This window comes from Arachis stenosperma, chromosome 9 (genome assembly GCF_014773155.1).
Source record: "Arachis stenosperma cultivar V10309 chromosome 9, arast.V10309.gnm1.PFL2, whole genome shotgun sequence".
Taxonomy (NCBI): Eukaryota; Viridiplantae; Streptophyta; class Magnoliopsida; order Fabales; family Fabaceae; genus Arachis; species Arachis stenosperma.
Window position 1 is genome coordinate 4926461 of NC_080385.1, and position 72089 is coordinate 4998549.

Consider the following 72089-nt stretch of genomic DNA (forward strand, 5'->3'; position numbering starts at 1 on the left):
ATAGGATCTTGTGCATGCATCTGGCTGGGCTAATACCCTTAAGATCACTGATGGACCACCCAAGAGCTGTCTTGTGTGTTCTTAGTACTTGAATTAGTGCTTCATCTTCCTGTGGCTCTAAGGTAGAGCTTATGATTACAGGAAAGGTATCACCTTCTCCTAGAAATGCATATTTCAGGGATGGTGGTAATGGTTTGAGCTCGGGTTTGGGAGGTTTCTCCTCTTCCTGAGGGATTTTTAGAGGTTCTATTATTCTCTCTGATTCCTCCAAATCAGGCTGAACATCTTTAAAGATGTTCTCTAGCTCTGATTCGAGACTCTCAGCCATATTGACCTCTCTTACCAGAGAGTCAATGATATCAACACTCATGCAGTCATTTGGGGTGTCTGGATGTTGCATAGCTTTGACAACATTCAACTTGAACTCCTCCTCATTGACTCTCAGGGTTACTTCCCCTTTTTGGACGTCAATGAGGGTTCGGCCAGTTGCTAGGAAAGGTCTTCCTAGAATGAGAGTTGCACTCTTATGCTCCTCCATTTCCAGCACCACAAAGTCAGTAGGAAAGGCAAATGGCCCAACCTTGACAATCATATCTTCAATCACGCCTGATGGGTATTTAATGGAGCCATCAGCAAGTTGAAGACATATCCGGGTTGGTTTGACTTCTTCAGTCAAACCAAGCTTTGTGATAATAGATGCAGGTATTAGGTTAATACTTGCCCTAAGATCACATAGAGCTTGCTTGGTACAATTACCCTCTAATGTGCATGGTATCATAAAGCTTCCGGGATCCTTAAGCTTCTCAGGTAATGGTGCACGAAATTGCAATAACACTTTTGCAATCCCGCACAACTAACCAGCAAGTGCACTGGGTCGTCCAAGTAATACCTTGCGTGAGCAAGGGTCGATCCCACGGAGATTGTCGGCTTGAAGCAAGCTATGGTTATCTTGTAAATCTTAGTCAGGATATCAGAAATTATCAGGATTGATTGTAAGAAGCAAAAGAACATGTAATGGTTACTTGTACTGCAGTGATGGAGAATGGGTTGAGGTTTGGAGATGCTCCATCTTCCGAATCTCTGATTTCCTACTGTCTTCTTCATCAAACACGCATGTCTTCTTCCATGGCAAGCTCGTGTAGGGTCTCACTGTTGTCAGCAGCTACCTCCCATCCGCGCAGTGAAAGCTAATGCACATACTCTGTCACAGTGCTGCCAATCACCGGTTTGGTTCCCTCCCCTACCGGAATAGAATCACTCTTTTGCGTCTGTCACCAACGCCCAGTAGGTTACAGGTTTGAAGCACGTCACAGTCATTCAATCATTGAATCCTACTCAGAATACCACAGACAAGGTTTAGACCTTCCGGATTCTCTTGAATGCTGCCATCAGGTCCTGCCTATACCACGAAGATTCCGATGAAAGAACCCAAGAGATAACTACTCAATCTAAGATAGAACAGAGGTGGTTGTCAGGCACGTGTTCATAGTTGAGAATGATGATGATTGTCACGGATCATCACATTCATCCGGATTAAGAACAAGTGTTATCTTAGAATCGAAGCAAGCATGATTGAATAAGAAACAGTAGTAATTGCATTAATCCATCAAGACACAGCAGAGCTCCTCACCCCCAACCATGGGGTTTAGAGGCTCATACTGTGGAAAGAACGTGTACAAAATGTTATGAGGTCATAAGGTACTGATTACAATGAAAAAGGGTCCTATAAGTAGTAAACTAGTATCCTAAGGTTTACAGAAATGAGTAAATGACAGAAAAATCCACTTCCTGGCCCACTTGGTGTGTGCTTGGGCTGAGCAATGAAGGAAATTCGTGTAGAGACCTTTTCTGGAGTTAAACGCCAGTTCTCATGCCAGTTTGGGCGTTTAACTCCAACTTTTATTCCAGTTCCGGCGTTTAACGCTGGAATTTCTGAGGCCGGATTGCTACGCGGGTTTGGGCCATCAAATCTTGGACAAAGTATGGACTATTATATATTGCTGGAAAGCCCAGGATGTCTACTTTCCAATGCCGTTGAGAGCGCGCCAATTGGGCTTCTGTAGCTCCAGAAAATCCACTTCGAGTGCAGGGAGGTCAGAATCCAACAGCATCTGCAGTCCTTTTCAGTCTCTGGATCAGATTTTTGCTCAGGACCCTCAATTTCAGTCAGAAATACCTGAAATCACAGAAAAACACACAAACTCATAGTAAAGTCCAGAAAAGTGAATTTTAATTAAAAACTAATAGAAATATACTAAAAACTAACTAAAAGATACTAAAAACATACTAAAAACAATGCCAAAAAGCATACAAATTATCCGCTCATCACAACACCAAACTTAAATTGTTGCTTGTCCCCAAGCAACTGAAAATCAAAATAGGATAAAAGAAGAGAATATACTATAGACTCCAAAATATCAAAGAAACATAGTTCCAATTAGATGAGCGGGACTAGTAGCTTTTTGCCTCCGAATAGTTTTGGCATCTCACTCTATCCTTTGAAGTTCAGAGTGATTGGCATCTATAAGAACTCAGAACTCAGATAGTGTTATTGATTCTCCTAGTTAAGTATATTGATTCTTGAACATAGCTAGTGTATGAGTCTTGGCTGTGGCCCAAAGCACTCTGTCTTCCAGTATTACCACCGGATACATACATGCCACAGACACATAATTGGGTGAACCCTTTTTTCGATTGTGACTCAGCTTTGCTAAAGTCCCCAATTAGAGGTGTCCAGGGTTCTTAAGCACACTCTTGTTGCCTTGGATCACAACTTTATTTCCTTCTCTCTTTTTTTTTTCTTTTTTTTTTCTATTCTTTTTTTTCGAAATTTTTTTTTTTCACTGCTTTTCTTGCTTCAAGAATCAACTTGATGATTTTTCAGATCCTCAATAACAGTTCTCTTTCTCCTCATTCTTTCAAGAGCCAACAATTTTAACATTCTTAAAACAACAAATTCAAAAGACATATGCACTGTTCAAGCATTCATTCAGAAAACAAAAAGTATTGCCACCACATCAAGCTAATTCAACTAGTTTCAGAGATAAATTTCGAAACCCTGTACTTCTTGTTCTTTTGTGATTAAAACATTTTTTCTTTTGAGAGAGGTGATGGATTCATAGGACATTCATAGCTTTAAGGCATAAACTTTATTAATTTTATTAATTAAGAACAAGACTCAAATATAGATATAAGATGAGACTAAAAATAGAAAAATAAGAACAAAAACGAAAAAAAATAGGCTCCTAATGATAGAGGTGTTCACAGAGTTAGGACTCAACAACCTTGATTTTGAGAAGTGGATGCTCCCTCAGCTTGAGAGGAGAGCTTTTGGCGTTTCTTCTCTTGAATTTCACGCCCCTGCTTCTCTTGCTCCTTCCATTGTCTTCTTGGTGATTGGATGTTCAATGGGTATGAGTTCATCTTCTTCTATCTTCACCCCAGCCTCTTTACAGAGCAAGGAGATCAAGCTTGGGTAAGCCAATTTGGTTACAGTGGAATTCCTATTTGCAATTGTGTAGATCTCACAAGCAATCACATGATGCACCTCCACTTCTTTTCCAAGCATAATGCAATGAATCATCACTGCTCTCTTGATGGTGACCTCAGAACGGTTGCTAGTGGGCAGTATGGAACGCCCAATAAAGTCTAGCCAACCTCTTGCAATTGGTTTGAGGTCTCCCCTCTTGAGTTGGTTTGGGACACCCTTAGAATTGGTTATCCACTTAGTTCCAGGGAGACATATGTCCTCTAGAACTTGATCCAACCCCTTATCTACTCTCACCATCCTCCTATTAAAGGAATCAGGATCATCTTGCAGTTGAGGTAACTTGAAGATTTCTCTTATTTTGTCCAGATGGAAGTATATAACTTTCCCTCTGACCATGGTTCTGTGGGTATGGTAAGCGGTTCCAGTCATTCTTTGCTTATCTGTTAGCCACAGATTTGAATAGAATTCGTGAACCATGTTCCTTCCAACCTTTGTCTCAGGATTGGTCAGAACTTCCCAACCTCTGTTTCGAATTTGCTCTTGGATCTCCGGATATTCATTTTCTTTCAGATCAAATTTAACTTCCGGGATCACTGACCTCAGACCCATTATTTTGTGATAATGGTCTTCATGTTCTTTGGTTAAGAACTTCTCTTCATTCCAAAGATTCTTTGGATTAGTCTCTTTCTTTCCTCTTGAGTTGGTTTGTTTTCCCTTGGGAGCCATGATATTGATGAATCTTGGCTTAGTGATCACGAAAAAGCACACCAAACTTAGAGGTTTTGCTTGTCCTCAAGCAAAAAGAAAAGAAAGAAGATAAGAGAGAGAGAGAGAGGGGGAGAAAATTCGAATGGTGTGAGGAAGGAGGGGTGAGGAACGTTCATTTATAGAGTGGGGGGAGGAGAATTTCGAAAACAAAAGAGAGATTTGAAAGGAAATTTGAAAAGATATGAAAAATATTTGAGAAAAGGGTGAGTTTTTGAAGAAGATTTGAGATTATTTTGAAATAGATTTGAAGAATGGTTTTTGATTTTTGAAGATTTGAAAGTGAATGATGAATGATTGAAGTGTGATTTTGTAGAAAAGTATGGGTGAGAAAAGGAAAGTTTGAAAAAATCTGATTTGAAAACAAAATTGTGGTCCCCCCACCAAGCTGGCGTTAAACGCCCAGAATGGCACTCATTCTGGCGTTTAACGCCCATTTGTTGCTCCTTTTGGGCGTTTAACACCCAGCCAGGTACCCTGGCTGGCGTTAAACACCAGAAATCCTTCCTCACTGGGCGTTTTTCCAAAACGCCCAGGATGCTGCACACCTGGCGTTAAACGCCCAGAATGGTGCCCATTCTGGCGTTTAACGCCCAAAATGGCACCATTCCTGGCGTTAAACGCCCAGAATGGTACCCATTCTGGCGTTTAACGCCCAAAATGCCCCTTACTGGCGTTTTTTCGCCAGTAAGCTCATTTTCTCTGCTTTTTGAGCTGAATCCTTCTGTAACTCTGTGAATTCCTTCATTTTTGATACTTGCCTCTGTAAGAACTAATCATACACCTTCCTAATGACTGGGTTGCCTCCCAGTAAGCGCTTCTTTACTGTCTTTAGCTGGACTTCTGCTGAGAATCACTCAAGCCTCAGTTTTGAGCATTCCTGCTCAAAATTTCCTTCAAGATAATGCTTGATTCTCTGTCCATTAACAATGAACTTCCTGTCAGACTCAATATCCTGAAGCTCAACATATCCATATGGTGACACTCCTGTAATCACATATGGACCCCTCCAACGGGATTTGAGTTTTCCTGGAAACAGTCTGAGCCTAGAGTTGAAGAGCAGAACTTTTTGTCCTGGCTCAAAGACTCTGGTTGACAATCTCTTGTCATGCCACTTCTTTGCCTTTTCCTTATAGATCTTAGCATTTTCAAAGGCATTGAGTCTGAACTCCTCTAGCTCATTTAGCTGGAGCAATCTTTTTTCACCAGCTAACTGTGCATCCATGTTTAGGAATCTGGTTGCCCAGTAGGCTTTATGTTCCAGTTCCACAGGCAAATGACAGGCCTTCCCATACACCAATTGGTATGGAGAGGTTCCTATAGGAGTCTTGAATGCTGTTCTGTATGCCCACAGAGCATCATCCAAGCTCTTTGCCCAATCCTTTCTTCGGGCCATCACAGTCCGTTCCAGGATTCTTTTTAGCTCTCTGTTAGAGACTTCAGCTTGCCCATTTGTCTGTGGATGATACGGAGTTGCCACTTTATGGCTGATTCCATATCTAACCATAGCAGAGTATAGCTGTTTATTGCAGAAATGAGTGCCCCCATCACTGATTAGCACTCTGGGGACGCCAAACCTGCTGAAAATGTTCTTCTGGAGGAATTTCAGTACGGTCTTGGTATCGTTAGTGGGTGTAGCAATTGCTTCTACCCACTTAGATACATAGTCCACTGCCACCAGAATGTAGGTGTTTGAGTATGATGGTGGGAATGGCCCCATGAAGTCAATTCCCCATACATCAAACAATTCTATCTCTAATATTCCTTGTTGAGGCATGGCATATCCGTGAGGCAGGTTACCAGCTCTTTGGCAACTGTCACAGTTACGCACAAACTCTCGGGAATCTTTATAGAGAGTAGGCCAGTAGAAGCCGCACTGGAGAACTTTAGTGGCTGTTCGCTCACTTCCAAAATGTCCTCCATACTGTGATCCATGGCAGTGCCATAGGATCCTTCGTGCTTCTTCTCTGGGTACACACCTGCGGATCACTCCGTCAGCACATCTCTTAAAGAGATATGGTTCATCCCAAAGGTAGTACTTGGCATCTGAAATTAGTTTCTTTCTCTGCACATAACTGTACTCTTTGGGTATGAACCTCACAGCTTTATAGTTTGCAATATCTGCAAACCATGGAGCTTCCTGAATGGCAAAGAGTTGCTCATCTGGGAAAGTCTCAGAGATCTCAGTAGAAGGGAGGGACGCCCCAGCTACTGGTTCTATTCTGGACAGATGATCAGCTACTTGGTTCTCTGTCCCTTTTCTGTCTCTTATTTCTATATCAAACTCTTGCAGAAGCAACACCCATCTTATAAGCCTGGGTTTTGAATCCTGCTTTGTGAGTAAGTATTTAAGAGCAGCATGGTCAGTGTACACAATCACCTTTGATCCCACTAGGTAGGATCTAAACTTGTCAATGGCATAGACCACTGCAAGTAATTCTTTTTCTGTGGTTGTGTAATTCTTCTGTGTATCATTTAGAACACGGCTAGCATAATAAATGACATGCAGAAGTTTGTTATGCCTCTGTCCCAACACTGCACCAATGGCATGATCACTAGTATCACACATTAATTCAAATGGTAGTGCCCAATCTGGTGCAGAGATGACTGGTGCTATGACCAATTTAGCTTTCAGGGTCTCAAATGCCTGCAAACACTGTGTGTCAAACACAAATGGTGTGTCAGCAGCTAACAGGTTACTCAGAGGTTTAGCAATTTTCGAAAAGTCCTTAATAAACCTTCTGTAGAATCCTGCATGCCCCAGAAAGCTTCTGATTGCCTTAACATTGGCAGGTGGTGGTAATTTTTCAATTACTTCCACCTTTGCCTTATCCACCTCTATTCCCCTGCTTGAAATTTTGTGCCCAAGGACAATTCCTTCAGTCACCATAAAGTGACATTTCTCCCAATTTAAAACCAGGTTAGTCTCTTGGCATCTTTTCAGGACAAGTGATAGGTGGTTAAGACAGGAGCTGAATGAGTCTCCATACACTGAGAAGTCATCCATGAAGACTTCCAGAAATTTCTCTACCATATCTGAGAAGATAGAGAGCATGCACCTCTGAAAGGTTGCAGGTGCATTGCACAGGCCAAAAGGCATTCTCCTATAGGCAAACACGCCAGAAGGGCATGTGAATGCTGTTTTCTCTTGGTCTTGAGGATCTACTGCAATTTGGTTGTAGCCTGAATAGCCATCCAAAAAGCAGTAGTAATCATGGCCAGCTAGTCTTTCTAGCATTTGGTCTATGAATGGTAAAGGAAAATGATCCTTTCTGGTGGCTGTATTGAGTCTTCTGTAGTCAATACACATGCGCCACCCTGTGACTGTTCTTGTAGGAACCAGTTCATTTTTTTCATTATGAACCACTGTCATGCCTCCCTTTTTGGGAACAACTTGGACAGGGCTCACCCAGGGGCTATCAGAAATAGGATAAATAATCCCAGCCTCCAGTAATTTAGTGACCTCTTTCTGCACCACCTCCTTCATGGCAGGATTTAGCCTCCTCTGTGGTTGGACCACTGGTTTGGCATTATCCTCCAACAGGATCTTGTGCATGCATCTAGCTGGGCTAATACCCTTGAGATCACTTATGGACCACCCAAGAGCTGTCTTGTGTGTCCTTAGCACTTTAATCAGTGCTTCCTCTTCCTGTGAATTTAAGGCAGAGCTTATAATTACTGGAAAAGTTTCACCCTCTCCCAGAAATGCATATTTCAGGGATGGTGGTAATGGTTTGAGTTCAGGCTTAGGAGGCTTATCCTCCTTCTGAGGAATTTTCGAAAATTCCTTTGCCTCCTCTGGCTCTTCCTGATCAGTTTGAGCATCTCTGAAGATGTCCTCAAGCTTTGATTCTAGGCTTTCAGCCATATTGATCTCTTCTACCAGAGAGTCAATAATGTCAGCGTCCATGCAGTCCTCTGGTGTGTCTGGATGCTGCATAGCTTTTACAGCATTCAACTTGAACTCATCCTCATTGACTCTCAAGGTTACTTCCCCCTTTTGTACATCAATGAGAGTTCGTCCAGTTGCTAGGAAAGGTCTTCCTAGAATGAGAGTTGCATTTTTATGCTCCTCCATTTCCAGCACCACAAAGTCAGTTGGAAAGGCAAATGGCCCAACCTTGACAATCATGTCCTCTATTATGCCTGATGGGTGTTTAATGGAGCCATCAGCAAGTTGGAGGCATATCCTGGTTGGTTTGACTTCTCCAATCAACCCAAGCTTTCTGATAGTGGATGCAGGTATTAAATTAATACTTGCTCCAAGATCACATAAGGCTACCTTGGTGTAAGTGCCTTCCAATGTGCATGGTATCAGAAAGCTTCCAGGATCTTGAAGCTTTTCTGGTAAGCTTTTTAGAATGACTGCACTGCATTCTTCAGTTAGAAACACTTTTTCAGTTTCTCTCCAATCCTTCTTATGACTTAAGATCTCTTTCATGAACTTAGCATAAGAAGGTATTTGCTCAAGTGCCTCTGCAAAAGGAATCTTTATTTCAAGAGTCCTTAAATAGTCTGCAAAGCGGGCAAATTGTTTATCCTGTTCCGCTTTGCGGAGTTTCTGAGGATAAGGCATCTTGGCTTGATATTCTTCAACCTTAGATGCTGCAGGTTTATTCCTTACAGAAGTGGTTGAAGAAGCCTTGTTAGAGGGATTACTGTCAGCACTCTCAGGTGTCTCATCCTCCCTTGGCGTTTGAACGCCAGGAATGGGTGAAGTTTGGGCGTTAAACGCCAACTTCCCTTCCTTTTCTGGCGTTTGAACGCCAGAACTGGGCAAGGAATGGGCGTTTAACGCCAGCTTTCCTTCCCTTTCTGGCGTTTGAACGCCAGAACTGGGCAAGGAATGGGCGTTTAACGCCAACTTTCCTTCCCTTTCTGGCGTTTGAACGCCAATATTCCTCTCTGGGCTCTTACTGTCCTCAGAGGGATTTTGAACAGTGGTTTGGTTGTCCTCTGTCATTTGTTCCTTATTTGGCTTTTTGCTCTTTTGAACAGTGTTATTCAAGGTCTTTCCACTCCTCAATTGAACTGCTTGACACTCTTCTGTTATCTGTTTAAATATTTGCTGTTTTGCTTGATTCAACTGTAGTTCTATGCTTTTATTAGCAACTTTAGTTTCATTGAGCATCTCTTTAAATTCTGCTAACTGTTCTGTCATCAGGAGTAGTTGTTGATTAAGCTCTATTACCTGTTCTTGAGGATTAGAGTCAGTGACTACTGTCATGACTTCCTCTTCTGGAGAGAACTCATTGCTAGAGTACAGATATTGGTTTCTAGCAAAAGTGTCTATAAGCTCTTGAGCTTCTTCAATTGTCTTCCTCATGTGTATAGATCCACCAGCTGAGTGGTCTAAAGACATCTGAGCTTTTTCTGTAAGCCCATAGTAGAAAATGTCTAACTGTACCCACTCTGAAAACATTTCAGAGGGACATTTTCTTAGCATACCTCTATACCTCTCCCAGGCATTATAAAGGGATTCATGATCCTCTTGTTTAAAGCCTTGGATGTCCAGCCTTAGCTGTGTCATCCTCTTTGGAGGGTAAAAATGATTCAGGAATTTGTCTGATAACTGTTTCCATGTCTTTATGCTTGCTGTAGGTTGGTTATTTAACCACCTTTTAGCTTGATCTTTTACAGCAAATGGAAACAGTAATAGTCTGTAGACATCCTGATCTACCTCTTTATCATGTACTGTGTCAGCAATTTGTAAGAACTGTGCCAGAAACTCAGTAGGTTCTTCCTGTGGAAGACCGGAATACTGGCAATTTTGCTGCACTATGATAATGAGTTGAGGATTTAGCTCAAAGCTGCTTGCTTTGATGGGAGGTATACAGATGCTACTCCCATATGCAGCTGTAATGGGGTTAGCATAAGACCCCAGAGTCCTTTTGGACTGATTAATTCCACTTAAGTCCATAATGGACAAAAGGGAAATGAGAATGATTGCAAAGAGATAAATTTTGTTTATTTTTATTTATTTTTTTTTTTGAAATAACCGAAAAAAATAAAATTCAATAAAATAAAATAAAAGGAAAATAAAAGAAAATTCGAAAATTAAAAATAAAATAAGATCAAAGCAAATTGAGAACTGAATCAATTAGTGAAGAAAAAGATTTTGAAGACAGCAATTAAGAAGATATGATTGAAAAATTTTTATGAAAAAGATTTGATTTTTAAAAAGAGGAAAGAGAAAAACAGCAAAAAGACACCAAACTTAAAATTTTTAGAAATCAAACACTAATTTTTTTCGAAAATTTTAAGAGAAAAACACAAAGAGGACACCAAACTTAGAACTTTTATGAATCAAAAAGGGACTAAGACTACGCAAAAACGAAAATTTTAAAAGAAAAATAAAAGCATGCAATTGACACCAAACTTAGAATATGAAACTAGACTCAACTAAAAGACTCTAAACCAACAAAAATAAAACAGTCCTAATCTAAGCAACAAGATAAGCCGTCAGTTGTCCAAACTCGAACAATCCCCGGCAACGGCGCCAAAAACTTGGTGCACGAAATTGCAATAACACTTTTGCAATCCCGCACAACTAACCAGCAAGTGCACTGGGTCGTCCAAGTAATACCTTGCGTGAGCAAGGGTCGATCCCACGGAGATTGTCGGCTTGAAGCAAGCTATGGTTATCTTGTAAATCTTAGTCAGGATATCAGAAATTATCAGGATTGATTGTAAGAAGCAAAAGAACATGTAATGGTTACTTGTACTGCAGTGATGGAGAATGGGTTGAGGTTTGGAGATGCTCCATCTTCCGAATCTCTGCTTTCCTACTGTCTTCTTCATCAAACACGCATGTCTCCTTCCATGGCAAGCTCGTGTAGGGTCTCACTGTTGTCAGCAGCTACCTCCCATCCGCGCAGTGAAAGCTAATGCACACACTCTGTCACAGTGCTGCCAATCACCGGTTTGGTTCCCTCCCCTACCGGAATAGAATCACTCTTTTGCGTCTGTCACCAACGCCCAGTAGGTTACAGGTTTGAAGCACGTCACAGTCATTCAATCATTGAATCCTACTCAGAATACCACAGACAAGGTTTAGACCTTCCGGATTCTCTTGAATGCTGCCATCAGGTCCTGCCTATACCACGAAGATTCCGATGAAAGAACCCAAGAGATAACTACTCAATCTAAGATAGAACAGAGGTGGTTGTCAGGCACGTGTTCATAGTTGAGAATGATGATGATTGTCACGGATCATCACATTCATCCGGATTAAGAACAAGTGTTATCTTAGAATCGAAGCAAGCATGATTGAATAAGAAACAGTAGTAATTGCATTAATCCATCAAGACACAGCAGAGCTCCTCACCCCCAACCATGGGGTTTAGAGGCTCATACTGTGGAAAGAACGTGTACAAAATGTTATGAGGTCATAAGGTACTGATTACAATGAAAAAGGGTCCTATAAGTAGTAAACTAGTATCCTAAGGTTTACAGAAATGAGTAAATGACAGAAAAATCCACTTCCTGGCCCACTTGGTGTGTGCTTGGGCTGAGCAATGAAGGAAATTCGTGTAGAGACCTTTTCTGGAGTTAAACGCCAGTTCTCATGCCAGTTTGGGCGTTTAACTCCAACTTTTATTCCAGTTCCGGCGTTTAACGCTGGAATTTCTGAGGCCGGATTGCTATGCGGGTTTGGGCCATCAAATCTTGGACAAAGTATGGACTATTATATATTGCTGGAAAGCCCAGGATGTCTACTTTCCAATGCCGTTGAGAGCGCGCCAATTGGGCTTCTGTAGCTCCAGAAAATCCACTTCGAGTGCAGGGAGGTCAGAATCCAACAGCATCTGCAGTCCTTTTCAGTCTCTGGATCAGATTTTTGCTCAGGACCCTCAATTTCAGTCAGAAAATACCTGAAATCACAGAAAAACACACAAACTCATAGTAAAGTCCAGAAAAGTGAATTTTAATTAAAAACTAATAGAAATATACTAAAAACTAACTAAAAGATACTAAAAACATACTAAAAACAATGCCAAAAAGCATACAAATTATCCGCTCATCAGGTAAGCTTTTCAGGATGACTGCACTGCATTCTTCAGTGAGGTAAACTTTTTCAGTTTCCCTCCAATCCTTCTTATGACTTAAGATCTCTTTCATGAACTTAGCATAAGATGGTATTTGCTCAAGTGTCTCTGCAAACGGAATCTTTATTTCAAGAGTCCTGAGATAGTCTGCAAAGCGGACAAATTGCTTATCCTGTTTTGCTTGGCGGAGTTTTTGAGGATAAGGCATTTTGGCTTTGTATTCCTCAACCTTAGTTGCTGTAGGTTTATTACCTGCAGAAGTGAGTTGGGAAGCCTTTTTAGAAGGGTTGTTATCAGCACTTGTATGTGTCTGATCCCCCACTGGCAATTGAATACCAGGGGTGGAAGCTGGAGTGGCGTTAGATGCCAGCTCCTTATCTGTTTCTAGCGTCTGAACGCCAGAACTGTGCTCCCTTTGGGCGTTCAACGCCAAATCCTTGCTTGTTTCTGGCGTTGAACGCCAGGAATGAGCATGGTTTGGGCGTTCAGCGCCAGCATTATTCCTCTCTGGGCTCTGATTGTCCTCAGAGGGATTTTGAGTAGTCATTTGTTCATTTCTTTGCTTCCTGCTGCTTTGAAGTGAGGTATTTAATGTTTTTCCACTTCTTAATTGAACTGCTTGGCATTCTTCTGTTATTTGTTTTGACAGTTGCTTTTCTGTTTGCTTTAACTGTACTTCCATGTTCCTGTTAGCCATTCTTGTTTCTTGTAGTATTTCCTTGAATTCGGCTAGCTGCTGAGTTAGAAAATTCAGCTGCTGATTGAATTCATTAGCCTGATCTACAGGACTGAGTTCAGCAGTTACTGTTTTAGCTTCTTCTTTCATGGAAGATTCACTGCTTAGGTACAGATGCTGATTTCTGGCAACTGTATCAATAAGCTCTTGAGCTTCTTCAATTGTTTTTCTCATATGTATAGATCCACCAGCCGAGTGATCTAGAGAAATCTGAGCTTTTTCTGTAAGCCCATAGTAGAAGATGTCTAATTGCACCCACTCTGAAAACATTTCAGAGGGGCATTTTCTCAGCATCTCTCTGTATCTCTCCCAAGAATCATAAAGAGATTCATTGTCTCCTTGTTTGAAGCCTTGGATGCTCAGCTTAGCTGTGTCATCCGTTTTGGAGGAAAATAGTGATTCAGGAATTTTTCTGACAGCTGTTTCCATGTCTTTATGATGTTCTTAGGTTGGTTATTTAACCACCTCTTAGCTTGATCTTTTACAGCAAATGGAAACAGTAATAATCTGTAGACATCCTGATCTACTTCTTTATCATGTACTGTGTCAGCAATTTGTAAAAATTGTGCCAGAAACTCTGTAGGTTCTTCCTGTGGAAGACCGGAATACTGGCAACTTTGCTGCACCATGATAATGAGTTGAGGATTCAACTCAAAGCTACTAACTCCAATGGAGGGTATACAGATACTACTCCCATATGAAGCAGTAGTGGGGTTAGCATATGACCCCAGAGTCCTCCTGGACCGTTCCTTTCCACTTAATTCCATGATGGAACAAGGGAGATGATATGTATGTTGATATTATTTATTTTATAAAAATTTATTTTATAAAATAAAATAAAAAAGAAATAAATAAAAATGAAATAATTAAAATAAAAAAATTGAAAATGTTTTGTGAAGATTTTCGAAAAGTTTGAGGAAAAAGAGAAAGTGGTTAGGATATATTTGAAAAAGATAATAATATATATATATATATATATTAAAAAATAAATTTTTTTTTTAAAACTTAAAAAGATAATAATTGAAAAATTTTGAAATTGAAATCTGAATTTTTATATAAAAATTTCGAAAATATAGTTTAAAATTAGTTAGAAAAGATATTTTTTTTGAATTTTGAATTTTATGATGAAAGAGAAAAACACACAAAAGACACAAGACTTAAAATTTTTAGATCTAATACTCCTTATTTTCGAAAATTTTGGAGGAAAAACACCAAGGAACACCAAACTTAAAAATTTTAAGATCAAAACACAAGAAAGACTTAAGAACACCTTGAAGATTCACAAGAACACCAAGAACAAAAGAAAGAACACCAAACTTAAAATTTTTAGAAAACCAAGATAAATTTTCGAAAATTAAAGAAAGATCAACAAGAAAACACCAAACTTAAAGTTTGGCACAAGATTAAATCAAGAAAAATTATTTTTGAAAAAAGATTTTAAAAAAAAGATGCCCAATTGCCAAGAACATAGACCAACGCTCTAGCCAACTGAGCTATAAAATTAATGTGTTTTTAAAGATGTATTATATTTATGGATAAAATAAAATTTTTTTGAAGATTAATATTTTGAAAAAGCACAAGAAAAATACGAAAAATACACAAAACAAAACAAACCAAAGATCAAACAAGAAAAATTGACAAGAACAATTTGAAGATCAAGGAAGAACAAGAACATGCAATTCGAAAAATTAAGAGACAAAGAAAAGCATGCAATTGACACCAAACTTAGAACAAGACTCTAAACTCACGAAAAAAAATTAGAAATTGATAAAGAAAAATAATATTTTTGAAAAATTTTTGAAAAGGGAATAAAGAACTCAGAATTTAATGACTCTATAACAACAAAAATAAATTATTCCTAATCTAAGCAACAAAATAAACCTTTAGTTGTTCAAACTCGAATAATCCCCGGCAACGGCGCCAAAAACTTGATGCACGAAATTCTAATCTCAATATCAAAATCAAGATTTCTTATGATCTCGTACCACTAACCAGCAAGTGCACTGGGTCGTCCAAGTAATACCTTACGTGAGTAAGGGTCGATCCCACAGAGATTATTGGTTTGAAGCAAGCTATGTTTATTTTATTAATCTTAGTCAGGATGCCAATAAGGTTATTTGGATTTAATTGTAAGAAGTAAAAGTGTTTGGAATAAGTAATTGTTACTTTATTAATGAAGAATATGTTGGGGTTTTGGAGATGCTTTGTCCTCTGAACTTCAACTCTTCCTTGAAATCCTTTTCCACACGCAAGGCTCCTTCCATGGCAAGCTGTATGTAGGGTGTCACTATTGTCAGTGGCTACCTCCTATCCTCTCAGTGAAAATGGTCCAGATGCTCTGTCACAGCACGGCTAATCAGCTGTTGGTTCTCGATCATGTTGGAATAGGATCCATTGATCCTTTTGCGTTTGTCATCACGCCCAGCAATCGCGAGTTTGAAGCTCGTCACAGCCATTCAATCCTTGAATCCTACTTGGAATACCACAGACAAGGTTTAGACTTTCCGGATCCTCAAGAGTGGCCGCCATCAATTCTAGCTTATACCACGAAGATTCTGATTAAGGAATCTAAGAGAAGCTCATTCAATCTGATGTAGAACGGAGGTGGTTGTCAGGCACACGTTCATGGATCTGAGGAAGGTGATGAGTGTCACGGATCATCACCTTCTTCATGTTTAAGCGCGAATGAACATCTTAGATAGGAACAAGCGTGTTTAAATGGAAAACAAAAGTAATTGCATTAATTCATCGAGACGCTGCAGAGCTCCTCACCCCCAACAATGGAGTTTAGAGACTCATGCCGTCAAAAAGTATGTAATTCAGATATGAAAATGTCATGAGATACAAAGTAATCCTCTAAAAGCTGTTTAAATAGTAAACTAGTAGCCTATGTTTACAGAAAATAATTAAACTAAGATAATTGGTGCAGAAATCCACTTCTGGGACCCACTTGGTGTGTACTGGGGCTGAGACTAAAGCTTCTCACGTGCTTGGGCTGTTTCTGGAGTTGAACGCCAGGTTCTAACGTGTTTTGGGCGCTGAACTCCAACTTGTAACCTATTTCTGGCGCTGGACGCCAGACAGCAGCATGAAACTGGCGTTGAACGCCAGTTTACGTCGTCTATCTTCGCGCAAAGTATGGACTATTATATATTGCTGGAAAGCCCTGGATGTCTACTTTCCAGCCCAATTAAGAGCGCGCCAATTGGACTTCTGTAGCTCCAGAAAATCCATTCCAAGTACAGGGAGGTCAGGATCTAACAGCATCAGCAGTCCTTTTTCAGCCTAAGTCAGATTTTTGCTCAGCTCCCTCAATTTCAGCTAGAAAATACCTGAAATCATAGAAAAATACACAAACTCGTAGTAAAGTTCAGAAATATTATTTTTGCTTAAAAACTAATAAAATTCTATTAAAAACTAATTAAAACATGCTAAAATCTACATGAAAATACCTCTAAGAAGCGTATAAAATATTCGCTCATCACATATACAGTAGCTTCTAGCTATGGTGTGGCTTTTCAATTTTTTCACATTCTAACAGATTTTCTTCTAGAATACTACAGAAAGAAATAATATGGACAACCATTTGAAATCTCAAATATCAACCTAAAATTAAAAATTTTATATGAAAATTTAAGTAATGAATGAGGGTTTACCTATGAACTAGAAATTGGGACTAAAAATGCAAACAGTGGTATCGATTTGTCCAAGATGTTACAATAAAAAAGAATCGATCTTTCGTTATCTCTGGACGTGCCCTGATACAGTTGAAATTTGGCATGCAAGCGGCTTCCCTGTTCCGTTTCTTACGGAGCTCCCATGGCAGTGGTAGTTGAATTTGCTTGAACAGTTCAATAACGATAACAGAAAGAGGAAGAAAAAATTGATAGCTATTACAACTTGATTGAATTGAAAAGCTAAAAATATATTAATTTTTTAAGGAAAACAGAAGTCTCCCTCCTAATTGCGAAAGAAGTTCATTGGGTCTTCAACGAACTCTCTATTTTTGCGAATATTTCCAATATTATCCTTTGTTTGTTGTCCAAATATGGACGGTAAACTTCATTTCTAATGCAATGAAATCACTTTATCTTTGAACCAAAAAAAAAAAAAAAACCTCTACCACCTCATGTTAGAAATTAAAATGGCTTTCGTTGGTCGTTAATATACTTCATAGCCATATGTGAAGCACGATTAAACGTAAAGCAATTGCATAAAATTAGCAAAATTGAAACTCAAACAGCGCAGCTAGACCAATATATTTATCTATTTTATTTAATTTGGTGACATTGAATCTGTATTTAACAAAGTATGGTAGTGTATTAATCGTCCAATATCTATAATCTTCCTTTAATATCAAGAGACGTTTAGTTTATTCAAATTTATTTTCAAAATTTTCGATAAATTTTAATTTTATTTTTAATTTCAATTTGTTCAAATCTATTTAAAAATTAGACCAATGATTTTTTTTTTCAATTTATCCATGTTATTCGCCTTTCTCTCCTCTCAAATACCACCACCACCAACATCCCATTGTCCTCAATATACAATTAAGCACAGCCAAAAAATATAGCCTTCATCTAAAAATCCTCTGAATATTTAAATAAACATCTCTTTTAACTTACTAATTAATATTACAATGTCGCTAACTTATTAGCTATAAGCAAAACTATATATTTAATTAATATATAATCAATCCTGCACCTCATGATGACGATCACAGCTACCAATTCAACTGTTTTGGTAGTTATTGATACCAATTGGTTGATGAGGTAGACGACGACTTAGCTTAGATAGTGATCATGGAGGACAGGTGCCGAGGTAGACGAAGACTTAATTAGAAATTTAGAATAGTTATCGAGGGCAGTAACTTCGTGGCATGGTTCTTTCATGTTGTTATTTTCTTGGATTGGGTTGTCCAACCCAAAACTTTGACTATAACATTTAAGAAAAAAAATCAAGTATTATTCCAGTCTCGTCACATCGGATATATATTCCAGGTTAGAGACAAATTAGAGCTAGATTACTTAGTTTGAAAGGTATGTATTATACTGTAGCTGTAAGACCTAGACTTCGCTGTAGACTTTGTAACAAAGACCAAATTGGTATTTATTGCTTCAATGATTTATGGCATGACCGCATGATGGGACTTTCAATTACAATATATGTTAAAGAAATAAATTATTACCACAAAATAAATAATAAATTAAAAATCCTACGAAAGAATATATAGAAGCTGACGTAGTTACCAAAAAAAAATATAGAAACTGACGTAGGATTTTTTTTTTCCTCCTTCCGGTCAACTTTAAAAATCGCACAATTTGATATTAAAAATTGAAAAAATATAAAAAAAATAAGAATACTAAATAATGTAAATAATAAATATATTAAATATTCAGTAAGTGATTATGTTGATTCTTATTTAGATGGTAGTTATTCTTTTATTTTGATTCACTTTACTCAGCTCAGTTAATAATAATTGGATATTCAATTCACGTATGCAAATGATAGGTGATGATTTAGATAAAGATGCCTATTTCATCTTTTATTAAAGATATTTTTATGTTGTGTTTTAATTAGTTTCTGTATAATTTATTCGATGTTCCTCATCACATATTATTAAATTTCTCAAAAGATTTTCTTTCCAAAAATAATAAAAAACATTTAATTTGGACTAAAACAAAAAAATAATAGATTAACTATTAGATTTTTTTAAATTATTTATATAAAAAAATATATCACATTTATCAATATATATATATATATATATATATATATATATATATATATATATATATAAAACAAGATCAAACCTCTTAAAATTTTTATAAATAAAAAAATAATTAATTTATATTCGTACAATATATAAAACAATTACTATATTATTATTATATTATAGATTAAGATTCACTAATTTAATTTTTTTATTTTTAATATAAACATTAGAAATAAATAAAATTTTTATAACTAAATCTAGTATAATAAAATATATATAATATTAATTAGTTCTTAAAAAATTCTAAAAAAATAGTTTTTTTCATTTTAGTAAAATAACAATTTATTAAAGTAGACAAATTAATTATTTTTTTCTCATATACAGTTTTTTTAAGACATAAAAGTAATTAATTAGGACATTGGTCAAGATAATTAAAGTCACTATTTCATTAAATTTTTAATTTAAAGAAAAATCTTAGTTAATTTTGGTATAGAAATTTCAAATTTGAAAATATTGATAAAAATTATGTTGAATTTTGATTTATTTAATTCTCATTTAAATTAATCACTACATAAGTTAAAGTTCTGTTTTGAAGTTATATTCAAGCTTTAATCTGATTTTTAAAGTTTTAATTTACTTAGTTTGATTTTTTTTAACTTAGGTATCCATGACTCATATTAGGGTTTTAAGTATTTAGTTGAAAAAAAAATTAAGGTAAAAAAATTTTTAATTGTCACATCAAATAGTCGCTAGAATGTATAATGTAGCAGTCGTTAGTCATATCAGCATGTCGTTAACGATTTTGTGAGGCAATGACAAAAATAAGATCAGGAACCAATGTGAGTCATAACTATTAAGTTGGGAGACTAAATTGAGTAAATCGAAATTTTTGAAATTAGATCGAAATATAGTTGTCAGAATCGAACCAATGATCGAACCGGTCAAGCTACTGGTTAATTGGTTTATTGGTTCAACTGATAAATCACTGGTTGAACCGATAAAACCGATCTCACATAAATATAAAATATAAAATAGTTAAAAACTTAAAATTAAAATTTGAAATACATATCTTCACTAACATTTTATGAAAAATCAAGTCTCAACTTATAAAAATAACTAATATAAAAAAATCATAAAATTTTAATACGACAATAGTATCTTAATTTGACACAATAAAAAAAATTAATTCACAAATCCTATCATCTAACTATAATATCAGTAGATTTTAACACTAATATCAAAACAAATAACCTTAATCAGTAGATCAAAACACTAAAATAGATCAAGTAAATTAATAAATTTTTAGTGAAATTTATATTTATATTAATAATGGTATATAATTAAAATATAATTAATTTTAAAAATAGAAAAAATAAAATAAAATTAAATTAGATATTTATGCATACTATATAATTAGTATTTGTCAAAAATAGTACTCAAAAGCACATTGGCTAAGTAGCATGTGGAAGTTGTTTTTGCTCCAAGGTTCTTGGTTTGAGACTTGGTGGAGACATTTGATATCTGATGCAAACATAAAAAGTGCCAAAAATTATAATGATTATATTTTTAACTAAGAGGAAGTGCCAAAAAAAAGTACTAAATATAAGAACATTGAAGTGCCAAAAAAAAGTATTAAATATAAGAACATTTAATCAAATATTAAAAGAAAATTTTATTTTAAAACAGTTGGACTTTTTTTGCTCTTATATAATAATAATAATAATAATAATAATAATAATAATAATAATAATAATAATAATAATATAATTGTTTTATATATCACACAAATATAAACACTTTTTCTGTGATCTTATGAAAGGTTTTGTAAGTCCCTAACTTTACTATCGATTTTTGTAGTGTTAGCCCTCATATTACCAATTTGATTCATATATAATTCGGATGATAAATTATTTGGTGACGTGTTTCCTTTTTTACTGTGACATACTTGTTTATTATTATTATTATTATTATTATTATTATTATTATTATTATTATTATTTTGTACTTAAAAAATAACACGCCAAATTATTACTATAACATAATAGAAGTATGGAAGTTTATCATTCTTTTCTAATAGAGGAAACAAAATTCTTTTCAATAGTTTATTTAACGTTTAGTAGAATAAAAATAAATTTTATTAGAATAAATTTTAGTACGAGTTTAATATTTTTATTCATCATAAAATATTTATAGAATTACTCGTAGATAAATTTTAGAAAAAAGAAAAAAACATGATTTTTAATTTTATTTTTAAATAAACTTTATTTTTAATTTTAAAATAAATTTTATTTTTATTTTTTAATAATATTAAATTTTTACTGTATATAATTATTTAATTATTTTTTAATTATATATAAATAAATTACTCTTAATAAGATTTTTTTGTGTTATTCAATTATCTTTTTTAAAAAATAATTAATTATTAAAATAATTAAACTTTTTCCAACAAAAATAATAAAAAAATTATGAACGAAAAAAATTAACCATCATGATAATTTTTTGTATTTTTATTCATATTTTAATTATAAACATAAATATATAATTTGATTATATTTTTTATGAAATGTGACTATAGATGTAGATAAAATTTAGTTATATTACTTATATAGTTTCATTGTATTGTATTGCTTATAAAGTTAGATTATAATTATGACAATAGAATTATTCTTGTATTTTTATATGTGTGACTAACTGGTGGTGTTAAAACATTACTCTTAATTATAAATAAGGTTTATAATTTAAAAAATCAAAAACTCAATTAAAAAGATACGAAAAAATGATGTTAAAATATTCTAACTCTTTAAAATAAAAATATTCGAAATTCAATTAAAAATTATTTAAAATTTAAACTCAATAAAAATTTATATTCAATGTGTTTTGTATTAAATATATTTAATAACCTATTATATCATATTAGTTGAAATTAACTTTTATAATGTTAATTTTCTAACAACATTTTATTAGAAAAAACGGTTTTTTTAGAAATTTTTAAAAATTAATTAATATTATATATTTTGTTACACTACATCTTGTTATAAAAAAATTATTTATTTTTAATACTTATATTAAAAATAAAAACAAAATTTAAATTAGTAAATTTTAATCTATAATATAATAATAATATAGTAATTATTTTATATATTGTACGAATATAAATTAATTATTTTTTATTTATAAAAATTTTAAGAGCTTGTTTTATATATATATATATATATATATATATATATTTTGATGAATGTAATATATTTTTTTATATAAATAATTTTAAAAAAATCTAATAGTTAATTTATTATTTTTTTGTTTTAGTCCAAATTAAATGTTTTTTATTATTTTTGGAAAGAAAATATTTTAAAGAATTTAATAATATGTGATGAAAAATACCGAATAAATTATACAAAAATCAATTAAAGCACAACATAAAAACATATTTAGCAAAAGATGAAATAGGTCTCTTTATCTAAATAGTCACCTTATTCTAATATTAGAATTTAAAAAGTAAGTTGAGATAGAATATTTTTTTATTTTATTAGATCAATTCTAAAATTTATTATTCACATTATTTACAAAACTCATTATCTAAAAACGTAAAAAATTGAGCTTTAGCTAAAGAGAAAGTACAGGAGAGTTAGTTAAATAGCAACACTGAACCACTCGTCATCGTTGTCACCCCAAACAAAATAGGATATGCATGCAATGGCAAAGAAGATCGCAAACTCTCTTTTTCTACTGCTTGGTGCTCTTTCTTTCGTAGCCACGGTCCAAGGCCAGGATCAATCAGGTTTGATTACTTATTAAAATTTGAACAGTCATCTTAAATTTTGCAATTTCTTTAACATAATAAAGTTTCGTGATTTCTAGCAGGATTCATTAGTATAGATTGTGGACTACCTGAAAATTCCAACTATACTGAGAAGAGCACCGGAATCAATTACATTTCAGATGCTAATTTTATTGATTCTGGTGTGAGTAAGACTGTGTCGCCCCAAGATAAGACTACTCATCCACAATATTTTACTTATCTTCGAAGTTTCCCTAATGGAATAAGAAACTGTTACAGAATAAATGTAACAAGTGTTACTAGATATTTAATCAGGGCTAGTTTCCTGTACGGAAACTATGATGGTCTTAATAAGCTCCCAGAATTTGATCTTTATCTTGGAGTTCATTTTTGGGACACGGTGAAATTCACGAATTCATCAGTCAGCATAAACTATGAAATTATAAACACTCTATCTACGGATTATATCCATATCTGTATGGTTAACAAAGGCACAGGGACACCATTCATTTCAGTCATAGAAATGAGGATTTTGGACAATGTTAACATTACTTATACCACTCGAGATCCAACGGCGTCATTGGCACGATTTCGAAGGTTGGCTTTTGGTATCACCAACTTAACATATAGGCGAGTCCCTTTTTTTCAAATATATATAATTGATTCATATTTGCAACTTAATAGTAATAGAAACTTATTACTTGTTACATTGGTTGAATTCATCGTATCTTCACAAAGTGAAAAACTATAAAATACAAAAGAAAAAACTATACATACAGATGAGTATTTAGTTTATAATATATATGTACGAATTTCATTATGAGAACAAAGATAATTGTTATATGACTAACATTTTTTTATATTTAAACTAATACTAACCAACTCTCTATTTTAATTTTTTATATTAAAAACGTTGGTTCCTGATATATATATTTTTTTAAAATAAATTATATATGCAATTTGTTTTTAATATTTATCAAAAAATTTTAAATTTTTAAATATTTAATTTGATTCAATTTAATTCTCAATATTTTAAATAAATTTTATTTTTTTATTTTTAATAGTTTTATGTTTTAAGCTTTTTTATTTGTACATTTTTACTTATTTAACCCAATATACATGAAACCCAAATTTATTGTGCTGTATGAGTGTGTTTGTGTGTGTCACTCTGTGACTGTATATCAGTGTGTCTGTGCGTCTTGGATTATGTCAGGAAGTGGTTGAGTGTTGATCAAACTCCTAACAATGATTTTGATATTCACACTTAAATTCAAAGGAAGTGAAGCTTTTCCGCTCTATTTGAAGAGCGTGGTGATAATGTTCTTAATATCCTACTATTACATTATTAGGGTATGCTTTTAGTATTGAAGCTCATATTTTAAATAAATAAGTACTTATTTATAAGAATGTCGATGCTCTCATTTGAGAATGTGTTGGATTTGTGCCTTTGGTGAAGATGGTAATATTTCATCAGTTATTTTTAATTTGAGCTAAAATCTATCATTCATTTATTTTATTTTAATTATGTCATAATATCACTCATTTTAAAAATTTAAACTGACAATAATATTTCATCAATTAGTTATATTTTTAATATTTTTTCCTCAAATAAAAATAATTTTTGGACATATATATAATTTTAAAATTATGTCATAATATTCCTTATCTTAAAAATTTAAACTGAAAAAAAGAGACAACATAAATAATTATATCTTTAAGATCCTAATAGATTGTTTATATAATTGATTATTGATTATAATTAATAACCATTGACTATTGATCATAACTAATAAGTTATAAAGAGGAAGCAGAATCAGAGGAGATTTTGAATGAGAAAATAAAACATTATTTAAGTGACACTTGAACTTGATAGTGGTATGTAAATATTTTGTAATTTTTTTCTCTTTCGTATGTGTTTATCATTTAGGTTTCTTCTCATTTAAATAAAATAAATTATTTATTTATTCAAATACTACACAATTCTACCGTTTTAAATATTTAGTTGTGTTTTTTTCTGGTAAAACAAGTGGAAACAAAAATGAAAATATTTAGATTGGTGTTAGCAACGAAAATGGTCAATGGATTGGAGCAATTTTTTCTCCCTATTTTCTCAATCAAGGCCGACAATAATAAATTTGGATCTTTTAAATTTTAATCTCTCATCTTTAAATAATTTTTTTCATATTTTTTTTGTCTCATTTATAAAATAAATGATGAGACTTGAGAGATCACATTTTATCTTCTAAAATAAAATTCAAAATTTCACAATAATAAACCAAAAAAAAGATGAGAGAAAATCATTATCAATTGATTTACGATAAAGAGTGGGAGATGATCATAATTTTCTCTCTCATCTCTTTTTTGTTTATTTTCGCTGGCAGTGAAAATAAAAAATATATTTTTTTTAACTTCAAATACTAACATAAATATTATAATTTTTGTTTTTGTTTTTTTTTAACTAATGAAAACACAATTAAATACACAAATTGATAAATTTCTATATCCTAATTCAAACGGATAAATAAAGAATTTATTTTATTTAAATGAAAGAAAGCCTTTATCATTTATTTATGTGTTTGTCATATACTTATGTGAACCCACAGCCTCTCTTTTTTTATAATTTCAACATGATAATTATTATGTTTTTGTTATTTTTAATTTTAATATAGATTTAATTTTATATTTTATATTTTATTAGTATGTTTATGCAATATAAAATAATTAAATATTATGTTTGATTGAAAAATTTTGATTTATTTCGAGTAAAGTTGGATAAGATGGAGTTTAAAATTTTAGAGTGTTGATAAGATTAAAATTAAGATATTCTCAACGTGTAGATAAAGTAAGATTGAGTTTAGTCATCAAAAAAAGTAAGATTGAGTTTTGAAGAGAATTTAAATTCAAGGATAGAATTATAGTATAGTTTAAACCCTAACTTTACGCTATCTATTACCAATTCTAAACTAGATAATAAAATAGAATGGAAAGAATGGTGGTGATAAAAGTGACGATGATGATTTAATAGAAAAGATAAAATTATTATTATTATTATTATTATTATTAGGGTTAAGTACTTTTTTGTCTTTAAGATCTGATGTCAAAATAAAAATCGTCCTTAACCTTTTTTTCATATTAAAATTATTTTTAACGTTACAAAATATTATAAAATCATTCTTTTATCGTTATAAACGATATTTTTCGAATAATTTTGTCCTTAAACAAAAATAAAAAATCCTCCTTATCCTTACCACTAACTTCTGTATCATCATTATCATCGCTACATATCTCTCTCCCTCTCTCTTTTCTCAACGCCATCACCACGGCCACTATAACCATCACCACTGCCACCATAACCATCACACATTCTCTCTCTATTACCTGTTCATCATCCTAAATCACTATCACCTACTCACAAACTAAATTCAACAACAACAATAATCAGATTCAGCAACAACAAATTCAGCAATTTCAATAAATTCAGCAACAACAAATTCAGCAACAACAACAACCACAAAATAAATCAACAGCAACAGTAACATCTACAAAATAAATCAACAAAAATTTTAGATTTAACAACACTTCAACAATCATCAATTACAACTTCAGATCTAAAATCAACAACAACAGAAATTTAAAAAAATGATGTTTACGTTTTTCAAAAATAAAAAAATTAAAAAATGAAGAAAGAAAAGAGGAAGAAGGAAGTGATGGTGCAGAAACTTACTGCTGCCGGTGCTGTCGCAGCTGTGGGTGATAGAGCTCGACGCGGACAGAGCGGCTCCCACCTCAGTCACGACATGATGGTGGCGGCCGCACTAGAGTAGGAGACCCAAATCAACAGCCTGAGCTGAAACAACGCCGTTGAGGTCAATGCCGACATGGTTGTCGTTGAGGGCTAAGGAGGGGCCAGAATCGCTGAGGGAGTGGTCGTAGTAAGAGATGAGGAAAGCAAGGCCGACGCCAATGGAAGAAGGGTTAAGATTGGTGATGATAGAGAGGGAGAAGAAGGTGGACAAGGAGGCGGGGCGGAGATGATAGGCTAGTAGAAAAGGAGAGAAGAAGAATTGGAGTTTTTTTTTGGGGTGGAAGGGGGTGTTCGAAGAGAGTATGAGGAAGGGGATGGAGAGGGAAGAGATATTGGGGGTGACCAGGTGTTTGGCGGGTTTGTTTTTGTTTTTTAATATTATTTTTATTATTTTTATTAATTATTAAGGGTAATTTGATTAAAAATTTAAAATTGAGGTAGAAAATGACGATTTTATAACGTTGAGGATGATTTTAATAAGAATAAAAGGTCGGAGACGATTTTGATTTTGACATTAGATTTTAGGGATGAAAAAAGTATTTAACCCTTATTAATATTAGAGTTTACTTAAGTTGTACTCTAAAGACACGTGTTAAGATACCAAAGAAACTAGGAGGGTTAGGTGTGGGAGATGCGATGGTTCGTAACACCGCTTTATTATTTAAGTGGTGGCGGAGATTTTCTAAGAAAATTGTCCATTATGAAAGAAGGTTGTGTGCTTGTGCAATAATTTAAACCTTAACCAATTATTGTCTACTCAAGTTTTGCTAACAAAGGGGGCTTGTGGAGATATATATGTCACCTGCGAATAGAAGGGTAAAATGTCAGACAAAAGATGATTGATGGACTTGCTATTGAAGTAGGAGATGGTAGATCAACCAGAATTTGAAATGATACATGGTTATAGTTGGGAAAGCTGAAAGAATCATTTTCGAAGCTCTTCTTGATTTCAAATAACAAAGAATCCGTAATTGGGGACTGTGGATTTTGAGATGGGATAGAGTGGGTGGGGAACTTCCAATGGAGGAGGGAACTCCGCCAATGGAAGACTGACAGTTTGAATCAACTGCTTGATATCTTGCATGCTGTGACATTGATAGCAGGTGTACAAGATAGAATAGTGTGAAAATTTGACAAGGAAGGCGTTTATACTACTAACTCATTTGTGCAGGTTTTGCAGGAACAGACTTTGACGGGTGATATCATTAGCTACAAGTTTACAAATGGAATCTGGAAAAGACTAGTACCCCCTCGAGTTGAGTTGTTTATTTGGTTTGTGCTAGTAGGTCGAGTTAATACAAAGGATTGTTTGAGTAGATTTGGCATCATTGATTAGAATGATAATGTTTGTGTTATGTGTAACAAGGAAGTTAAATCTGTACAACATTTGTTTGTTACGTGTGAGTATACTTGACAAGTATGGTGTGCATGGATTACTCACGTAGGTCGTATTTGGAGCATCGCAAGGTCCATAAAAGAACACTTTGAGAGTTGAAAGACGATATCTATGGGAAAAGAGACGAACCTAAAACATAGTTAGGGGATTCTTTTCAGTTATATGGAATATTTGATTGTGTAAAAATAAATTCATTTTTCAAACCAAGGCAATAGTTATAGTGGATTGCGTTGCTAGATCGTTTTGTTACTCCAAGAAATAGTGTAAAAACTAACTTATATTATTGATGGCTAGACCAAAGATGACGTAGGAGTTGTTTCGTGTTTATTTTCTATCTTGTATGCTCCACCAAGTATGTTGAGCTTGTTTCTTCTTTAAAAAGAAAAAATTATAAATTAAAAAATTATTAAAAATATAAAAAATTAATTTTTTAGTGTATTTATTAAAAAATATTTTAAAAAAATTATTAATAGTAATTTATTATCTGTTTTAAGGATATATGTTAGTTAAATTATTATTACTATTATTATGTGTTAGGAGCCGATATATTTTATAATTTATAATTATCAATAGCTATTATTAATATTTTTAATGGTGTAAAATTATATTTAATAATGTAAAATTATACATTTTTTATAATTAAATACTAATTAAATTTGAATGAAAGTGGTGTCTTGTACAGGTATAAAGATGATCCATATGACCGGATATGGGAGCCTTATTGGGACCAAAAGTGGACACAATTAAGCAGTAGACTTAGCAACGATGAGTTGGGTCAGAATGCCTTTAAAGTACCAGATGTTGTATTGGAGACTGCAGCTACACCAAAAAATGCTACTGCCTCATTAGACTTCTACTGGGAGGATGATTATCATAACAATGAAACTCAGCACCAATACTATTTCTACTTACACTTCGCTGACCTTCGGAAGGTGGCTCCAAATCAAACAAGTTCAATCAATATCACCATAAATGGCGCGCTTTGGGCAACAGAGGAACTCCCATACGCTAATGCGGATTCCATTTATTCTGAAGTCCCTTGGTATGGAAGCAAAAAGTATCACATTTCCCTCTTTCGGACAGAATCTTCCTCCCTTCCACCCATCATCAATGCTCTTGAGATTTATTCAGTGAAAGATTTTTTATTACAGTTAGAAACCCAAAAAGATGACGGTATTCTGCTGCTGTTTAATTTTGTCTAAACTTAATCAGCTTCTTCTTTTCATTCTTCTATGCATATTTAGCTTGCTTTTTGTGTACTCTTGATTACGATGAATATATATATATATATACACCAGTGGATGCAGTCACAAACATCAAGAGGGCTTATAGGATGGACAGTAGAAACTGGGAAGGAGATCCATGTGCACCCATTGCATACAAGTGGCAAGGTGTAGAGTGTACCTCTTTTGATGGCTTTCTAAGAATCACATCCTTGTAAGTTTACAATTCATTAAATAATAATACATAAATTAGAAACCATTTAACCGTTTAATTACAAAAACCAACCATAAATTCATTATTGAAATAATAATTAACATTTTTGGAAATGGAATATTAAAAGGAATTTGTCTTCAAGTGGACTGACGGGAGATATACCTGCTGATATTTCCAAGCTTACCATGTTAAAATCCCTGTGAGTACCTATCTCAGCTCATCTCATTTGGTTTTTATATATATATACTATGATAGTTATGGTGACCATGTTAGTGTTATTAAAATTAAGGTCACATTTTTTAATATTTTAATAAAATTAAGTAACATTTTTTAAAAAAATGTTGTTTAACAATAAAAAAGTGATATTTTAATTCTAGTCATAATTTTTAAAATATTATAGTTATAGTAGTCACCATAATATAGTCATACTAGAATAATCCATATATATAAGGGGAATTTTCTAGTGACCAAGGTAGGTAGTAGTGGCTAAAGGTGGCCAAATATTGACCTACAATTAAAAGATTGACATGTAAAATAGTTGATTATAATGAGAATTATTTTAAAAATATGCTTTGTGAATTACATTAAAGCAAGCGAGTCATAATTTTTACAAATTTCCAAAAAAAAGTTTTGTAGACCTTCGACCATGTAGACAAAAAATGAGAAAAACTAAATTATAAGAAAAATATAAATACACAAAAAAAGAGATAAACAAAAAAGTTGTGCAGTTAATAAAAATGAGAAACTAAGTAAAAAATAAAAAATAAAAAACTACGACATTAATTTAAAATTTATAAAAATTTTTTATTATTTTTTGTTATTTTTAAATTTTCGTAATTGAATTCCAAATCAACAAATTGAGTAAGACCTTATTTAATTGCATTATATTTTGATTTTTTTTAATTTTTTTATTATATATCTATTAATAATTATTGATTCTTTCTTTAAATGGATAATATAAGAAGGAACTAAGTTGAAAACTTAATTTGTCGTATTATGAAATTTTAAGTTTATTTTTTTTCTATTCAAATATTTATATTGATAATTTTGCTTCTATTATATATTAGTTATCTCTTTTAATTAATTTTTTATAATTAAAATTTGTAATTGAGTATATTTTATTTTTTTAATTTAATTTTTTGATTGATTATTTTTTAAATAGAAGTATACTATAAAAATAATCCAAATACTTGCACAAAAATGTGGTCATTATCATTTTTTTCGCTCATCATTTTTACATAAGTTTAATTATTCTATTGGCCCTATAATTTTACCAAACTTATAATTAAATCTTTATATTTTTTTTTCAATTAGGTTTTTACATTGCTTTTAGTTTTGTAATTAGGTCACTGTCAATGTAAAAAATATTAGAATTAACAGAATATTTTCTTGCAAACTAAGACACCTATAGTATATCTTTGACCACATTTTTTCCGAAAAAATATTTCATTGATTTTAATATTTTAACGCGAAAATGACCTAATTACAAAATTAAGAATAGTATAAGAATTCAACTAAAAAAATAATATAAAAATTTAATTATAAATTTAATAAAACTAAAAAAATTCAACAGACTATGTAATTAAATATTTTATATATTTAAATTTTTATATTCATAATTAAATAATTAATTAACTTTTACTATATTTAGATTATATTGATCGATTTTTTTTTATAAATAAAATATATAATTTATTAAGAATTTCAATATTATTGACCATATTAACTATTCTGGTCTTTTCTTTCCAAATCTGTCACGTATAACCTTTCAATTGGATATTCATCCTTGGCCACCTTAGTCACTGTTTCATTATGGTCACCATAGACGTCCCCTATATATAATGCACTTCAATAATTTGATTACATTCGTATTTTTTTTTCTCTTTCTGGATTGTAATTGTGCATTTGAATTGCCATCTCAGAGATTTATCAAACAATAACTTAAGTGGGACTATTCCGTCTTTTCTGGCACAACTGCAATCGCTGGAATACTTGTAAGTCCACATGATTTTATTGGTTATAAAATTTGATAAAGGATGTCATGTTTGTCTTCTGCCTTTGCAGAAACTTGGCTAACAACACCCTAACAGGTTCAGTTTCAAATGAACTCCTTCAAAAACAAAGTGATGGTCTATTATCCTTGAGGTATATTATCCTTGATATAAATACTTAAAACCAAGAATCAATAATATATATTTGACATTGAAGATGCTTTGCTTATATATATCATACTACTACTAATTATTAAATTAAATAATGATGCCTTGAACTAGCTTTCTCTTTTATTTGATTCTTCTAATAATAAATGCTCGCACAATTTCTTAAGCAGTTATGAGTAACCAAACATAACCTTTCTCTGACTTTGTGTTGTCCTATCAATGCTTATTCTAGTGTGGGGCAAAATCCAAATTTATGTGCATCAACTTCATGCAACCCGCAAACAAACGATACAAGAAAGAAAGAGAATAATGCAGTTATTGCAGTGGTAGCATCAATTGCAGGGATATTAATGCTTCTAGTGATTATAGCAGCAGTTATAATCTTTTACCAGAGAAAGCGATATGGTAACTGCTCCTAAGTCCTAAATATCATATATATGTAATCTTTTATGAAACAGACGAATGAATTTGATTTCCATCACTCGAAATAATCTGTGAATAACAGAAAATTTTCATGAAAATCAGCTGCTGCTACGAGCATTATTCTTGGGAAGCGTCGTAGTTCAATTAAGGGGTCAGAATTGGAATCGAAGCAACGACAATATTCATTTAATGAGGTTGTTAAGATGACCAACAACTTTGATAGGATTCTTGGCAGAGGTGGATTCGGAACAGTTTACTATGGCTTTATTGAGGACATTCAAGTGGCTGTCAAGATGCTTTCCCTATCTTCAGTGCATGGATATCAACAATTTGTTGCAGAGGCAAGTACTCAAAATATCCATAAGCGAAAGAAATTTCAATCTAAATTATATTGTTGCTATATTTGACAAAAACAAAAAATGGCTTTTGAATGGCAGGTTAAGCTTCTAATGAGAGTACATCACCGAAATCTGACTTCTCTTATTGGTTATTGCAATGAAGAAACTAATATAGGACTCATCTATGAATATATGGCAAATGGAAACTTAGATGAACATCTTTCAGGTGTGATCACATACAATTATTTCTATTTAGTATAGTTGAATTAATTAGAGAGTCTATATAACTTTATTAAATTTAAAAATAAATCTTTATATTTTAAAATTTATAATTGATCTTATATTTTTTAACTAAAAAATTCTTTTATTTTATATAGAGTATATAACAAAGAATATTACTTTTTTTTTTAACACTATGAAATCTCTTGCTTTTTTATAAAGGAAAAAACAACAGCGGAAGGTCCTTGAATTGGGAAGATAGACTTGGAATAGCATTAGATGCCGCCCAAGGTTAGCGCAAGAAAAATAATTTATATGTAAATTTAATTTTTTCATCAAATCTAAGTTCTTAACTAATAACTATCTATACATGGTGGAAACTTAAATCCAGGATTGGAATATCTGCATAATGGTTGTAAGCCACCTATAATCCACAGAGATGTAAAATGCACAAATATTCTATTAAATGAAAACTTTCATGGCAAATTGGCTGATTTTGGATTGTCCAAATGTTTTGCGACTGACGGGGATACACATGTATCGACAATTGTAGCCGGAACTCCAGGCTACCTAGATCCTGAGTATGTGTTTAGTTTCAATTATATAACTAATTATCCATCACATTGATTATTGAAAGAAATTTTATTAGACATAACCAAAAATTAACTAATCAAATTATTATTCGATTCGTTGTGTACTTGTGTTAGGTACACGACATCAAACAGATTGACAGAGAAAAGTGATGTGTATAGTTTTGGAGTAGTTCTTTTAAGGATAATCACAGGTCAAGCGGTGATAATGGTAAGGGAAGACATGATTCATCATATAAGTCAGCGGGTTAACTCCATGGTTGCTGAAGGGGATATAACAAAAATTGTTGATTCAAGGTTACAAGGAGATTTTGACAGTAACTCTGCATGGAGAGTAGTTGAAATAGCAATGGCTTCTGTGTCTGCCATTTCGGTGGAAAGACCATACATGAGTGATATAGTGAAAGAACTAAAGGAGTGCTTGGCTGCAGAGTTAGCCCGAAAACATAATAGCTGTGAACTTCAAAATGAAGATTTAGGTTGGCAGGGCAGTCTCAACTTAATTAGTAGTGATATGACTCCCATAGCTAGGTAGAGTCATAGTTCATTCCTAATTAATATTAGTATGATAAATAAAATGGCTTGGAAATTGTGGTGCATTTTAAGTTCAGTTTTATTGTAATAATGTATTTTAGCTTGTTAGCAATTTTGTCTTTTGTTGTTGCTGTATATTAATTAAGTATAAGCGATGAGTCCTTTGCAAATTTATTATTACAAGATCTGTTATATTCAGTTATTATCAAATAGGTCATCTGTATGTCTTATATGTCATTCAAGGTAGATTATTGTGACAATTTATATATCTAACAATTGAGTTGAAAGAAGAAAAATTATACCAGAACTTATTTGCATGACTAAATCTGATATTTTCTTCCCCCTTCCCCTTCTCAAATTGTAAGGCAGCCACTGAAGGCTAATTTGAACAAAGATATCAAATTAGGCGCTATATTCTATTTACTAAGCAAAATATAAAAAGAATGTACTAAATAATCGGAATGTGCCATGATTTAGTATATGATCAATTCTCCTACTAAATCTTTGTACTTCCTTGGGTTTGATAGTGTTTTATTCATTAACAAAGCTCATGATTTAGTAGTGCATTTTCATGCAAACTCGTATTAGTAAATTGTTGTATTTGAATGGATTTTACGAGCAAACATAATGTCCAATCATATACCACGACTTAAATATAAAAACTAAAAAGAGAAGACAAATATATAATAACATTTAGTTTAGGACAATCGGATAGGAGATGAAATTAATGTTCCAATATCTTCAACGTGTATTTTGTTTTTATTCTCTCCGGAAGTTATCGCATGTTCTCCAAATGTATATTTTCTGCACCAAGATTTTAATTTTTGCATCAGAAATTTCATGCAGATTTTTTTTTTTTCCAAGTGTCTGTCAGTGAAGGAATGTATAGATAACTAGCTTAGAGTATGAGGTAGATGTAGTCTTAACAGAATTCAGGTAATTTCTGTTAAAGGGAACTTTCTGTTATTTTTGTTTTCTGGTGTAACAAACTCTTAGCTATAGTAGTACGTGCTATGCTATATATACACATAGTTGTACTTGTAAATACAATTACAATCAATAATCTCAGTTCATTTTCATTACTTTGTTACACTGCATCACCTTCATCTAGTTTCTCTTCTATTCAGTTTTACCCTAAACTCTGACTGTGTTGATAAAATAAGGTGTTATTTTTTAACTTATTGAAAGTGGCATTATACTTATTGTATGAATTTTTGTTGTGTTACAATCTTGGATTTCATCAAGATAACCTTATTCAACCAGAGTAACTTGTATTTCCTGGTTCAATAACCATGGGCTTGATTTATGGCTGGAACTCACAAATGGAACATCAAAGTGAATTTATCCATATACATATGCTATGCCTGTTTTAATGGAAGCCGAAGAGAGATCTCTTTTGGTTCATGCAAGTATGTATAAGTCATTGAAATACTCAGTGTGTAGCCTCTTTAGTGAAGAGGGTCAATGAATAGAGTTATTTTCTATGTATCTTTCTTAAATTTGTCCCGCTATAAATTTCCACCTCGAATTTGATGTCTAATTTAAATTCAGTCCAAATTTTACATTATATTATTCTTATTAGTTATTAGATTGCTACCTTTTTCTAGACCCATTTTTCTTATGTTCAGATGATAACATGATTATATCTACCAATTTTTCTTTTACTCGGTGTAAATTTGTATTCTTTGCTTAAAGACTTGTTATTGTTTAAAATTTCTGTGAAGATGACTGTACTCTTATGACTTGGACTTCTCGGATAGAAGGTTGCTAAACCCATAATATGGTTTATGAATACAAAAGTAGGATTTCGACGTAATTTAAGGGGTAACGTAGTCAACTTCGGTTGGATGTAGTTTATGGCATAGTTAGAGTAAGGATATTTGTAACATTTCTTAAATATACACCTAATTTTTTTGTACAATATTAAAAGATAAATTTACTTCATTATTTCTTCTTTTACAATTTAATTTTAATGCAAAAAGAATACATAATTACATATTGTTCACATTGTTCACTAAATTTATTGTTTCCTTATACTTTTTTAATTAATTATCATTTTATTTTATTTTATTTTTAGTCTATTATTTACATTGGTCACTGAACTCGTTGTTTCCTTATAATTTTTCAATTACATATAACTTCTTTAATTTCAGAATAAACAACTAAAAATTCACATCACGAAAAGTCGAAAACATGCAGTCTTAAAGGCGGAGAAGCATGTGGAATGGTTTCAGACTTGAAGTCTTGAACCCAGTCAACTGATTTCGCTTTGTTTTTTTACCTTTTTTTGTCTACTCGTCTTCTTTCTATTATTTTCTTTTTCTTTTTACTTTATAGTTTATAGTCACAAAAATAAAAGCTCACGAAAGTATATTTTAATTTTATTAACAATAAAAATATTTTTAAAATAATTTAAAATGTAAAAAAAATACTAAATCATGAAGAAAAAGTCATTTTGTAAGAAAAACAATTGATTTGATAATGAAAATGTTTAGGTGACTTCTGTTAAGTAGATACGACACTTCTAAAACATTTAAAATACAAATAGCACAAAAATGTAGAAATAACATTAATATTTTTCAAATATTTAAGACAAAAACAATATTTTAATTTTTCTTTTTATTTTATTGGCTCAAAAGAGAGAGGGGGATGCTAATATATATATATATGATATTTTTTTAATCATAAGTACCAAATATACTTACAATAAAGATTAAAAAATATCCAAAAATATCTTATTTTAGATATATTTAAGAGAATATAAAGTTATACTCATTAATCATTCTACATTTCTACTCCTATATTTATCCATTTAACAAATTTATTAATGAAAAATATATTAATTTATATTGTAGAGTAAATTGAATTTTAAGAATGGACAAATTATTTTGGACCAAAAGAAATATTTCTAAAAAGTTATGATTTTCGCCCTACGTGCAATACAAGCATCGAAGCCTATGGTTCCATGGACTAAGTCTAATTCAATGCATCAAGAGAATCAAATCAATCCTGCACCGCATGACAATCACAGCTACCAATTCACATGTAGTGTTATTGAGCAAGTAGACGAAGACTTAGCTAGAATAGTTATATATTGAGGGCATTAACTTTGTAGCTGATGAAGAACTTAGACTTAGCTGTGTACTTTGTAACAAAAAGACCAAATTGGTATATATTGTCATTGATTGTTTTTATTGTGCTTCAATGATTTATGGCATGATGGGACTATCAATTACAATATATATTAAAGCAATAATAAACTATTCCCACAAAATAAATAAATAAATCCTAGGAAGGAATAATAGAAGTTGACTTAGGTCAACAAAAAAAATGTATAAGGTCAACAAAGTAGAAGCTGACTTAGGAAGTTTCTTTTTTTTCCTTACAGTTCAACTTTATAATATCACATAATTTGTATATTAAAAATCTTGAACTTTAGTTAATTAAATAGCAGCCATAAACCACTTGTAATCTTTATCACCCCAAACAAATCAGATATGCAATGGCGAAGATTATCACAAATTCCCTTCTTCTACTGCTTGGAGCTCTTTCTTTCGTAGCAACGATCCATGGCCAGGATCAATCAGGTTTGGTTACTTATTAAAATTTCAAGAGTCATTATTTTAAGCTTCATAATTTCTTTAATGTAATAAGTTCAATTAATGGTTTCTATCACCAGGATTTATTAGCATAGACTGTGGATTGCCTGAAAATTCTAACTACACTGAGAAGAATACAGGAATGAATTACATTTCAGATGCTAATTTCATTGATTCTGGTGTAAGTAAAACTGTGTCGCCCCAAGATAAGACTACTCATCCACAATACTTTACTTATCTTCGGAGCTTTTCTTATGGAACAAGAAACTGTTACAGAATAAATGTAACAAGTGTTACTAGATATTTAATCAGGGCTAGTTTCCTGTACGGAAACTATGATGGTCTTAATAAGCTTCCAGAATTTGATCTTTATCTTGGAGTTCATTTTTGGGACACGGTGAAATTCACGAATTCATCAGTCAGCATAAACTATGAAATTATAAACACTCTATCTACGGATTATATCCATATCTGTATGGTTAACAAAGGCACAGGAACACCATTCATTTCAGTCATAGAAACGAGGATTTTGGACAATGTCAACATTACTTATACCACTGAAGATCCAACTACGTCATTGGCACGTTTTCGAAGGTTGGATTTTGGTATCAGCAACTTAACATACAGGCGAGTCCCTTTTTTGTTTAAAAAAATATAATTGATTCATATTTCGACACTTTATATATAGTAATAGAAACTTATTATTGTTACATTGGTTGAATTCATCGTATCTTCACAAAGTTAAAAACTATAAAATACAAAACAAATATACGGAAGTTGAGTCTTTAGTGTATAATATATGTACCCATCTCATTATTATTTGAATAAGACCAAAACAATTACAGGGAGTTAATTTTTAGTTAATCAATTTTAGGATTTAGTTTATAATTTAGTGTATAGATTTAAGATAAATAAAATATATTTAAAAAGTAAAAATATTATTTGTATACTAAAATTAATTATTATATATTTGTGTATAAATATATATGTTGTTTAATTTATATTTAATACATATTTTATATTCTAATATATATTTTACACTAATGATTTATTTTAGTGTGTATCTAATACAATTGTTAAAGAATTAGTTGAAAATAATTAGTTACTTAGCATTACTTTTATTTTTGTTATATAAAACTTAATACAAACTTATTGTCTAAAACATTAAGAATATAATAATAACAATTTTTAATTATAAATATTTAGAATTCTCCCTTATTACTATTTTTTTATTTTGTAATCTTTTTAAATAAATTGTCTAAAACATCTCCAACAACATTCAACTTTGATATAATAATATCTGCTTATTAGATATATATTTTTCAATATATCATAATTAATGAAGTTTTTTATAATTTTATATTATATTTTTTAAATTTTCATTTTCAATTATTTTTTTCATATTTTTTAAAAATTATCTTCTTAAATCTAATTATATTATATGTTAAAATATATAAAAAAAAATTTATTCATATAGAGATACTAGAAAATACATAAATCAATATTTAAGAAAGATGCCAGTTAAGACTTTGTTCTTGTTGCGGAAAGAATGGTGGTGATGAAAGTGACGATGGTTTAATAGAAAAAATAAATTAAAAATTATTATTATTACTATTATTATTGTTATTATTATTAAGTTTAATTATTTTGTTGTATAATTTTAATAAATTTTTAATTAAGTTTATAATTAGATTTTACATTGTTTTTAATTTTATAGTTAGGTTATTTTTAATATAAAAAATGTTAAAATTAATTGAATATTTTTTTATAAATTGAATGTATTTATATTTAAAAATTTAATTAAATTTTTGACGACATATATTTTGAGAATATTATTCTATTAATTTTAACGTTTTTAACATAAAAAGAATCTAATTACAAAATTAAAAGTAACCTAAGAATTCATTCAATTAAAAAAATTATTAAACTATAAGAGAGAACAAAATAATTAAACTATTATTATTTTGAAGTTATGGGAAGAGATGTTATGTGGGTATACAGGTATAAAGATGATCCATATGACCGGATATGGGAGCCTTATTGGGACGACAAGTGGACACAATTAAGCAGTGGATTTAGCAATGATGACTTTATTCAGAATGACTTTAAACCACCAGCAGTTGTGATGGAGACTGCAGCTACACCAAAAAATGCTACTGCCTCATTAGACTTCCAGTGGGAAGATGATTATGCAGATAACAATGAAACTCAGCATCAATACTATTTCTACTTACACTTCGCTGAACTTCAGAAGCTGGGTGCAAATCAAACTAGATCATTCAATATCACCTTAAATGACGTGCCTTGGGCAACTGTGGAACCTGTATACGCTAGTTTATACACCAAATATACTTCAGGCCCTTGGTTTGGACACAAAAACTATCACATTTCACTTTTTCGGACAGAATCTTCCTCTCTTCCGCCCATCATCAATGCTCTTGAGATTTATTTAGTGAAAGATTTCTCATCACAGTTAGAAACCCAAAAAGATGACGGTATTCTGCTTGTGTTTAATTTTTTCTGAACTTAATTATCTTCTTCTTTTCATTATTCTTGTATGCATATTTAACTTGCTTCTTGTGTACTCTTGATTATGATGGATACACCAGTGGATGCAATCACAAACATCAAGAGGACTTATAGAGTGGACAGTAGAAACTGGGAAGGAGATCCATGTGCACCCATTGCATACAAGTGGCAAGGTGTAGACTGTACCTCTTTTGATGACTTTCTAAGAATCACATCCTTGTAAGCTTATCATTCCTTAAATAATAATGCATAAATTAGAAAGCTATTAACCTTTTAATTATAAAAACCATGCATAAATTCATGATCCAAATAATAATTAATATGTTTGATAAAGGAATTTGTCTTCAAGTGGACTGACCGGACATATAGCAGCTGATATATCCAAGCTTACCATGTTAAAGTCCCTGTGAGTACTTATCTCATCTCATTTGATTAATATATAAATAATGCACCTCCATAATTTGATTACATTTGTACTTTTTTTTTTGGCTCTCTTTTTGGATTGTAATTGTGCATGAACTGCCATCTCAGAGATTTATCAGACAATGAGTTAAGTGGGGCGGTTCCTTCTTTTCTAGCACAACTGCAATCACTGGAATACTTGTAAGTCCACATGATTTTATTGGTTATAACATTTGATAAGGATGTCATATTTGCCTTCTGCTTTTGCAGGAATTTGGCAAACAACAACCTAACAGGTTCAGTTTCAAACGAACTCCTTCAAAAACAAAGTGATGGTCTATTATCCTTGAGGTATGTGACTATATGTTATCCTTGATATAAATCTTGACATTGAAGAAGCTTTGCTTATTACATATTACTGTTAAATAATGGTGTGTTGAACTAGCTTTTTTAAGAGTAACTATTCAAATATGAGATTTTTAAAATTGAAATTTTAGTCCCTCCTATCACATAAAATAATCTTTAATATTTATTTTTTTAGACAATACAATTCTCTTTTATTAGTTGTTAATTTACTGTAACGTAATGTAACATTGATGGTTAAGTACTTTTATTGTTCTTAAAGTCTTTGGTCAAAATCAAAATGACAAAATCGTCCCCGACCTTTTTTTGTATTATAAAATCGTCCTTTTGTCCATAAAAAAAATCTTCCTTACTCTCACCACTAACTTCTGCATCATCTTCACCATCCCTAAGCATCTCTCTCTCTCCCTCTTCCTTTTTTCATGGCCATCACCACTGCCACCATAACCATCACACCTTCTTTCTCTCTAGATAACTATCACAGTGTCACCCACTCACAAACTAAATTCAGTAACAGTAACAACAAATTTAGCAATAAATTCAGAAAATTCAGCAACATTATTAACACACTTTCAGCAACAGCAACAACATCCACAAAATAAATCAACAAAAATTTTTAAATTCAACAACAATTCAGCAATTATTAACTGCAACTTCAACTTCAAATCCAAAATCAGCAGTAATAGAAATTTAAAAAATTTAAAAAGAAAGAAATGATATTTATCAGTTTATGTATGTTCTTCAAAAATAAAAAAATAAAAAATAAAAAAAGAAGAACAAAAAGAAGAGGGATTCAAAGTTGAAGACGACAAACTCAAAGACGTTTCTATCGATCCCACCACCCTCTGCTCTCCACCTTCCCAACCTCTCACAACTGACCTCACTCCTAATAGATCTGGATCTGGAAGAAGGCACGATACGGCAAGGAGGCAAAACGAAAGCGCAACACTGCAGGAGGCAGAATGGAGGCGTGGCATTGCAAGAGGAAGAACACATGCCGGCGCTGCGAGAGAAAGAGCGGGGCGGAGAAGGAGTCGGCGCCAAAGGAGAGTCAGAATGGGATTGAGTCGGCATCGAAGGAGAACATCAGCAACAGCGCCCTTTCTCGCCGGCGACGCCTTCTTCTTCCTCTTCTTCTCTTCTTTTCCCCCTTCGTTCTCCACCCCTCCCTGTGTTCTTTTCTTCGTTTTTTGCTCTCCCTCCTCTCTGTTTGTATTGTTGAAAGAAAAAGAAGAAATGAGGGTAAATGATGGAATTAAGATGAAGGATATTTTTGTCCAAAAATTAAGCAAATGACGATTTTATAATGTTTTGTAACGTTGAAGATGATATTAATAACGAAAAAAGGTCGGAGACGATTTTGATTTCGACCCCAAAACCTTAGGAACGAAAAATGTACTTTTTTTTTGTGACTGAAATAAATTAAACAAAGAAAAACAAAACAAACAAAACAAGGAACTGCTTAAATAGAGGGGCAGTCCCGTTTAAGACTACTCTTAAACTCTTCCCAAGGTGAAAGAAGCTCCACATGCGAAAGTTGTAACTTCATCGCCATCTTTGCCATAGTATCTGCCACCGCGTTTGCATCTCTCATAATCAAACGAAAGTCAACACGCCAATTCCAATGCATGATATCTCTTATTTTGAGCACCAATGGATCAATAAACCCAAAACCATCTTGAGTAACAAGATTAAATGCTTCCACACAATCCGTCTCACAAATAACATCTCGTTGACCCACATCCCAAGCTAAGAAATATCCTCTCCAAATAGCAAACAATTCTCCTTGAAGAATACTATTACTCTCAATCATTCCCAAACACCCCCTTTGCCAACTCCCATTACAATCTCTAATAACACAAGCAAAACCAACACTATCACCCGAACCAAAATAACTAGCATCACAATTAATCTTAAAAGTACCAATGGATGGGGATTCCAAAAACCATTTAAAGTAGAGGGAAGGGACATACGTTGTAATTCAAAAATATTCCTAAGCTCCTTTTCTGAAGTTAATACCAGACAAATCACTTTTTCCGGAGGCCAAGTTTCATGGGGATTAAATATGTCATTATTCCTTGCTCGCCATATCCACCAAAGTCCCGAAAGGAACTTGAACGGATGCTCTCTGCTATGATACAAGAACTAGTTCTTCAAATCCAAAGGATGACAAGAAATATCCAACCTATGCCAAACAAGCTGAGCTTTTGGACAATCCCGAATACAATGTAAAACGATTCCTGGCTAGAAAGACATCTTGGACACCTATCCGATGACGACATTCCTCTTCTAAAGCGATAACTTGCAGTAGGAAGAGCCTCCTTAAGACACAACCAAGCCAAAAACTTATGCTTTTCCGGAACAAACTGACGCCAAAGCCAAAGCTAATTCTCCTGCTCCTCCCAACCAAACAGTTGCTTACACAACCACAAGTAACCATTGCGTGAGTTATAGACTTTGGCAGCAGACCCACTCCAATACCAACCCACTTCCGGACCTACTTGTTCATCTGAATTGTAAGAGAGAATATTACCTTTCAGATTTTGAGATAAAGGGGAATAAAGAGTATCCAAATGCCACCTACCAACCGACCAAATATCTTGTATCCGGAGATTCGAATCATTTAACCTTAGAATGTTAAATTGCGCACATTCTCATGTTTTAAAATACATAAAAAGTTCCAACGTCCGTTAGACAATATAGTTTTTCTTTGTTAAAGGCTAACAATGACGGCAGATGTGAAATATTATTTCGCACATGTGACCGTTAAACGTTCATGTGTAAACGTTCATGTGTATGAGTTAGACAAATTAGTTCTAAAGTGAAATACAAAATCGTCTTTGAAAATTTAAAAAATCTTAAAATTGTTCTTAAAAATCCTTTGAATTTTTTTATTTTTTTCAAAAGTCAACGTCTTATAATATTTTTATTAAATGAGAATATTTTAGAATTTCTAAAAATTTTCAGGTACTGTTTTGAGACTTTTTAAATTTTTTCGAGATTATTTTGTACTTCACCCTAGAAACTGTGTGAGTTAATATTACTGTTTTGTCTTCACCCTAGTAGATGTTGGGTACAGTTTATTGTATTTTGAAATTTGAGAGACTAAAGTGTCCAATTTTAAAAATTTAACATAGTGATATGGGTAATTATTCTTTTTTTTATTATGTCTTCTATGAAGTACAGACACTTCGTTGAATTGCATGTCCATTTGTGAGACACATTTTTAGACACGCGTGTCTTCTGGTCTAATCGTGTCTTAATAAAAAATAAAATATTTTTTTCCAGACACGCTTAGACACAACTAAATATTATTAGTTATTAGTGTGTCCAGCCTTATTCTTAACATATATTTTTAAAAGGGTAAAGTATACTTTTTGTCCTTAAAGTTTGACAAAAGTTTTAAAAATACCCTTAAATTTTATTTTGTTTCTATTTTGTTTCAAAAATTTTCGATTTGCATCAAATATACCCTTAACGGCTAAATTTTCAAAAAATTTAAGACCAATCGAACAATACTGCATGAAAATTATGCTTGATTTGCTTGTGTTGATGGTTGTTCTTATGAAATTGTTGTTGAATCGGTCTTACATTTTTTGAAAAATTAGTCGTCAGGGATATATTTGATGTAAATCGAAAACTTTTAGAACAAAATTGAAACAAAATAAAATTTAGGGTTATTTTTAAAACTTTTGTCAAACTTCAGATACAAAAAATATAGTTTACCTTTGTTAAAATTAGTTTAAAAATAATATATAGTATTATTTATTAAAATAAAAATTATTTGAAATACTTTATAATTAAAAAAATATTAAAAATTTAATTTATATTTTAATATTAATAAAATATTTAAATATTATTTTAATTTAACTAAAAACTACTTTATATTTGATATGTACTATATTCCGTACATCACAAGGTATTCTAATAATAATTACTTTCACAATTTCTAGGTTGTCATGGGTAACCAAACATAACTAACCTTACTTTAATTTTGTTGTCCTTTCAATGCGTATTGTAGTGTGGGGCAAAATCCAAATCTATGTGCATCAACTTCATGCGTCTCGCAATCAAATGATACAAGAAAGAAAGACAATAATGCAGTTATTGCAGTGGTAGCATCAATTGCAGGGATATTACTGCTTCTAGTGATTATGGCGGCAGTTATAATCTTCCGCCAGAGAAAGCAATATGGTAACTACTCCTAACTATCATATATATGCAATCTTTTATGAATAACTGAACAAGTTTGGTTGATTGCACAAGTTTTGATTTCCATAACTTCAAATAATCTGTGAATAACTGAACATTTTCATGAAAATCAGCTGCTGCTATGAACATTATTCTTAGGAAGCGTCGTAGTTCAATTAAAGGGTCAGAATTGGAATCGAAGCAACGACAATATTCATTTAATGAGGTTGTTAAGATGACCAACAACTTTGATAGGATTCTTGGCAGAGGTGGATTCGGAACAGTTTACCACGGTTTTATCGAGGACATTCAAGTGGCTGTCAAGATGCTTTCCCTATCTTCAGTGCATGGATATCAACAATTTGTTGCAGAGGCAAGTGCTCAAAATATCCATAGGCGAAAGAAATCTCAATCTAAATTATATTGTTGCTATATTTGACAAAAACAAAAAAATGGTTTTTGAATGGCAGGTTAAGCTTCTAATGAAAGTACATCATCGAAATCTGACTTCTCTTGTTGGCTATTGCAATGAAGAAACTAATATAGGGCTCATCTATGAATACATGGCAAATGGAAACTTAGATGAACATCTTTCAGGTGTGATCACATACAATTATTTCTATTTTAGTATAGTTGAATGAGAAAGTGTATATAATTTTATCAAATTTAAAAATAATCTTTATATTTTAAAATTTATAATTGATCTTATATTTTTTAACTAAAAATTTCTTTTATTTTATAATAGAGTATAACAAAGAATATTACTGTTTTTAACACTATGAAATCTCTTGCTTTTTTTTAAAGGAAAAAACAACAGGGGAGAGTCCTTGAATTGGGAAGATAGACTTCGAATAGCATTAGATGCGGCTCAAGGTTAGCGCAAGAAAAATAATTTATATGTAAATTTAATGTTCTCGTCAAATTTTAGCTCTTAATTAATAACTATCTATGCATAATTGAAATTTGAATTCAGGATTGGAATATCTGCATAATGGTTGTAAGCCACCCATAATCCACAGAGATGTAAAATGCACAAATATTCTATTAAATGAAAACTTCCATGCCAAACTCGCTGATTTTGGATTGTCCAAATGTTTTGCGACTGACGGGGATACACATGTATCGACAATTGTAGCCGGAACTCCAGGCTACCTAGATCCTGAGTATGTGTTTAGTTTCAATTATATAATTAATTATCCATCACATTGATTATTGAAAGAAATTATATTAGAGATAACAAAAAATTAACTAATCAACTTATTATTCGATTCACCGTGTTAGGTACACGACATCAAACAGATTGACAGAAAAAAGTGATGTGTATAGTTTTGGAGTAGTTCTTTTAAGGATAATCACAGGTCAAGCAGTGATAATAGTAAGAGAAGACATAATTCACCATATAAGTCAACGGGTTAATTCCATGATTGCTGAAGGGGATATAACAAAAGTTGTTGACTCAAGGTTACAAGGAGATTTTGACAGTAATTCTGCATGGAGAGCGGTTGAAATAGCAATGACCTCTGTGTCTACCATTTCGATGGAAAGGCCATACATGAGTGATATAGTGAAAGAGCTAAGGCTTCGTTTGGTTACTGTCTTCAAAATATATAGACACAGACACAATTATACCAAAAGACACAGACACAGATAGACATAAATTTTTTAACGTGTTTGGCAACAGTGTACAAGACACAACAATTTAATTCAAATGTCCATTTTATCCTTATTAGTTCTCTACCATCATCTTCCACCATCATTAAAGTTGCTGCCACCATAGCTTTCTACCACCACCACTGCCACCTGCAATTTTTTAACTTCACTGCAAAATACTATCTTCAATTTTCATTTATTCATCAGTAATTTAATTTTCTCATTTAAAAAAAATGAAACAGGTTGAAATAAATAAATAAAAAACAAAAATGAGAAGACAGATCTCAAGAATGATGGACAACTATTTTGGGTGTTTTTAGTTTTTTTTGCCTTTCTTAATAAAATTGATTCAAGTAATAGTGGAGACGAATAGATTTGAGCAACACCTGATGAATGTAGAGAAATAAATCTGACCGAAAATGATGACTCATGGTAGTGATAGGCGCGACTGTGTGAAGAGAGAAAGAGAGAAGAGGAGGAAGAAGAAAGAAGGGGTGTCAATGGTGGCGGTCCGTGACAGCGGCATGGAGGGGCACAACAATGGAAGGAGAAGCAGAGTGATGGGTGTGATGATGCGAAGAGAGAAAGAGAGAAGGAGATGAGAAAGAGAGGAGAGGCAATGGCTATGGCGGTGGTGTAGAAGAGGGACACAGCCATGGAAGAGGGAGGATGGACTAATTTGAACAAAGATATCAAATTAGGCACTATATTTAATTTACTAAACAAAATATAAAAAGAATGTACTAAATAATCGGAATGTGCCATGATTTAGTATATGATCAGTTCTCCTACTAAATCTTTGTACTTCCTTGGGTTTGATAGTATTTTATTCATTAACAAAGCTCATGATTTAGTAGTGCATTTTCATGCAAATTCGTATTAGTAAATTGTTGTATTTGAATGGATTTTACGGGCAAACATAATGTCCAATCATATACCACGACTTACATATAAAAACTAAAAAGAGAAGAATAATAACATCTAGTTTAGGACAATCGGATAGGAGATGGAATTAATGTTCCAATATCTTCAACGTGTATTTTGTTTTCATTCTCTCCGGAAGTTATCGCATGTTCTCCAAATGTATATTTTCTACACCAAGATTTTAATTTTTGCATAAGAAATTTCATGCAGATATTTTTTTTCCAAGTGTCCGTCAGTGATGGAATGTATAGATAAATAGCTTAGAGTATGAGGTAGATGTAGTCTTAACAGAATTCAGGTACTTTCTGTTAAAGGAAACTTTCTGTTATTTTTATTTTCTGGTGTAACAAACTCTTATCTATAGTAATACGTGCTCTGCTATATATATATATATACACATAGCTGTACTTGTAAATACAATTACAATCAATAATCTCAGTTCATTTTCATCACTTTGTTACAGTAGAACACATGGCTATAATTTGTAATTTAATGTATGAGCATGTGACTAAATTGTGATGTTTCTCGAGTTTGTTGATAAATGAGGTGTTATTTGTTCATGTTACAGTACTCTTGGATCTCATCAAGCTAACCTTGTATTCAACCAGAGTAACTTGAATTTCCTAGTTCAACAATGGGCATGATATCCATATAATATATACATGCTATGCTTTCTCATTCTGCTTTTAATGGAAGCCAAAGAGAGAGTTCACTTTTGCTTCCTGCGAGTATGTAAAACAGTAAAAGTCATTGAAATGCTCCTCTTTAGTGAAGAGGGTCACTGAATAGCCAATAGAGTTATTTTTTATGGTATCTTTTTTAAATTTGTCCCATTATAAATTTTCACCTTGACTTTGATTTCTAATTGAAATTCAGTCCAAATTTTACATTCTAGGTATCATTTAAATTTATCCTTTAAACAACTTTTTATTACATTAATTTAAAAAAAAATAAAACAAATACATCCAAATAAATTTTATGTCTTTTAATTTAAAATATAAATTCAAAAACTGTTTCAAAATAACTAAAATCCAACCATTCAATTTAATTGAATATGCTAATCCCTAATACATCCCAACATAAACTCCATGGTAAAAACAACAGATTTCATTCCATTAAACAATTGTAACACAGACTTAGAGCCAGTGCCTCAAACTCTTCCTCCATTGCCGGTCTCTGCCAGCACTCTCCTCCTCCCGCGTCGGTCTCCTCCCCCTACGCAGCTTTATTACGCCACGCTACTCCCCCTGCGCAGCTCTGTCACATCGCCTTCCTCCTCCACGCCGCTTCTCCGTCGGGCCGCCTTTCTCCTCCACGCCGCTCCCTCCGTGCCAAAAGCACCCATCGGATATTTGAGTGTGGCTGTGTTGATAATTTTTATTCACTGTTCCGCATGATTTGTAATTCTTTGTCTCCCCTATCTTATTCTTTTTTTTTTCTGATTAATAAACGTGTTTATGTTACTCTTGCTTTTTTTTTATTAATGAAAGGCATCATAATTTTAGATGTATTTATGCTGTTCTTATTTTTTTTTTTAATTAATTAAAGCATAATTTTAAATGTGTTTATGTTGTTATTTTTTTTATCCTGGTTAAATAAAAGGTTGCATAATTTTGAATGTGATTGTGTTTAAAATTTTGGATGTGTAAATAATTTTTATTTACTGTTTTGCATGATTTAGGCTGCGTTTGTTTATAAAGATAGGACACTTAAATTGAAACAGGAATATAGAGACACAAAATTGTATTTGATTGATGAGATATAGACAAAGACAATGTGTTCAAAGACACTAAATTAGTATATTTTGTGTCCATCCTGACAAAAAGAACACAGAAACATTAACAATTGACACAACTTATTTTTTATTTTTTCTTCTATTATTCTTGTTAATTTTTTATAATTATATTTTTTTATTATTATATTTTTCGTCTCAAATTTTTTGAATAAAAAAATGAGAGTAAATTAAATTTTCATAATTTGTTCTAGTTTCTTACCAAATAGAATACAAGAATACAAAATTTTGTGTCTCTATCCTTTATGTCTTGTTCTCAATATCTTGTCATGTCATGTTCTCAGAAACAAACACAGTCTTATAGTGCTTTGTCTCCTTTTTCTTATTTTTTAATTTTTTGGATTAATAAAAGGCAACATAATTTTAGGAATTTTTTATTTTAATAAATTAAATCATGTAATAATTACTGAAATAAATAAATTAAAAATTTATTGCCGAAATCTATCATTCTTTTTTTATCTCATTTACACTGTAAATGAGATAAGACACGCGGACGTGTGGTGCATTATTTCTAACCACAGATTAACCGGCAAGTGCACCGAGTCATACCAAGTAATACCTCAGGTGAGTGAAGGTCGATCCCACGAGGATTGATATATTAAGCAACAATGGTTAAGTGATTGGCTTAGTTAGGCAAACAGAAAAATAATGTTTGGAAGTTCAAAGAGCATCAAACAATTGTACAGAAACTAAAATATTAAAGTAAATGGCTTGGGAATAAAATATGGAGAAAACAGTTAAGGTTTCAGAGTTATCTGATTTTTCCGGATTAACTTTTTTTACTAACTATTTTAATTATGCAGGATTTAATTTATGGCAAACTATGTATGACTAGACCCTAATTCCTTAAACATTTCTAGTCTCCTCTAAAATTCAGTAACAGCCAATTATTTGGTCAATTAATTATAATTAGAGGGTGATAATCAAATTACAGTTTATATGCCACAAAAACTCTAATTACCCAAAGAATAAAAGGATTATATGTCACGTATCCCGTTAAATCCAGATAATTAGAATTTAGGAGAATATGTTTTCAAGCTGTTGTTCAAGTATAGAACTTTTCCAAGTTATACAAGAACTCAAATAGAAAGAGGGTCATACTTCCGTTCCACCCAAATTCATAAGATAAAGAGCGAAAACAATTCTTAAATTATAAATCCATACATAAATTAAAATATAAAAAGCAATAAAATCAATCCATTCAATTAGACAGAGCTCCTAACCTTAACAGTGGAGGTTTAATTGCTCATGATTCAGAGAAAAAATAGGATTCTGATAAAATGTATTTTGGTAGTCTGGAATGGAATCCCCAAAAGAGAAGTTTCTTTTTCCTTTTATATCAAATCCTAATTAATTTAAAATCTATTATCTAAAACTAAAAATAATATCTTTTCCTAAAAATAATATTTGAATTTAAATCAGAATAATCAGCAAGTCTTAAGTTGATGGGTGGGGACCACTTGTTTCGTCCATTCTGCAGCTTATAATCTGTGTCTTCTGAGCTGGAAACTGGGTCAAAACAGCCCAGAAATCGCCCCCAGCGTTTTCTGCGTTTTCTGCACGTAGCTTATTTTTCTGGTTTCTGCATAACTCGCGTACGCGAGACACCACACGCGACGCGACCAATCCCTACGGGTTGGGCATCTTGCATACGCGAGGTGGTACTTGTGTACGCGAGCAAAGGACTTTAGAGTGTTTCGTATACAACCACTTGCACGCGACGAGACCAATCCCTACGGGTTGCGCATCTCGCGTACACGGGCAAGTGGGATGCATACGCGAGCAAGGAGAAATCATCCCTTGCGTACGCGAACAAGGTGCTCGCGTACGCAAACCTTCTATTTTTAGCAATTAAGTTTTGTGATTTAAAGCTACATCTCGAACCTCTAAACTTCTATTTTTATCCTTTTAGCCCTAGAACATAATGATAGGCCTAGTAATAAGTTAGAATTAGGAAATAGAGGTAATTTGGGGATGAAGTAAAGGTTAAAAGTGATGAGTCATATGAGAAGAATGTGTATGTTTGGAGAATATATGATACTACGGCTATGACGAACGATTATGTAATGAATATGAATGATTATAAATACTTATGTGGCTTATACACTCAATTGATCTGAGATACGAGTTTCTCTGGGTAAAGTACCGTGGCTTGCCACCACATATACCAGGTTGAGACTCGATACTCTATTGACCCTACGACGTAAGTGTGACCGAGTACTTATAAATTTCCCGGGATGTTGACCCCTATTGAGAAATGTTATATATTTGAGAAAAAGCTATGCATAGACTCTTGGGGATGCGTGTCGAGAAATAGTCCATGGTTTAGCGAACCGAACTTGTCGGGTTGGCTTGATAACCGACAGATGAGTCTCATCAGTCATAGGACAGGCATACATCATGTGTATATTGTCTGCTTTGTTTGCTATGCATTATTTGGGATTGCCTAGGTGAATATATTATGTTAACTGTTATAATTGCTACTTGCACTACTTGTTTCCTACCTGTGCGTACACTTGTATGTTTGTCTGTCTTTGTAAACTCACCGGAGATGGAGGAACGGAGGAAAGTTGGAAAGCTTAGGGTTGAGATTAAGTTAAGCTAGGCATAGAATTTTCTAGATTAGATGACCACCCTCTTTATGATTTTTGTTTAGTACTTTAAACTTTATAATCTGAGTGTCGGCGTTCTAGGATTGCCTCTGGCATTCCCAGGACCTTATATCTTATATGCGTGACACCTTTACCATGCTGAAAACCTCCGATTCTCACCCCATACTATGTTGTTGTTTTTCAGATGCAGATCGAGAGGTACCTCGCTAGGCGTCTGGACTTCTGAAGCAGAGTGGTTTCTAGGTTTCATTTTGATGTATAGTTATGTGTATATATACTTAACTGTCTCTCTGACCAACTTGTTTATTTTGCTCCTCTTAGAGGTTTATGGAGAACTAGGATTTTTGGTTATGTATTTTGGGTTTTGGGATATATATATATATATGGAGAACTAGGATTTTTGGTTATGTATTTTGGGTTTTGGGATATATATATATATATATATATATATATATATATATATATATTATCCGACTAACCTTAGCTTCGCAAGCTGAGTTAGGAGTTTGTTATTTGTACTTTTGGTCTTCTTTTTCCACTTTCTGTTTATTTATACCTATGATCTTTAGTTCTTTTCGCACACAAATAATCTCGTTTCCTGAGCGTTGCGCTTTTATTTTCGCGACTTTAGTTTTCACATGTTTTTCAAATCTCCTAGTTTATTATATCATTTCTACTATTATATGTATATATTTTATTTAAGAGGTCGTAATATCACACCATCTCAATTTTACGGGTTAAGTGTAAAGCTCTATATGGTAGGATGTTACAGCTTTCCTAATTAGAAGTAAGCGTGTGTGAATATATTTAATTGTTAATTGTTAATTTTTTAAAATTATAAAATTTAAAATTAAATAATTTATTAAAAATTTGATTTTTAATTTTTAATTTATCTTTTTTTTATTTATTATTTACATTGTTTACAATTATTATTTTTTTCTATTTTTTTATCTATTTTATTTAGTCACATTGAACCTGTGTTTAACAAGAAAAAATATAAGAAACAATGATGATTATAAACGACGTGAACAATTTATAATGCACGGATATTAACATATAGACAAAATACGACACGATATGAGATACACGAACACACTAATTTTAGAATTTTATACGACACAAATACATAGTATATATATAAAATATAAAATAATTTTTTAACGGCCTTTAATGTATTTTTTTAATTATATAAAATATTTAAAATATTTTTTATTTTAATAAATAATAATATATATTATTTCTAAACTCATTTCAAGAATACATGTTAAGAATAAGATTAAATATTTTGACACGTAATGATATTTAAGTGTGTCCAAATCTAAAAAAAATTATTTTTTATTAAAATACGATACATATCAAATAAGTAACTCAACAAAATATCAAGTGATTTTGGGATGTGTAAAAAGTGACGGGGTCATGCATTAATAAAAGGCAAAGATGAGGAGAGGAAAGAATCTCTCTACACGAAGGACCCAAAACTTTGGTACAAAATTTCCCATCTTCAATAAGTGTTTCTTTCATTCTCTCCGAAGGTTATTGCATGTTCTTCAAATGCATATTTTCTGTACCAAGATTTTCTTTTGCAAAAAGAATTTCATGCCGATATATATGTATTACTAATTTTATAATTAAAATGTGTCATATGTCATTTTTTTATTGTAATTGAAATCAAATATTTTTTTCCAAAATTGAGAGCTCTCCCTTTTTCTCCCTTCCTTTTTCTATTTTTCTTGTTCATTCACTTACTCTATCTCTCTTATATATCATTATCAATGACTAATTATAAATTTGACAATCAAAATATAATGACATTCTCTAATTACATTCAAATTAAATTAAAATTAATATATTAAAATTAAAATATAACTATATTATATAATATATTTATATATTACTAATTAATTTAATAACTAAAATACGTCACGTAACATTCTCTTATTAAAATTTAAAAAAATATTTTCTTTAAAAATAAATAAATATCTTTTTTTTATTTCTCTCTCCTTCTTGTTCTGTATATATAATTTGAGAAAGTATGAGGAGTCAATGGAATATTTGTACAATGTGTACAATGGAAGTTTAAGGAGTATTAGAGATATAACCATTAGTGTTATATTTTCCTATCAACTGAAGCAGATGAGTACACTACAAGAAAAACACTCATTCAAGTACACTTGAAAAGTGTAGCCAAAAGTAAAAAAAATGATGCCTTAGACTACGGCTACGCTTTTTGGGCTACGGCTACGTTTTTTGGAGTAATTCCTATTCGGCCGTTGCCTATTATCACAGGCTACGCTTTTTTGCACCAAGGGCTACGCTTTTGGCTTTTAAGAATAGGCTATGCTTTTCAAGTGATGCTGTCCAAGACCAAAGGCTACGCTTTTCAACTTTCATTTTTCTAGAATAGGCTACGCTTTTTAACACTACTGCATCACTTGTAAAGCGTAGCCATATTGTATACCATAGCTACTTTTTATAAGCGTAGCCTTAGGTCTTTCTTTTTTTTATACTATAGCTACTCTATATAAGTGTAGCCTTAGGTCCCTCATTGTTTTTTTTATTTTATATATATATATATATATATATATATATATATATATATATATATATATATATATATATATATATATTTCTAATAATTTTTTGTACAACATAATATTTAATAATATAATTATATATATAATTATGTATTTTTAATTAAATAAATTAAATATTATAAAATAAAAATAAATACACAATTATATTAAACTAAAAAATATTCTAGCAAATTAAAAGACAGCAAATACATTCTAAAGATTCACAAGCACTGTAATGTTACAATATATTAGTACATAAAACAATGGATCCAATTATCAATTGAACAATCATTCAACAATAGAGTAAAAAAAATGAAACATGTCTAAACTACTACTTTCCATGTATCAATGAATATGAAGAGGATTACAAATTATTGTTGTAGTTTGATATACTGGATTTGCACAATGCTTGCTCTTCTATTTTAGGATATCTCGAATCTTTTTTGGCGGTACTTTTATTTGATGCTGCTGCAGCCATCTGTCACAATCCTCCTCTGATTTCGATCTGAACGTGAAATCTTGTTGATCCTACCATTCAATATTCAATATCAGGGCAATCACTTGATAAACTTTGACTTCACTAGTTCACTAGTTCACCATCTACACCCACATTTAGATCCTTCTGCAACTCACCTGATTAGTACGACCATTGCTATACTTATGAACAATACTTATCTTCAAGAAATGGAAAAGAGCTGCAATAGGAAATTGAACCGACCACTTAGAATTTAGAAACATGCAAGATTACAACTCTTGAATTAAATTCCTTCCTATCAAGTTCTACAATGATCAGAATTTGAAACTAATCGACACTAACTTCTGAAACTAAAATAACTATTATAACATATGCTAGTCTAATAGATATAGTGCAGCAAATTATCAAAATCTGAAATAAACTAACTTCTGATTTCTAACTAACTTGACAGTTACAACAAATTAACCAACTCACAAATTATCCAACCCAAAGCAAACTGAAAGTACTTTTTCATTGTCACCCTCAAGATCTAAATGTGGCTTTGTAACACTACAAGCAATTCCTCTCTTTCCTCTTTATTCCCTCTATGAGTGACTTGTTGAGTCCCTAATAAACAAGAAGACAATCAGAAACTATACATGAATGCGAGCTTTATGAAAGAGTGTGATTAGAATATTTGAGCTGAGACTTTAATGCCAAGTTATAGGAATCTATTCCAAAACAAAAAGCTGGAGCAATAATGATTTCTTCAAAGATATCCAAAGCCTAATGTCTAACAAGAGTGCCATTCAACTCTTGGTCAGTTTAGATAACTGCAAGAGTGTGATTAGAACATTAACATACCTTAACTGCAAGTTCTCCAATAACCCAGCATGCATTATTTACTATTGAAATAGCCTCTAACAAAGGAAGAAAGAATCAATATTATTTAGATTTAACATAAAATTTTTAGTACATGTCCTCTAATTATTGCTTTTCTCTTAAACAATACTATTCAGATTTAGAATAAATATGTCATCACTCTCTGTTATTCATATTCACATCATCAACAGGAGCAATTATAAGTTACACATCAACAACACCAATAATTAAATCACAACAACACAATAAAAATAAGAAAAAAAAATAAAAACAGACAAAATTCAAACTCAGATGAGGGCCAGAACTCAAACCGAGTTGAGGGAGAGGGAGCAGTGGAGCACAGGCGATGGAATTAGAACAGACAACGGCCGTGGAACAGAAGCAACGTAATGCGACGATAAAAATGAGCTGCGACGGCGGCTGGACCAGATTTGACGGCAGCGACACAGCTTGAAGAAGAGAACAGTGGCTAGGGTTTTTCTTTGAGAGAGAAGAGCTTCAATGTCTCGGTGTGAGTAGTGAGCAAAGGTGAGAAGACGAAGGAGAAGGGCGACGGTGAGTGGGGTGAGCAAAGGTGAAGACGAAGGAGAAGGGCGACGGTGAGTGGTGATTAGCGAAGGTGAGTAATACGTAGTATCATGACATGGTATTAGAGCGCTAGATTCAAAAAGGTGATATAATTTATAGAGTTCCGTTGGATGTACCGATGGAGTAAGTGTCGAAGTCCATGGTCCCATCACTAAATAATAATAAATAAAAATAGTAAAATAAGCACACGGCATATATATTCCACGTTAGAGACAAATTAAAGCCAGGCTAGTTTGAAAGGTGTATATTATATCGTAGCTGAAGACTTATACTTACCTGTAGACTGAGTTGCTAAGTCTTGGCTTTTTCTTTCTCTCGTTTTCCTCTTTTCATCAAAAAGGCCAAATTGGCATGATGGCACTATCTATTACGATATATGTTAAACCAATAAACTATAACTAACCACAAAAGAAAAAGAAAAATCCTAGGAAAGAACAATAGAAGCTCCCTTAGGAAAATTTTTCCCTCCTTAATACGGGTCAACTTTATTAAAAATCACAAAATAATATTATTCTACTCTCATCAAATAATAATAATAATAATAATAATAATAATAATAATAATATCGCATATATATTCGACGTTAGACAAAATCAAAGCTAGGTAGTTTGAAAGGTATGTATTATATTGTAGCTGAAGACCTATACTTTGCTGTAGACTTTGTAACAAAAAGACCAAATTGGTATATATTGTCATTCATCGTTTTTATTGTAATTCAATGGTTGGTTTATGGCCTGATGGGACTATCAATTATTCAATTACAATATATATTAAAGCAATAAATTATAAAAAATACTCACATAATGACATCTTTATATGAAAATAACATTGTGGACCCTTAAATAGTTAATTAAACATATTTAGTCAATTATATCAACTTATCTAATAGTCTGCAATACTATCTTCGTGTGAAAATGTCATCATGAAAGTATTCACCATAAATTATTACCACAAAATAAATAATAAATAAAAAATCCTAAGAAGGAATAATATAGAAGCTGACGTAGGAATTTTTTTCCTTCTCCTTCCGGATGAATTTTTAAAATCGCATAATTTGTATATTAAAAATCTTGAGCTTTAGTTAAATAGCAGCACTGAACCACTCATCTTTGTCACCCCAAACAAAATAGGATATGCATGCAATGGCAAAGAAGATCGCGAATTTTCTTTTTCTACTACTTGCAGCTCTTTCTTTCGTAGCCACGGTCCAAGGCCAGGATCAATCAGCAGGTTTGATTACTTATTAAAATAAAAAATAGTAGAGTGTCATTGTAATTTATTATTTTTAATTATTATTTAACTGTTAATTAATTTTTTTAGTCTAATTTTTTTAATTTACCAGTTCAATAACATATTTCATCTCATATGATAATAAAAAACAAGAAATTTTGATAGCCTTCTAGCATTTTTTTATTAAAATTTGAACAGTCATTTTAAATTTTGCAATTTCTTTAACATAATAAAGTTTCGTGATTTCTAGCAGGATTCATTAGTATAGATTGTGGACTACCTGAAAATTCCAACTATACTGAGAAGAGCACCGGAATCAATTACATTTCAGATGCTAATTTTATTGATTCTGGTGTGAGTAAGACTGTGTCGCCCCAAGATAAGACTACTCATCCACAATACTTTACTTATCTTCGAAGTTTTCCTAATGGAACAAGAAACTGTTACAGAATAAATGTAATTAGTGCTACTAGATATTTAATCAGAGCTAGTTTCCTGTACGGAAACTATGATGGTCTTAATAAGTTCCCAGAATTTGATCTTTATTTTGGAGTTCATTTTTGGGACACGGTGAAATTTACAGATTCATCAGTCAGCATAAATTATGAAATTATACACACTCTATCGACGGATTATATCCATATCTGTATGGTTAACAAAGGCACAGGGATCCCATTCATTTCAGTTATAGAAATGAGGATTTTGGACAATGCCAACTCTACTTATGTCACTGAAGACCGATCTACATCATTGGCACGATTCCGAAGGTTGGCTTTTGGTATCACCAACTTAACATACAGGCGAGTCCCTTTTTTTCAAATATATATAATTGATTCATATTTGCAACTTAATAGTAATAGAAACTTATTACTTGTTACATTGGTTGAATTCATCGTATCTTCACAAAGTGAAAAACTATAAAATACAAAAGAAAAAACTATACAGATGAGTATTTAGTTTATAATATATATGTACGAATTTCATTATGAGAACAAAGATAATTGTTATATGACTAACATTTTTTTATATTTAAACTAATACTAACCAACTCTCTATTTTAATTTTTTATATTAAAAACGTTGGTTCCTGATATATATATTTTTTTAAAATAAATTATATATGCAATTTGTTTTTAATATTTATCAAAAATTTTAAAATATTTAATTTGATTCAATTTAATTCTCAATATTTTAAATAAATTTTATTTTTTCATTTTTAATAGTTTTATGTTTTAAGCTTTTTTATTTGTACATTTTTACTTATTTAACCCACTATACATGAAACCCAAATTTATTGTGCTGTATGAGTGTGTTTGTGTGTGTCACTCTGTGACTGTATATCAGTGTGTCTGTGCGTCTTGGATCATGTCAGGAAGTGGTTGTGTTGATCAAGCTCCTAACAATGATTTTGATATTCACACTTAAATTCAAAGGAAGTGAAGCTTTTCCGCTCTATTTGAAGAGCGTGGTGATAATATTCTTAATATCCTACTATTACATTATTAGGGTATTTTTTAGAATTTATTTGGGTGAATTTTTAAAAAAAGATTTTTTTTTAGTTATTTTTTTTAGAAAATTTTATAAAAAAAATAAAAATAATTTTATGTTTGGATATCTCATGTAAAAAGATTTTTTTATCTATTAATTATGTTTGGGTATAACAATATAAAAATACTTTTTTATTTATTTATTACATAAAAAATATCTTTTTTTAAAGAGAAAAAGATCTTTTAAAAAAAGATGTAAATTACAATTTCTCAAAAAAGATATATATTTTTTTATTTTTCTAATGCTTTTACTTTTATTATTAGAAATTTGTCAAACACACTAAAAAATAAAAAAAATCTTTTTTTTCATTAAAAAAATCTTTTTTTATTAAAATAATGACGCTCAAACAAGCACTTAGTATTAAAGTTCATCATTTAAATAAATAAGTACTTATTCATAAGAATGTCGATGCTCTCATTTGGGCATGTGTTGGATTTGTGCCTTTGGTGAAGATGGTAATATTTCATCAATTATTTTTAATTTGAGCTAAAATCTATCATTCATTTATTTTATTTTGATTATGTGATAATATCACTCATTTTAAAATTTTAAACTGACAATAATATTTCATCAATTAGTTATATTTTTAATATTTTTTCTCAAATAAAAATTATTTTTTGGACATATATATAATTTTAAAACTATGTCATAATACCATTTATTTTAAAAATTTAAAATTAATGATAATCAGTGGCTAAGAGAAAGGGGTTGAATCTTAGTCCCCTTTTTTTTAATACTAATTTCTGATTTTTTAAAGAACTTTAAGAGATATTTCTGCTTTTTGTCTCGTGTTGAGTTGAGAAACATTTTTGTTTGCCTCGTACCGAATTGAGAAATAGTTTTGTTTTTGTCTCCTGATAAACAGAAACAGAGAAAGGAGTAAGAAAAAAGAATTAACACCAGATATATCATGGTTCAGCCACTAGGTGTAATGTGGTCTACATCCAGTCTTCATCACAATAATGATGTAATTTCACTATGTTTTCACAATATTACAAACACCAATTTCTCCCTAGAAACTACCCATTTCTATCTGGGACAAATCACCACAGGATCATGAAACACAGCAGAAAGATGTACAAAAAAACTCTGAGACATCTTTGGCTTTTTCTCTAATTTTGATCACTACCTTTTTCCTCTCACTGGCTTTTTCTTACAAACTTTACCATATTTGCCTTTTTCACTATGAGACACAGACAGACAAAACTAAGAAAAAGAAAACAAAATGAATACCATTGAAAGAGAAGAACTTAGGAAGCTCGGATAGCTAGCTATGAGAACTCTGTGCTTTCACTTTCTCTCCTTGATCTCAACCCTTGGCCGTTCACCCTTAATATAGAAGGGGAAGCTTCCAAGGTTGAAAACGGTTCAACCAAACAACTTCTTCTCCAACCAAGAGCAGCAGTGGTTCGGACAAAGAGAAAAGAGAGAGAGAGAAAATCAAAAACCAACATGCATGTCCCTTTCTCAACCCTTTTTATCAAACTCCTTCAATCTGAACCCTTGATCTTGTCTTTGGCTCCAAGAAAAGATTCGGACCTTTGATGAGCTCCTGACCCAAGACAGTTGCTTGCCTTTCATTTTTGCTTTTTCCTACGTGTAGCACAGCGTGCTATCTTTCTTCTTTGATGAACAAAATGTAACTAAACTTTTTCAACTTAGATTTGCTTCTTCACCGAGGCAAATTGTTTCTTTTCTTGGCATCAAAATCTTAAAGCCATCTTCTAAAATCTTTCCTTCTGAAGTAAAGATCTTTAATAATCTTTCTACTTTATAGCCTTTTTTCTTCTATAGCTTCTTCTATCTTCTTTTCTAATGGATTGACATGAGCAAAAACAAGAGAGAGGAGAGAGGAGAGAGAAGAGAGAAGCTTTCAATGCACAATAAACTCAATTTAATTTTGAGTTTCGATTACCAAGGAGTACATTTAACCAAATTGAATTTTGAATTCCAATCATAAGAAAAGTAGGTAATCGAACCAAGTCTTGATCCATTTCTTCTTCTAGTTCGGATCAATGATGATGTTGGACCAAGAGAATGTTAACTTGGGCTTTGTATTAGCTTCTTAATCTAATTGTTTTATTATTCTTTTAAAAATTCAGCCACTTAGAATGAAATAATTTTGCTTAAAAGCTGAACAAACTTTAAATCACAGTGGGCTTGATTCAATTTGGCCTAATCATAAATTGTTTGCACATTAACAAAAATATTAAACAATATATTGAAAGTAAATAATAATTTAATAATTTTTTAAACAATATTTTAATAATGTTTGATCATTATTTTAATTAAATTCAAGTTTTTTAAATTCAACAAAATAAATAAAAAAATAACATAAATAATTATATTTTTAATATCCTAACAGATTGTTTATATAATTGACTATTGATTATAATTAATAACCATTGACTATTGATTATAAGTAATAAGTTATAAAGAGGAAGCAGAATCAGAGGAGATTTTGAATGAGAAAATTGAACATCATTTAAGGGACACTTGAATTCGATAGTGGTACGTGAATATTTTGTAATTTTTTTTCTCTTTCGTATGTGTTTATCATTTAGGTTTTTTTTCATTTAAATAAAATAAATTATTTATTTATTCAAATACTACACAATTCTGCCGTTTTAAATATTTAGTTGTGTTTTTTCTGGTAAAAAAAGGTGGAAACAAAATTGATAATATTTAGATTGGTGTTAGCAACAAGGAAAATGGTCAATGGATTGGAGCAATTTTTTTCTCCCTATTTTTTCGATCAAGGCCGGCAAATAAATTTAGATTTTTTAAATTTTAAATTTTTATTTTAAAAGATAAAGCATAATTTTTTACTTTTAAATTATTTTTTTTATTTTTTTTGTTCCATCTATAAAATAAATTATAAAAAATTATATTTTATCTTTTAAAATAAAATTCAAAATTTAAAGAATTTAAATCTGACAATAATAAACTCAAAAAAAGATGAGAAAAAATCATTATCAATTAATTTACGACGAAGAGTGGGAGATGATCATAATTTTCTCTCTCAGATGATCATAAAAATATATATATGTATTTTTTTCACTTCAAACACTAGCATAAACATTGTAATTTTTGTTTTCGCTTTTTTTACTAATAAAAATACAATTAAATACACAAATTGGTAAATTTCTGTATCCTAATTTAAACGAATAAATAAAGAATTTATTTTATTTAAATTAAAAAAACCTTTATCATTTAGTTATGTGTTTGTCATATATTTATGTGAACCCACACCCTCTCTTTTTTTTTTATAATTTCAACATGATCATTATTATGTTTTTGTTATTTTTAATTTTCATATAAATTTAATTTTATATTTTATTAGTATGTTTATGCAATATGAAATGATTAAATGTTATGTTTGATTGAAAAATTTTGATTTGTTTCGAGTAAAGTTGGGTAAGATGGAGTTTGAAATTTTAGGATTCAAATAAGATTAAGATTAAGATATTTTCAACGTGCGGATAAAATAAGATTGAGTTTTAAAGAGAATTTAAATTCACGGATAGAATTATAGTATAGTTTAAACCCTAACTTATGCTATCTATATTGCCAATCCTAAACTAGATAACGGAATAGAATGAAAAGAACGGTAGTGATAAAAGTGACGTTGATGATTTAATAGAAAAGATAAAATTATTATTATTATGGTTAAATATTTTTTTTGTCCCTAAGGTTTGAGATCAAAATTAAAATCGTTTTCGACCTTTTTTTTATATTAAAATCATCTTCAACGTTACAAAATGTTATAAAATCGTCCTTTTATCTATAAACGATATTTTTTGAATAATTTTGTCCTTAAATAAAAATAAAAAAATTCTCTTTACCCTCACCACTAACTCTTGTATCATCATCATCATCGCTACGCATTTCTCTTCCTCTCCCTTTCCTCAATGTCGTTACCATGGCCACCATAACCATTACCACTGTCCACTGTCACCATAACCATCACACCTTTTTTCTCTCTATTACCTGTTCATCATCATAAATTACTATCACCTGTCCACAAACTAAATTCAGCAATAACAACAATTAAATCAAGCAATTTCAGTAAATTCAACAATAGCAAATTCAGCAACAACAACAAGCACAAAATAAATCAACAGCAACAACAACATCCACAAAATAAATCAACAAAAATTGTAGACTTAACAACAATATAACAATTATCAACCGCAACTTCAGATTCAAAATCAGCAACAACAGAACTTAAAAAAATAAAAAAAGAAATGATGTTTACGTTCTTCAAAAATAAAAAAAATAAAAAAATGAAGAAGGAAGTGACGTGCGAAAACCTATTGCTGCTGACACTGTCGTAGCTGTGGGTGATAGAGCTCGACGTTGACAAAGCAGCTCCCACCTCAGTCACAACGTGATGGTGGCGGCCGCACTGGAGTAGGAGACCCAAATCGACAGCCTGAGCTGAAACGACACCATTGAGGTCAATGCTGACATAGTTGTCGTTGAGGGTTAAGGAGGGGTCGGGATTGCCGAGGGAGTGGTCATAGTAAGAGATGAAGAAGGCGAGGCCAACGCCAATAGAAGAAGGGTTGAGATTGGTGATGATGGAGAGGGAGAAGAAGGTGGACAAGGAGGCGGGGCGGAGATGATAAGGTAGCAGAAAGGAAGAGAAGAAGAATTAAGGTTTTTTTTAGGGTGAAAGGAGGTGTTCGAAGAGAGTAGGAGGAAGGGGATAGGGAGGAAGAGATATCGGGGGTGACCAGGTGTTTGGCGGGTTTGTTTTTGTTTTTTTAATATTATTTTTATTAATTGTTAAGGGTAATTTGGTCAAAAAAATTAAAATTGAGGTAGAAAATGATGATTTTATAACGTTTTGTAATGTTGAGGATGATTTTAATAAAAAAAAAGGTCGGGGACGATTTTGATTTTGACATCAAATCTTAGGGACAAAAAAAGTACTTAACCCTTATTATTATTAGAGTTTAATTAAGTTGTACTCTAAAGACACATGTTAAGATACTAAAGAAATTAGGAGGGTTAGGTGTGAGAGATGCGATGGTTCGTAACACCGCCTTATTATTTAAGTGGTGGTAGAGATTTTCTAAGAAAGATTGTCCATTATGAAAGAAAATTGTGTGCTTCTACAATAATTTGAACCCTAGCCAGTTATTGTTTACTCAAGCTTTACTAGCAAAGGGGGCCTATGGAGAGATATATATTACCTGCAAATAGAAGGATAAAATGTCAGACAAAAGATAATTGATAGACTTGTTATGGAAGTAAGAGATGGTAGATCAACCAAAATTTGAGATGATACATGGTTACAGTCAGGAAAGTTAAAAAAAAAAAAAATCATTTTTGAAGCTCTTCTTGATTTCAAATAACAAAGAATTTGTAATTGGGAACTGTGGATTTTGAGATGGGATAGAGTAGGTGTGAAACTTCCAATGGAGGGAACTCCGCCAATAGAAGACTGACAGTTTGAATCAATTACTTGATATCTTGCATGCTATGAGATTGATAGCAGGTATACAAGATAGAGTGGTATGAAAATTTAACAAGGAAGGCATTTATACTACTAACTCATTTGTGCAAGTTTTGCAAGAACAAACTTTGACGGATGATATCCTTAGCTACAAGTTCACAAATAGAATTTGGAAAAGACTCTGCCCCCTCGAGTTGAGTTGTTTATTTGGTTTGTGCTAGTAGGTCGAGTTAATACAAAGGACCTCTTGAGCAGATTTGGCATCATTGATTAGAATGATAATGTTTGTGTTATGTGTAACAAGGAAGTTGAATTTGTACAACATTTGTTTGTTACGTGTGAGTATGCTTGGCAAGTATGGTGTGCATGAATTACTCATGTGGGTCGTATTTGGAGCATCCCAGGGTCCATAAAAGAACACTTTGAGAGTTGGAGGACGATATGTAGAAATGAATTCATTTTTCAAAACAAAGCAATAGTTGTAGTGAATTGCGTTGCTAGATCGTTTTGTTGCTCTAAGAAATAGTGTGAAACTAACTCCTTTTGCTGATGGCTATACCAGAAATGACATAAGAGTTACTTCGTATTTATTTTCTATCTCGTACGTTCTACCGAATGTATTGAGCTTGTTTCTTCTTTCAAAAAAAATTATAAATTAAAAAAATTATTAAAAATATAAAAAATTAAATTTTTAATGTATTTATTTTATATTTATTAAAAAAATATTTAAAAAAATTTATTAACAATAATCTTATTATCTGTTTCAAAGACATATGTTAGTTAAATTATTATTATTATTATTAGTGTTAAAAAATCAATATATTTTGTGATTTATAGTAATTATTAGTTATTATTAATATTTTTTATTAGTATAAAATTATATTTAATAATGTAAAATTACATATTTTTTAATTAAATATTAATTAAATTTTAATGAAAGTGGTATCCAGGTATAAAGATGATCCATATGACCGGATATGGGAGCCTTATTGGGACCAAAAGTGGACACAATTAAGCAGTAGACTTAGCAACGATGACTTGGGTCAGAATGACTTTAAAGTACCAGTTGTTGTATTGGAGACTTCAGCTACACCAAAAAATGCTACTGCCTCATTAGACTTCTACTGGGAGGAAGATTATCATAACAATGAAACTCAGCACCAATACTATTTCTACTTACACTTCGCTGACCTTCGGAAGGTGGCTCCAAATCAAACAAGTTCATTCACTATCACCATAAATGGCGTGCTTTGGGCAACAGTGGAACTCTTATACGCTAATGCGTATTCCACTTATTCTAAAGTCCCTTGGTATGGAAGCAAAAAGTATCACATTTCCCTTTTTCGGACAGAATCTTCCTCCCTTCCACCCATCATCAATGCTCTTGAGATTTATTCAGTGAAAGATTTCTCATCACAGTTAGAAACCCAAAAAGATGATGGTATATTCTGCTGCTGTTTAATTTTGTCTAAACTTAATTAGCTTCTTCTTTTCATTCTTGTATGCATATTATTATTTAGCTTGCTTCTCGTGTACTCTTGAATCTTGATTATGATGAATATATATACACACCAGTGGATGCAGTCACAAACATCAAGAGGACTTATAGGGTGAACAGTAGAAACTGGGAAGGAGATCCATGTGCCCCCTTTGCATACAAGTGGCAAGGTGTAGACTGTAGCTCTTTTGATGGCTTTCTGAGAATCACATCCTTGTAAGTTTATAATTCATTAAATAATAATACATAAATTAGAAACCATTTAACCGTTTAATTACAAAAACCAACCATAAATTCATTATTGAAATAATAATTAATATTTTTGGAAATGGAATATTAAAAGGAATTTGTCTTCAAGTGGACTGACCGGAGATATACCTCCTGATATTTCCAAGCTTACCATGTTAAAATCCTTGTGAGTACCTATCTCGTCTATCTCATTTGGTTAATATATATATATATATTCTATGGTGATTATATTAATTAGTGTTATTAAAATTAAAATCACATTTTTTAATAAATTAAATAACGTTTTTAAAAAAATGTTGTTTAACAATAAAAAAATGACATTTTAATTCTAGTCATAATTTTTAAAATACTATAATCATAGTAATCACCATAATATAATCATACTACAATGACCCATATATATGTATAATGCACTTCAATAATTTGATTACATTTGTATTTTTTTTCTCTTTCTGGATTGTAATTGTGCATTTGAATTGCCATCTCAGAGATTTATCAAACAATAACTTAAGTGGGACTATTCCGTCTTTTCTGGCACAACTGCAATCGCTGGAATACTTGTAAGTCCACATGATTTTATTGGTTATAAAATTTGATAAAGGATGTCATGTTTGTCTTCTGCCTTTGCAGAAACTTGGCTAACAACACCCTAACAGGTTCAGTTTCAAATGAACTCCTTCAAAAACAAAGTGATGGTCTATTATCCTTGAGGTATATTATCCTTGATATAAATACTTAAAACCAAGAATCAATAATATATATTTGACATTGAAGATGCTTTGCTTATATATATCATACTACTACTAATTAACTAAATGAGAAATGCTAGGGGCTAGCAGAATTTATCTTGTATAGCCATCAATTAGCCATCATCAATATTTTTAACGGTGTGAGATGACATCTAATAGTGTAGGATTACTCATTTTCCTTTTGATGGTTAAGTGCTGGCCAGATTTCAATAAAAGTGCTAGCCCCCTAGACTTTCTCATAAATGCTCGCACAATTTCTTAAGTAGTTATGAGTAACCAAACATAACCTTTCTCTGACTTTTTGTTGTCCTATCAATGCTTATTCTAGTGTGGGGCAAAATCCAAATTTATGTGCATCAACTTCATGCAACCCGCAAACAAATGATACAAGAAAGAAAGAGAATAATGCAGTTATTGCAGTGGTAGCATCAATTGCAGGGATATTACTGCTTCTAGTGATTATAGCAGCAGTTATAATCTTTCACCAGAGAAAGCGATATGGTAACTGCTCCTAAGTCCTAAATATCATATATATGCAATCTTTTATGAAACAGACGAATGAATTTGATTTCCATAACTCGAAATAATCTGTGAATACTGAAAATTTTCATGAAAATCAGCTGCTGCTACGAACATTATTCTTGGGAAGCGTCGTAGTTCAATGAAGGGGACAGAATTGGAATCGAAGCAACGACAATATTCATTTAATGAGGTTGTTAAGATGACCAACAACTTTGATAGGATTCTTGGCAGAGGTGGATTCGGAACAGTTTACCATGGCTTTATTGAGGACATTCAAGTGGCTGTCAAGATGCTTTCCCTATCTTCAGTGCATGGATATCAGCAATTTGTTGCAGAGGCAAGTGCTCAAAATATCCACAAGTGAAAGAATTCTCAATCTAAATTATATTGTTGCTGTATTTGACAAAAACAAAAAATGGCTTTTGAATGACAGGTTAAGCTTCTAATGAGAGTACATCACCGAAATCTGACTTCTCTTATTGGCTACTGCAATGAAGAAACTAATATAGGGCTCATCTATGAATACATGGCAAATGGAAACTTAGATGAACATCTTTCAGGTGTGATCACGTACACCTATTTCTATTTTAGTATAGTTGAATAAATGAGAAAGTCTATATAATTTTTATCAAATTTAAAAATAAATCTTTATATTTTAAAATTTATAATTGATCTTATATTTTTTAACTAAAAAATTCTTTTATTTTATATAGAGTATATAACAAAGAATATTACTTTTTTTTTAACACTATGAAATCTCTTGCTTTTTTATAAAGGAAAAAACAACAGCGGAAGGTCCTTGAATTGGGAAGATAGACTTCAAATAGCATTAGATGCCGCCCAAGGTTAGCGCAAGAAAAATAATTTATATGTAAATTTAATGTTTTCGTCAAATTTTAGCTCTTAACTAATAACTATCTATACATGGTGGAAACTTAAATCCAGGATTGGAATATCTGCATAATGGTTGTAAACCACCTATAATCCACAGAGATGTAAAATGCACAAATATTCTATTAAATGAAAACTTCCATGCCAGACTCGCTGATTTTGGATTGTCCAAATGTTTTGCTACTGATGGAGATACGCATGTATCGACAATTGTAGCCGGAACTCCAGGCTACCTAGATCCTGAGTATGTGCTTAATTTCAATGATATATTTAATTATCCATCACATTGATTATTGAAAGAAATTTTATAAGAGATAACCAAAAATTAACTAATCAAATTATTATTCGATTCGTTGTGTTAGGTACACGACATCAAACAGATTGACAGAAAAAAGTGATGTGTATGGTTTTGGAGTAGTTCTGTTAAGGATAATCACAGGTCAGCCAGTGATAACAGTAAGAGAAGAGATGATTCATCATATAAGTCAGCGGGTTAACTCCATGGCTGCTGAAGGGGATATAACAAAAGTTGTTGACTCAAGGTTAGAAGGAGATTTTGACAGTAACTCTGCATGGAGAGCGGTTGAAATAGCAATGGCCTCTGTGTCTACCATTTCGATGGAAAGGCCATACATGAGTGATATAGTGAAAGAGCTAAAGGAGTGTTTGGCTGCAGAATTAGGTCGAAAACATAATAGTTGTGACCTTCAAAATAAAGATTTAGTTGAGCAGGTTAGTCTGAACTTGATTAGTACTGATATCACTCCCATAGCTAGGTAGGTTCATAGTTCATTCCTAATTAATACTAGTACTACTGTACCAGAAATAAAATAAAACAGCTTGGGAATTATGTTGCATTATAAGTTCAGTTTGTTGTAATAAGGTTTTCTATATTCAAGCTATTCAAGCTAGCTAGCAAGTTAGCTATTTTGTCTTTTGATTTGTCGTTTTGTATTTTATTATATATAACAAGATCTGTTATATTCAGTTATCATCAAACAAATTAAGTTTTGTGTCTTGTATTTTTTAGTGAGATTATCATAATCATTTATCTAATAATTGTACTGAAAGAAGAAAATTTATATATACTAGTACTTGTATATAGCATGACTAAATTAAATGAGTGTTCATTGTTGGCATCGATGCAGCCAAGAATTGGCATGTATAGCAGTTCGTTTGATATCTACACAGCTTTTTCTTGATAAAGATTTAGGGGAGTTGGTATATACTACAATGCTTTTTTGAGGTTTCTAAACCTGGTTTAGTGTGTAAATTGAGAAAAAAAAAAAATCCTATAGTTTTGCACAGCAAACATTATCCCCACCCCCCTCCACATTTTCTTTTCAAATTCTTATCTTTTTTAGACCTTCATACAACAATCTTATATTAAGCCTCTCTCCTAATATAGTAGTCTTCTTAAGAAGTGTGTGCTCTCTCTTAACTAAAAATGTTAGATAACTAATACTTTTAATCTTGTATTTATTTTATCTTTGAATTAATATTAATAAACTTTTTTTATTAAAATGTTAACATTCTCTTTTTTTTCTCTTTATTTTTTACGTTCCCCCAACGATCTTGGAGTGATGCCACTTTACATTCTTTTTTTTTTTTTTTTCATTTCTGTTTTCATTTTTAACATTAACTTTGGTTTTTTTATTGGAGTTGCCAAATGTTTAAGTATATAGGTTGTATTAGGAGGATATGGAAGCTAAGTGAGTATAAAAGATGAAATAGGAAGAATACAAAAAGCAAGGCAAAAACACTAAAGAAATTAAACTTCTTACTTGATTTATGAATTCTCAAATACAATGGAGTGCAGCTCTCTGATCTCTAATTTTTCTCTAATTAGTCATTACCAACTCGGGCAAGGAATATTTACATTCATGCACAACCACTTGCTGAGTCAGCATGACAACCAAAACAAAAAACTACCAACTAAAAGCTTACTAACTAGATTACTTTCTAAATATGGCTAACTAACTATCTGCACTAAATAAATATCTGTCAAACTAGACTATTAGTTAATTACCCCCTCAATTTTCAGATACTTCTAGAGGAATAAAATCATATTTGAAATTTGTTGAGTCCTAATTTGAACAATTTTTTTAGGTTTAATAATTCTATCTGTGGGTCCCTATAATTTTACTAAATTTTCAATTAGATTTCTTTTTTTTTTAGTTAGACTCTATATTATATCAAATTTTGTAATTAAATCTCTACCGTTAAAAAAATTAAAATTAACAAAATATTTCATTAAATAAAACGAACATCACACATAAAATAAAAACTTAAAAAATAATACATTTTATTTATTAAATTACAAAAATACCCTCAATATTTATTCACACTTACATACGAGATAAGAAGAGAAGGAAAAAGACACCAACAGAGGACATGAGAAGAGAAAGAAAAAAAGAAGAAGAATGTAACACCCTACCACCCAAAGCTTTACGCTTAAGTCGTAAAGTAGAGGTGGTGTGGTATTACGACCTCTAAAATAAAATGTAAATATATAATAGCAGAAGAATTATAATATGCTAGGAGCCTTGAAAAATAGAGGAAACAAAAATCGCGAAAATAAAAGCGCATGGCTCGAGAAATGAGTTAACTTGCGTGCTAAGAAAGTTACAGCTGTCAAGTGTAAAATAACCAAAAACAGGAACAGAGAGTCAAAGATACAAAATAACGAGCTCCTGACTCAGCCAGCGAAGTCAAGATTGGCTAGAGAATATATACACATATATACATACATATACATATCCAAAACCCAAATGTACATATACACAATCCTGCCTCTCCATAAACCTCTAAGAGGATAAAAAAGAACAAGTTATGTGAAGAGAAAACTAAGTACACATATATACATCACTGTATAGCAAAACTACCCAGCAACCACTCCGCTTCAAGAGTCCAGACGCCTAACGAGATGCCTCTCGACCTGCATCTGAAAAATAACAACATAGTATGGAATGAGAACATGAGGTTCTCAGTATGGTAAAGGTGCCACACACATAATATATAAGGTCCTGGGAATGCCAGAGGCAATCCTAGAACGCCGACTCTTAGATTATAGAGCTTAAAGTATTAAACAAAAGCCATAAAAGGTGGTTTTCTAAAAATATTTAAACCTAACTTAACTTAACCTTAAATCTAAGTCCCATACTGCCATTCCTCCATACCTCCACTTCCTTCAGTATTTCACAGACAATTAAACAGATATAAGCAAGCACAAGAAGGTTACAAATACAGCAGGTAACAATTACACATTTAACATGACAAATACAGTTAGGCACACCCAACTAATGCACAAGCAAGTAATTCAAGTAATATGCATATGATGCATGCCTATCCTATGGCTGATGAGGCTCATCTGTCGGTTATCCAGCCAACCTGACAAGTCTGAATTGTCCTTAGACTGTCCCCCGACGTGCATCCCCAAGAGTCTATGCATAGCTTTATCTCAAATAATCAATATTACTCAATGGGGGTAACATTCCCGAGAATTTATATAGTGCCCAGTCACACTTACGTCGTAGGGTCAACAGAGTATCGAGTTTTCAACCTGGTACACGTGGTGGCAAGCCACGGCACTTAATCCAGGGAACCTCGTATCTCATATCATTAAATTATTCAATCCATATAAATAATTCAATTATAATTCATCAACATCCACATCATTCTCAATCGCATCTCATTCATCATCATACATCAATCATATTCAATCCTTATCTTTCATTATCACACCTCCCATTCCGTCCATCAATAGTTCCAATTCAAAACATAATTCATTCTTTTCTAAATGAGTCAAACTTAAAACATGCTCATTTTCTTAATAACTCAAAATCAAACCATATAACCTTTGAATATAAATCTTTTTAAATAATCATATAAACAAAATCTCTTATTTTTATAAAATTTCGACAGCATCTCCTCTAAAACTCGGACT

General features: G+C 31.9%; 3 protein-coding genes across 10 annotated transcripts; all 3 read left to right on the top strand.

Annotated features, from left to right (window-relative positions):
- The first annotated feature begins 22367 nt into the window (after positions 1–22367).
- Positions 22368–33702, top strand: LOC130950468 (probable LRR receptor-like serine/threonine-protein kinase At1g05700). Of its 4 annotated transcripts, none has more exons than XM_057878966.1 (13): positions 22368–22533; positions 22614–23163; positions 28417–28907; positions 29033–29171; positions 29299–29370; positions 31094–31165; positions 31236–31316; positions 31563–31735; positions 31856–32094; positions 32191–32317; positions 32533–32601; positions 32702–32891; positions 33018–33702. In XM_057878966.1, exons 1-13 carry the CDS (start codon positions 22440–22442, stop codon positions 33433–33435), a joined length of 2715 nt encoding a protein of 904 aa, XP_057734949.1. In that variant the 5' UTR covers positions 22368–22439; the 3' UTR covers positions 33436–33702. The 4 variants fall into 4 exon arrangements, with proteins under 4 accessions (XP_057734949.1, XP_057734951.1, XP_057734952.1 ...); XM_057878968.1 differs by having other exon boundaries at positions 22614–23130; positions 28402–28907; XM_057878969.1 differs by having other exon boundaries at positions 22614–23130.
- A 3120-nt stretch (positions 33703–36822) lies between these two features.
- Positions 36823–46393, top strand: LOC130950469 (probable LRR receptor-like serine/threonine-protein kinase At1g05700). 2 transcript variants are annotated; one of them, XM_057878970.1, is made up of 13 exons: positions 36823–37021; positions 37114–37660; positions 39035–39528; positions 39643–39781; positions 39897–39968; positions 40094–40165; positions 40235–40315; positions 44349–44521; positions 44653–44891; positions 44989–45115; positions 45323–45391; positions 45492–45681; positions 45800–46392. In XM_057878970.1, exons 1-13 carry the CDS (start codon positions 36937–36939, stop codon positions 46167–46169), a joined length of 2658 nt encoding a protein of 885 aa, XP_057734953.1. In that variant the 5' UTR covers positions 36823–36936; the 3' UTR covers positions 46170–46392. The 2 variants fall into 2 exon arrangements, with proteins under 2 accessions (XP_057734953.1, XP_057734954.1); XM_057878971.1 differs by having other exon boundaries at positions 36901–37021; positions 37174–37660; positions 45800–46393.
- Positions 46394–57073: 10680 nt separating this feature from the next.
- On the top strand, positions 57074–69165 carry LOC130950466 (probable LRR receptor-like serine/threonine-protein kinase At1g05700). 4 transcript variants are annotated; one of them, XM_057878962.1, is made up of 13 exons: positions 57074–57223; positions 57477–58023; positions 65185–65675; positions 65810–65948; positions 66076–66147; positions 66470–66541; positions 66612–66692; positions 67059–67231; positions 67351–67589; positions 67686–67812; positions 68029–68097; positions 68198–68387; positions 68506–69165. In XM_057878962.1, the coding sequence occupies exons 1-13, from the start codon at positions 57127–57129 to the stop codon at positions 68921–68923; spliced, it is 2715 nt and encodes a 904-aa protein (XP_057734945.1). In that variant the 5' UTR covers positions 57074–57126; the 3' UTR covers positions 68924–69165. The 4 variants fall into 4 exon arrangements, with proteins under 4 accessions (XP_057734945.1, XP_057734944.1, XP_057734947.1 ...); XM_057878961.1 differs by having other exon boundaries at positions 57089–57223; positions 57474–58023; XM_057878964.1 differs by having other exon boundaries at positions 57089–57223; positions 57474–58023; positions 68292–68387; positions 68506–68745.
- Positions 69166–72089: the final 2924 nt, after the last annotated feature.

What these genes read in the sequence shown, in the direction of transcription:
- LOC130950468 (XM_057878966.1), top strand. Translation starts at nt 22,440, where the DNA reads ATGCATGCAATGGCAAAGAAGATCGCAAACTCTCTTTTTCTACTGCTT. An exon ending in CCAAGGCCAGGATCAATCAG is followed by an intron (nt 22,534 to 22,613) that starts GTTTGATTACTT and finishes CGTGATTTCTAG; the next exon opens with CAGGATTCATTAGTATAGAT. An exon ending in TTACCAGAGAAAGCGATATG is followed by an intron (nt 31,736 to 31,855) that starts GTAACTGCTCCT and finishes CATGAAAATCAG; the next exon opens with CTGCTGCTACGAGCATTATT.
- LOC130950469 (XM_057878970.1), top strand. Translation starts at nt 36,937, where the DNA reads ATGGCGAAGATTATCACAAATTCCCTTCTTCTACTGCTTGGAGCTCTT. An exon ending in CCATGGCCAGGATCAATCAG is followed by an intron (nt 37,022 to 37,113) that starts GTTTGGTTACTT and finishes TTCTATCACCAG; the next exon opens with GATTTATTAGCATAGACTGT. An exon ending in ATCAACAATTTGTTGCAGAG is followed by an intron (nt 44,892 to 44,988) that starts GCAAGTGCTCAA and finishes TTTGAATGGCAG; the next exon opens with GTTAAGCTTCTAATGAAAGT.
- LOC130950466 (XM_057878961.1), top strand. Translation starts at nt 57,127, where the DNA reads ATGCATGCAATGGCAAAGAAGATCGCGAATTTTCTTTTTCTACTACTT. An exon ending in TTTCTGAGAATCACATCCTT is followed by an intron (nt 65,949 to 66,075) that starts GTAAGTTTATAA and finishes GAATATTAAAAG; the next exon opens with GAATTTGTCTTCAAGTGGAC. An exon ending in CTTACCATGTTAAAATCCTT is followed by an intron (nt 66,148 to 66,469) that starts GTGAGTACCTAT and finishes TTGCCATCTCAG; the next exon opens with AGATTTATCAAACAATAACT.